Below are 70,094 nucleotides of genomic sequence, written 5' to 3'. Positions count from 1 at the left end.
TCCCGGATATAACATTGTTTTCACCTTGACCTTGCCAAAAAATACAGGCGTCGACATCAGATCAGATGAGTTTGTGCGCTCAAGACATTCATTATTTTGTTTTGAAAAACCGACTTTGATTCCCATTACCATGGCGGCTCGTCTTCTTTTTTATACTACATGAACGTACGAACTTGTGCCCTCATGCCCTCTGCTGCTTCTGGAAAAGAAATAATACTTAACGCGGGAAACTTTACTTTATGCCGTCGGTAACACGTAGTCTCCACTGAACTTCCCGTCCTCTCTAAGTAAACTAACTGGCTATAAGTAGATACTCACGCAAACTTATGAGGAACAACAATTGCTTCCATTTATTTGTTTGCCATTTGAGATATATTTCGTTCATCTCCGAAGCTTTTTCTCTACCTCTATTGGGAATCCGTGATAGTATTCCGGTCGATAGTTGTTTAAATTTGGCCACAGCAGTCATCATCTCTCGCTGCGGCTGCCGCCTTCATTGCGATTTCTAAACTTGGAAGCATTTTTCATTTAAGCATGTCTACCACCCTGCATGCAAAGTTGGCTTGCATTGAAATCGAGCGGCTTTTTGATGTTCCAAAAAGCACTCTTAGCAAACACCAAAGAAAATGGCGTTATGCTTTTGCCACAATCTACTGCTCTAGAGCCTTCAACCTTTCAATACCAAAATACAAAAACACCAAAACATCTCCATCTCCTTCTTATACCGCCATTTCTGTTGAGCCATCATATAGCTTATTCCAAATTGATCAAACTACCCTCACTCACCTTGTCAAGCAGAAAAATCTCAACCAGCTTCAGGAGCTAGGAGGGGTTGAAGAAATTGCCACCGCTCTCAAAACTGACGCAGAGCACGGAGTCCATGGCGGCGATGATCCTGAAGGCGACATTGCGAAAAGACTCAAAGCATTCGGCTCGAACACTTACAAGAAGCCCCCAACAAAGGGGTTCTTCCACTTTGTGTGGGAAGCCTTCAAAGACCTCACAATTCTCATTCTCTTAGGCTGCGCTACGCTTTCTCTCGGCTTGGGAATCAAAGTGCACGGTCTAAAAGATGGATGGATCGATGGCGGAAGCATATTTCTCGCAATCATTCTGGTAATTTCTGTTTCTGCTGTGAGTAATTTTAGACAGAACAGACAGTTTGATAAGTTGTCTAAAGTCAGCGACAATGTCCAAATCGAAGCTGTGAGAGGCGGCAGGCGCCAACAGATTTCGATATTCAAAATTGTAGTTGGTGATGTCATTTGTTTAAAGATCGGAGACCAAGTTCCGGCTGATGGATTGTTTCTAGACGGCCATTCGTTACAAGTAGACGAATCGAGCATGACAGGGGAGAGTGATCATGTCGAAATTAGTCAACACCAGAATCCTTTCTTGTTTTCCGGCACAAAAGTTGCTGATGGCTATGCTCGGATGCTTGTCACCTCTGTTGGAATGAACACGACATGGGGCGAAATGATGAGCCAAATCAGCCGCGACAATGGTGAAGAGACGCCTCTGCAAGCTCGGCTCAACAAGCTAACGTCATCGATTGGTAAAGTCGGTTTGGTAGTTGCATTTTTAGTCCTGATTGTCTTGATGGTTAGGTATTTCACTGGAAATACAGAGGACGAGAATGGAAACCGGGAGTATAATGGCAGCAAGACTAAAGTTGACGACATATTAAACGCGGTTGTAGGGATTGTCGCTGCTGCGGTTACAATTGTTGTGGTGGCAATTCCGGAAGGCCTGCCTCTGGCTGTGACTCTAACGCTTGCGTATTCGATGAAGAGAATGATGGCAGATAAGGCGATGGTGAGGAAGCTTTCTGCTTGTGAGACGATGGGGTCAGCCACCGTCATTTGTACCGATAAAACAGGCACTCTCACCATGAATGAAATGAAGGTGACCAAGTTTTGGCTAGGCGAGGAACCCGTGGAAGAAGAGGCGTATTCGTCCATATCACCTTTTGTTCGTAACTTGATTCATGAAGGGGTTGCTCTGAACACAACCGGGAGTGTGTTCCGGCCTAATTCGGGTTCGGAAATTGAAATCTCGGGTAGTCCTACTGAGAAGGCGATTCTTTCGTGGGCAGTGCATGGGGCGAAGATGGATATGCAGAAAGTGGTGAAGAGTTGCAGCATTCTCTATGTCGAGGCCTTCAATTCACAGAAGAAACGAAGCGGGGTTTTGATGAAGCGGAAGGTGGACGATTCTGTGCAAGCACATTGGAAAGGAGCTGCAGAGATGGTATTAGTAATGTGCACAAGTTACTACAATGCATCCGGAGTGGTTAAAGATATGGATGAGAACGCGAAATTGAAATTTGAGCAGATTATCCAAGGTATGGCGGCAAGCAGCCTCAGATGCATTGCTTTTGCACACACAGAAATTGAGGTACAAGAGCAAGTGGATGATCAAGAACATAAAAATTTGCTAAAAGAAGATGGATTGACATTATTAGGCCTTGTTGGGTTAAAAGATCCATGCCGCCCGGGGGTGAAGAAAGCTGTTGAAGACTGTCAACGTGCAGGGGTGAATGTTAAAATGATCACAGGCGACAATGTGTTCACTGCAAAAGCAATAGCCACAGAATGCGGGATACTCAAGCCCGATCAGGACATGTTCTTCAGCAGCGCAGTGATAGAAGGCATGCAATTTCGGAACTACACACCGGAAGAAAGAATGGAGAAGGTGGACAAAATCTGTGTGATGGCAAGGTCCTCCCCCTTTGACAAGCTTCTCATGGTGCAGTGCTTGAAACAGCTAGGCCATGTGGTGGCGGTGACAGGGGATGGCACAAACGATGCGCCTGCATTGAAAGAAGCTGACATCGGACTTTCCATGGGGATTCAAGGCACAGAAGTCGCGAAAGAGAGCTCGGATATCGTGATCATGGACGACAACTTTTCGTCGGTGGCCACAGTTTTAAGGTGGGGAAGATGTGTTTACGAAAACATCCAGAAGTTCATCCAATTCCAACTCACCGTCAATGTCGCAGCGCTGGTGATCAACTTTGTAGCAGCAATTTCCGCTGGTGAAGTCCCGTTAACAGCTGTTCAGTTACTGTGGGTGAATTTGATCATGGACACACTAGGTGCTCTGGCTCTCGCCACAGAGAAGCCAACAAAAGAGCTCATGAAGAAAAAACCGGTCGGGAGGACGGAACCTCTGATCACCAATATAATGTGGAGGAACCTCCTGCCTCAAGCACTCTACCAGATTGCAATCCTCCTGACATTGCAGTTCAAAGGAAAATCGATCTTCGGTGTGGAGGACAAGGTGAAGGACACACTGATCTTCAACACATTTGTGCTGTGCCAGGTGTTCAATGAGTTCAATGCAAGGAAGCTTGAGAAGAAGAATGTGTTCAGAGGAATCCACACCAACAAGTTGTTTTTGGGAATTATTGGTGTCACAATTTTGCTGCAGGTGGTGATGGTGGAGTTTTTGAAGAAGTTTGCAGATACAGAAAGGTTGAATTGGGGGCAATGGGGTGCTTGTGTTGGCATTGCAGCAGTCTCTTGGCCAATTGGTTGGATTGTCAAGTCGATTCCTGTTCCTGAGACTCCTATTTTCAGCTATCTCAAGATGAAGAAGTCGAAGAAGAACTCTATTTGAAGTACCTTTGATTTTGAAGGATTGAAGTCCCAATTCGGTAGCGACACTGCTAGTATGTGTAAATCACAGTTTGATATGAATTTTTGTATAATTATTTCTTACATTCTTTTATTATACTAAAATAATGTAATTTAAACTTTGCTGTACAACATATATGTGTAGGATGCAAGTATGTTCATCTGTTTTTAGTTGATAATGTAATTAAAACTTTAGTCCCAATAATGTAATGTTGTTAATTCTTTTTGAGCTTTTGTCAAAGCATAAAAATAGTCTTTGCTTAGTCTATAGTTAATAGTTCATAGTAACTACGAATTCAATATTAAATTAGGTTATCCATTTGTGGCTTAGTCGAACTCCCCCTTTCTTTAATGTAAAAGTATATCATTGTACTACAAAAAAAAAAGAGTTCATAGTAACTAAAGCCTATAGTCACTTTTAATGGTGGCTAATTGTCATTTGTGACTGAAAAGATAATGACAATCCGGTCACTGTTGTCTATTTTTTAGAAAGTAAGAAAATTCAATACACGATTTCATGTCAAGTAAGCACGCTCAAGCTCAATTATAAAAGTTTTACAACAAAACAAAAAAGAGTAAAAATAAAATAATAAAATAATACTCGTTAGAGCAATAGTAAGTGTCATTTAAAGTTTGGATAATAATTGCATTTCTCCTTCAAATGCAAATGAGTTGGATAATACTTGCGCATGGACGAATCACGCATAATGGGGGAGAGCGAGCATGTGGAAATTAATGGAGGCCAGAACCCGTCCTTGTATTCCGGAACCAAGGTGGTTGATGGATATGGACAAATGCTTTTGCCTTCAGTTGGCATGAATTCGACATGGGGCCAAATGATGAGCTTGATCAGCCGTGACACAAGTGATCGGCAGAAGCCATTACAAGAGCGGTTAAGTAAACTAACCCTGCTAATGGCAAAGATTGGCTTGGGTGTTGCATTCATGGTTTTCAAGGTCCTGGTAGCGCATTACTTCATGGGCAACGCAAAGAACGAGAGTGAATTTGGCAAGTTTGAAGGCAGCAAGATGAAGATTGATGATGTGGTGAATGCTGTGGTGGACATGGTAGCAGTTGCAGTTATTGTCGTTGTGATTGCAATTCTTGAAAGCTTCCCGTTTGCTGTCACTTTGACTCTCACTTATTCAATGAAGAGGATGATTGCGGAGCAAGATCTGGTGCGGAGGCTCCCTGCTTGTGAGACTATGGGATGTGCCACCGTAACAAAACTGGCACATTGACGTTCAATGAGATGAAGGTTACAAATTTTTAGCTTGGACAGGAATCTGTGGAAGATGAAGCTTATTCATCAAATTGTCATTATCTTCTTGATTTAATCCGAGGAGTAGCATTTAACATGTCCGGTAGTGTTTATAGGCCTAGTTCAGGATCAGGATTTGAGTTTTTGGGTCCTACTGAGAAAGCCATTCTTTCATGGGCTACTCTGGAGCTACACATGGTCACATGGAGGAATTGAAGCAGAAACGTGTCATTCATCGTGTTGAAGCCTTCAATTCACATAGAAACAAAGCGGGGTTTTGATGAGAAGGAAGGCGGACAATGCTACCTATGTGCATTGGAAAGAAGCTGCAGGTATGATACTAGAAATATGCTCGAGTTACTACTGTGAGTCTGTGTCACAAAAGCTTTGAATGATGATGAACAGTTGAAGCTTGAGCAGATTAGGCATGGCAGCAAGCAGTCTGCGATGCATTGCTTTGGCACACAAACAAGCTCAGGATAAGCACATTAATGACAAAAATAAGTACGGAAAGCTCGAAGAAAGCAGCTTGATCCTGTTAGGATTAGTAGGCGTAAAGGATCCATAAAGCCATATAGGCCAGGAGTGAGGGAAGCAGTTGAAGCTTTGCCAGTTTGCCGAGATGCAGGTGGAATTGATTGTTGTGCCTTGGTCCGTTCATTAGTGCGGAAACGAGATTCAGATTACAACCTCACCAAAATCACACTCAGTTGAACATAATAAAATACAAGAAATAAAGACACCGAGGAATTTACGAGGTTCGGCAAAAATCTGCCTACGTCCCCGGAGAGATATTGCTCTTCACTATGAGAATAACAGTACAAGTACACATGAGTTAAATCAACATAACCCAATCCCGAATCCCTTGCACACCCACTCATAGAATTTTCCCAAGAGCCTCACTCTACCCCAAGAGTTCTTTCATTAGAATATTTTTCACTCTAGCTCTCTTGATTTTCTCTCAACCTTGCCCATGCTTTCCCATGGGAGAGCCGAATGCTCTCCCCATTTGGATGCTCTCTGATGCTTTCCTCATGGAGAGAGCCAAATGCTCACACCCTTTTTGTGTATGAAAAATGCCTTCACTTATAGACATGCACCATCAATTATGCTTCCACAAAACATGCTTCCACAAAACATGCTTCCCCAAAACATGCTTCCATAAAACATGCTTCCACAAAACATGCTTCCACAAAACATGCTTCCCCAAAACATGCTTCCACAAAACATGCTTCCAAAGTCCACAAAGTTGAGAGGAAATGGTTGCTAACTCATAATTATATGAGCCAAACACAACATTGATCACTTACGACAATGTTTCCATATGTAAAGCAAGAACTGGCAAGTGTGGCATACTCTGGCCTGACCAGGAGGAACCAAGGAAGCAGTGGTAGAAGGCGTAGAATCTCGCAACTACACGCCGGAGCAAAGAATGCAGAAAGTTAATGTAATTAACGTGATGGCGAGGTCTTCGACATTTGATAAGCTTCTTATGGTGCAGTGCTTGAAACAAAAAGGCTATGTAGTTGTTGTGACAGTTGTTGGCAAGAATGATGTGCCCACACTTAAAGAAGTTGACATAGGACTCTCGATGGGGATTCAGAGCACTGAAGTTGCCAAGGAGAGCTCAGACTTTGTCATCTTAGATGACAAATTTGCAACTTTGGTAACCGTTTCTGCCAACTTCCAAAAGTTTGTTTAGTTCTAGCTCACAATAAATGTTGCAACTCTTGTGATCAACTTTATGGCAGCGGGCCTCAGCCGGTGAAGTACCATTAATAGTGGTCCAGCTGCTGTGGATGAATCTGATTATGGACACAATGGCTGCTCAAGCTCTCATCACAGATAAGCCTGCCAAAGAGATCATAGAGAGGCCACTCGTGGGTCCAACAGTGATCACCAACATCGTATGGATGAACCTTCTACCTCAAGCTTCGTTCTAGATAGTTGTGCTCTTACTCTTGCAGTTTAGGGATAGATGAATATTTGGTGTTAGAAGGTAAACAGCACATTGGTCTTCAACATATTTGTGTTTCGCCGTGTTTAATGAGTCTAACTTAAGGGGAGTAAATTGTAGTTATGGTCCTCGAACTTGAACTCAATTGGAGCATTGGCCCCTCAACTAAAAATCCATTACAATTGGTCCCTCAACTCAACAAAACGTGCAGCTATGGTCCCTCAACTAAAAATCCATTACCATTGGTCCCTCAACTTTAATTCAACTGGAGAAATAGTCCCTTAACTTTAACCCAATTGTAGCAATGGTCCTTCCAACATAACTCGTTTTGACAAAAAATTTGACGTAATTGACGAAAAGGATCATAATTACACACTTTGAGGAGTTAAGGGACCCTAATTATATAAATGGTTATTCCAACATAACTTATTTTGACAAAATTTTGACTAAATTGATGAAAAATGACTATAGCTACACATTTTGATAAGTTAAGGGACCAATAGTAATGAATTTTTAGTTAAAGGACCATTGCTCCAATTTGATTAAAGTTGAGGGACCATTGCTACAATTTTCTCACTTAAGGGATTTTGAGAGGATTAATGTCTTCAGAGGAAGTCAGAGGAACGAATTGTTTTAGATGGTTATTGTGGAACTTCTGAACAGGTTTGTGGATGCATAGCGATTAAGTTGGGGACAATAGGTGCATGCATTGGGAGTGCAGCCATATCTTGGCCCATAAGTTAGGTTTTCAAGTTCATACCAGTTCTCGGTAAGCCCATATTCAGTTGTCTAAAGAGGGATAGCAAACACGGGTTAGAGTACTTGGCCAGGGCAGAATCCCCGTCGCATTGCACCCAACTTCGAATCCATCACCTAATATATGGAGCAATTCCTAATATTATGGAGCAATTGAATGCTAGTTGTCAAATCTAAAAATGTTCCAAAGTAAATCTGTGCTCCATGACAAGAAATTTAGAGAATTTGATCATGCTTTTCTTTTGGATCCAGCATCTTAAACCATAACTAGTGCATATACCATAGAGGAATATTTTAACAAAACAAAGGCATAGCACAATTATGTTCCGTAGAAGAAAACCACATATGATACAATGCGCCGTGGGAGTGCACAAATGCAGTGATGCAAGATGCAATTACACGGCGCTAATTACAGTTGAGGCGAGTATCGTTTCTCTGCACCAGTGCCTCACACGGTTTTATTCGAAACAGGTGAGAGATTCTTAGGAAATCTTGATCTCACAAAGGAGACTAATCAGGTAATCTTGATCACACATAAGAGACAAGATTAGGCTTAGGCTTAGGCTGGAACTGCTTCTGGGACTTTACCGTTGTCCGCAGAAGCCATACTGTCATAGTAGTCGATTAGCACCTTCCAGCCACTAGGGCGCATGAATCATTCGGGAGGGTTCTCTTTGTTCCTTGTAAGTGTTTGCCTCTGTCATAGTAATTTACAATGTCTTTAGATCAACTAAACTTAGTTTATGCACTTAAACTTAATGTGTTTTACTTTAAATACTACTTTGAATGGCTGATTATAACAGTAAAGAAAAAAAAGGTCGGAAACAACATCGAAAGAACTCGTACCTTCGTGCCAGATATGAAAAGGAAGTCCTGAGGCCTCGAGGGATAAAAAAAATGCCATTTTGCCTTGAGTTTTATCATAAGCAGCAGCTTGCAAGGGAATAACTTACTGATGACGGAAGATATCATACAATAAGGGCAAATAGTGTCACAGCCAGATAATCGACATACCTTGAAGGGAAGGATGTTAAGTCGCTCCAGTCCAGGTGCCATGCTTAATACTTTCTTTCCATGATCAGCATCATACAGATCTCTCTTCTCGGTTGGATGACCCATTCCTGCAGGATCCTATTGAATATTCTTTAACCCTAATACAGTTGGAAGAATAATGGCTTTGATGGATAACAGCGCATCTTGCTTTCAGCTAGGGTTTAGTGCTAGTTGTTAAAGGTGTTCCACTTGTTTAAGGAGCTCCACAGACTAGACAGAAGGAATATTATCATTCCTTCACAGCTAGGTTAGCATGTGTAGATGCATCATTATCTGGACAACAAGTACACATGCATCGTGGACAGCAAGGCCACTGCATGTGGATTCTGACTGCTGCAATATGGACAGTCCTTTTGTTTATTGCATGCGTGTGCAATAAATTGTATATAAACTCTGCTGCATCAGGTAATTCAAAAACATATATTGGATCCAAATTTTCATATGGTATCAGAGCAGTGATCCCTCGTGGACCTGCATCTGTGTTCTTCCGAAAACCTACCAAATCCAAACCAGTTAAAGCCATTATGGCAACATCATCAGAGAAAGTTTCAAAAAACGAAACCATGGATACCAACCCAATTCAACGTTGGAGCTCTGTGCTCCTAAACAAATTCAACTATCTGCCCTGGTCACGAGCTATTTCTCTCGCTCTTGGAGGACGTGCAAAGCTCCAGTTCATTCAAAATGATGATATCATGCCCGAAACAACTTCACCAGATTATGCAGCATGGGTGTCCCAAGATCAACTTATCATGTCTTGGCTGTTGAATTCTATGGAACCAAAGATAGCTGAGATTTTCAGTTATTCAGTGGCATCTCACCACCTTTGGAATTCTGTACGAGACATGTATGGAGATCTAAACAATGCTGAACGAGTCTTCCAGCTGAAGAAAGATCTTACAGAATTACAACAGGGAAATCTCTCTTTTGTTCAACATCTTGGCAACTTGAAGGCCAAATGGAATGAATTGGATCTCTACAGACCTCATACCACGGACACAACCATTCTTTTAAAGCGTGCTGAAGAAGACAAGGTGTTCCAGTTGCTTGCCAGCATTGGACCATACTATGAGGACCTTAAAAGTCATCTCTTGATGACACTTGAACTTCCCACCTTCCAGATGGTCTGCAATGTTATTCAACGCGAAGAAATAAGGAAGAAGGTCATGAATGCAGACGTGGTCGTTGGAGAATCAGATCTTAGGCCATCAGAAGCGAGAGCCTTCACCTTTTCCAGACCATACAAGGGAAAACGACCAGACTTAAAGTGTTCTCACTGTGTGAAAATAGGTTATCCAGGCGTTGGACACATAAAAGAAAAGTGCTGGATTCTTCATCCAGAACTTAAACCCAAGTTCAACGATGATGGAAGAGCACCAAGAAACCAAATGAAGCCTGCCTACACTCCTAGAGGAAACCTTGTTTGCGACAATGTCTCCAATAATGTGATGAACTCTTCTTCTAGTCCCATTACTCTCATAAATGAATTTGCTAACTTCTTGCAACAGAAACAAGGAACAACAAATCATGAAAGTCCCTCAGCCATGCTCGGCAAGTTTGCTGGCTTCCTCGAACAATCAAGCTCAGTGTCACAAAATGACATGCCAGGTATTGTTGCAACTATTTCCACTGCATTGGATCTTAGTAGTAGTCGTGGTTTTTGGATAGTCGACTCAGGAGCTTCTGATCACATGACTAACGATGCATCTTTACTAAATGATTTTCAAAACTCCTCCACTCCTTCTTTTGTCTCCGTAGCTAATGGCACCAAAGTTCGTATAGTAGGTGTAACACCCGCCCCCTAATTATAAAGATTTATGTTTGTAATTACCCCTAAATGTTTTAAATATATTATTTTGGTCCCATTTTATCTACCCAATCTGAAAAATTTAACATTGTATTCTTTCTCCCCCAAGCTGCCACGTGGCAGCACCCCCTTCACTCTCCTGATTTCTCTCTCTGTCCCCCCGTGAAGCCCCTTCCTTCTTCTTTTTCGTTTTCTGTCTTTCTGTCTCTCCCTCTCAGCTCTCTCTCATATCTCATTTCTCTCCCTCTCTTCAGATAATCCCGCACGCACGCAGAGACCCGCATGCTTGGAGAAGCCATCTCCATCACCATCTCGTCCTGCTCTCTCTCTCCTTCTCGTTCCCGCGACCCCAGAAAACAGGAAAAGGAGCTCCGGCGAGATTGCTTGTCCCTTCAATTTGGGTAAGCCTCGGGACACTTGAAATCTTCTCATTTTCGTCCTTGTGGCCTAAATCTTACCTGTGATATGTTTGTGGATCGAGGATATAGCATAGAAGTAACTCGGGAAAGTGTTTTCTAGATTTTCCGGCGGGCACCGCCACTTTCGAGGCAATTTCCGGTCAAACCACGGCGATTTGGCCAGCGTGCAAGGTATCAATCTCTTCTTCTCGCTGAGAACTACAACTTTCCTTTTTGTTTCACTCAATTTCGTTGAGTATTGAAGAAGTTATACTCATTTGAATCTTACCTAGTTTCCGGCGAGTCCGACGGCTTTCGAGGCGTTTTCCGGCCAAACCAAGGCGAGTTAGACGTCGTGTGAGGTACCATTCTCTTCGTCTCTTCAAGGGCTACAACTTTTGTTTTTTTCTCGCTTAATTTCGTTGAGTAGTGATAAAGTTATGGCCGTTTAAAATTGGAGGGTTTTCCGGCCGAATTTCCGGCCTTCTCCTTCGACAAACCCAGGCCATCCGGCCTCCTCTCACCCACGGGCCTTAGCCCGTTTTGGACCAACCCAATCCCCTGGCCCGTTTCATTTTTATTTTTTTATTTATATTGTTTTAAAGACCCAAAGGGCCTTGGGCCAATTCCTTTTAATTAGGGCCTAAAGCCCAGCCCTTTGGTGAGGCCTTAGGGCCGGCCTATGTGTGTGTGTGTGTTGTGTGGGCTGTGCACTGCATGTGCAGCCCGTGTGTGTGTGTGTGTGTTTGGGTTTAAGCCCAAACCCCATTTCTTCACCTTAAAGCCTTTTCACCCTAAAACCCTTTTAACCCAAAAAACCCTAGGTTTCTAAAACCCAATAGATCCTAATCCTATTTAACCTAAAACCTGTTAGACCTAATTTGACCGATGACCCCCGGTCAACGTTGACTTTAGGGTTGACTTTTCGGGTTTTTGTCCAGGACCCTTCTTAAGGTAATTCGACGTTCTGAATCCGTTTCCAACGTCTGTTTTCCCAAATTCAATTGTTAAAATAGAGTTTTATTAATTGGACTCTTTATGTGCTTAGGGGCAATTATAGTGGCGTTCCTTCTTCGATAGATTGCGTGGCTTTTCGACGGCGAAGTACTGTGAGTGGACCCCTTCTAAAATGCATGTTTTATAGTAGAAATGCATACATGAAAAGCATGATTTGATGATTACGTTTTATGAAACGTTTTGTGAGATAACATGCTTACTGAGGCTAGTTTGAATTATTACTATTTTTCCTATAACCCGTGTTCTTATAGAATATCTGATGGATGACGATATGATATTTAGAACATGTTTCGAACACCTCTTTATAGTATAGATGATGGATGACTTTATACTATGAAGTTGTTTTTCAATATATATATGTTCAGTGGTTTTGTACTTACCTAGTGGTCCTTTCCGCTACGGGACGTAGGGATAGATTCCGGTCCATCCCGGGCGACGGTTTGGTGTTGGCATAGGGCCTGGAGGGTGTTTCCTCTGGCATTTAAGACCAGGGACGGGGAGCCGGCATGGGGCCTGAAGTGTATTTTCCTCTGACTGTCTGCTCAGATACGGGGAGCCAACATGGGGCCTGGGGGTTATCGGACAATTCACTAGTGATTATTATATATGAGTTATGATTTGAGATACTGCACATCATGCTAGGTTTCGGAAAACCTATGTTTATCATTATATATGTGTTTTCATAAACCTGGGGTTTAGTACGTTGATAACTGTTTTATTATATCTATATCAAATTGGTCCACTCATGTTAGTTTTGCGCCCCCTTCAGGAGTTAGAATCGAGGCATACAATCCTGGCATCCAGGCACTTCCGCATCGGTATCTTCGAGTCCTCTCGGTGTAGGACCAATTCCTTTGTTCATCTAATTTCATATTATTTCCTTTAATGTTCTAGATTAGATGTGTGCTCTGAACATGTTCCTTAAATGCATATTCATTATTCTTTTATATTTATAAGTCTCAATTATTTCTTGTTTTCAGCAATTGCAATCAATAAATGGCTTTCGTCACCCTCGGGTGTCGGCCAGCACGTGCCTATCCTATTATTCGGGGAAATATCGGGGTCGGGGCGTGTTAGTAGGCATAGGAAAACTCAAAATCTTCTCAAGTAAAAAAGAATCCCTTGTCATGCATGTCCCTTCTTTTCCTTTCAAATTGCTGTCAGTAGGAAGAATAACACAATTGCTCAATTGTCTTGCAATTTTTTCCACTCACTGTGTGATTTTCCAGGATCGAGTTTCGAAGGAAACGATTGGTAAAGGTTTCTTCCTCAATGGCCTGTACTATGTCAACTTCTCTTCAAGTTTTCCAAAAAGTTTCTACGTAAACTCAAACACAGTAAACAAGGAGCAGCTGTGGCACATGAGATTAGCTCACCCTTCTTCACATGTTATGTCTTTTATTTTTCCTAGTTTCTGTAAAGAGATCCCAGATTGTGAAGTTTGTCACAAATCTAAGTTTACCAGGTTACCCTTTCCCCATTCTCTCTCTAGAGCTACCAAAGCTTTTGAAATTGTCCATTCCGACATTTGGGGACCTGCAACCTTAGAGTCTTTTGATGGTTACAGATTCTTTATATCTTTCATTGATGATTTCTCTAGAACTACCTTTGTGTATTTACTTAAATTCAAGCACGAAGCTTTCCAGTGTTTCAAAAATTTTCATAACTTAGTTCAAAATCATTTTAACTCTAATATTGGCATCTTAAGGTCTGATAATGGCTCTGAGTACACTTCCAAAATCATGACAACTTACTTAAGTGAGCATGGAATTTTACAACAAACAAGTTGTGTAGGAACGCCACAACAAAATGGCATTTCAGAAAGGAAGAACTGAGATTTGCTTGAGAAAACATGATCACTAATGTTACAAGCAAATCTTCCAAAGAAGTTCTGGTCTCAAGCTATACAAACCGCTGCATACATCATCAATCGCCTTCCTAGCAGAATCTTGAAGTTTAAATCTCCTTGCCAAATTCTCAAGGGGAGAGATATTGACATAAGTCATCTCCGTGTGTTTGGATGTGTATGCTATGTGCACATTCAAACTATTCACCGAGACAAACTTGATCCAAGGGCTATCAAGTGTGCATTCGTAGGCTACTCAACTTCCCAAAAGGGATACAAATGCTATGATTCTAAGACCAGAAAGGTGTTTGTATCCAGGGATGTACGTTTTGATGAGACGCACTTCTTCTTTCAGAAGCATGATGATGAACCTCAGGGGGAGCTCTCATATAAAGTGTTTCCCACTCCTCTCGTCCTTGATGATCCAAGGCTGTCAACATCGCACAATGAAGCTATTGAGATAGAGCCAGCTCATGAAAATATGGAAGCAAATGATGAAGAAGTCCTCCACGAAAGGAGAGAGCCCCAACTTGAACAACCTACTCCTCCACGAATGAATCCTTCTCGAAACAGACAACCTCCAGCCAAGCTTGATGATTTTGAAATCTACACGCCTAGATATCCTATTGGACAAATGGTTTACCATAGCAAGATCTCCCCATCTCATGCGGCCTTTGTTACTAAGTTATCTCAAAACTCTGAGCCTGGATCCTTCGAAGAGGCAAACCAATAACCTGTATGGAGGCGTGCCATGCTTGAGGAACTGAAGGCACTCGATGAAACTAAAACTTGGAGCATTGTTTCTCTGCCAAAAGATCAACGTGTGGTTGGGGCAAGATGGATTTACAAGACAAAATTTAACTCAGATGGAACCATACAGCGGCACAAGGCAAGGTTAGTTGCAAGGGGCTTCACGCAAACCTTCGGGGTAGATTACAAAGAAACCTTTGCCCCGGTGGCAAAGATGAACACAGTTAGAGTTCTTCTTTCGGTGGCTATCAATTCACACTGGTCTCTACATCAAATGGATGTAAAAAACGCTTTTCTACATGGAGAGTTAGAAGAAGAAGTGTACATGCGCCTACCACCTGGTCATGAACGAGAGAATGAACAAGGAATAGTCTGCAAGCTTAACAAGGCCATTTACGGTCTCAAGCAATCTCCAAGGGCTTGGTACTCAAAACTGAGCTTTGTCCTTATGTCATCCGGTTTTAAACGAAGCAATGCAGATTCTTCAATGTTCACTAGGATTGGTACGCATGGACGATTGGTGGTACTTGTTTATGTTGATGATCTTATTGTCACATGAGATAATCCAGAAGAAATAAATGCTCTCAAAGCCACCTTACATTCAACATTCTCAATCAAAGATCTTGGCAGACTTCGATACTTTCTTGGAATCGAAATGGATCAATCTCCAACTGGGCTGTTTCTAAATCAACAAAAGTACGTTCTCGATCTTTTAAAAGAAGCCAATATGATGCATTACAAACCTGCTAAAACACCACTACCAACAAATTTCAAGCATGAAACCTCAGGCATCCAGCTTGAAAATGCATCGGAGTATCAAAGGTTGGTAGGAAAACTTATCTATTTGACTATAACTCGACCTGACATTGCTTATGCTGTTAGCTTTGTCAGCCAGTTCATGCATTCTCCCACATCTCATCATCTGCAACTAGTTAAAAGGATCATTCGGTACTTGAAAAGCTCAATGTCTACCGGGATTTTCATGCAAAACAACGGACACTTCACCATTGAAGGATACACAGACTCTGATTGGGTAGGCAATGTCCTTGATCGCAAGTCCACAACTGGTTACTGCACTCTTGTTGGTGGTAACCTCGTCACGTGGAAGAGCAAAAAGCAATCCGTTGTAGCTCGGTCAAGCGCAGAAGCTGAGTACCGTGCAATGGCATCTACTGCATGCGAACTAATTTGGCTAAAGAGTTTGCTGCATGATCTTGAAATCATCTCTTCCAAGCTAATTCTCCTCCACTGTGACAATCAAGCAGCGATGCATATTGCTGCCAACCCCGTCTTCTATGAACGCACAAAGCATATCGAGGTTGACTGTCATTTCGTCCGCAACCAAGTCCAGTCCAAGCTGTTACAAACTGTATTTGTTCGCTCCAGTGATCAACTAGCCGATGTGTTCACCAAGCCTCTTCCTTCTGCTCAACTTGATCGTATTCTCTTCAATCGTATTCTCTTCAAGCTTGGATCCAGAAAATCTCTCGATCCAGCTTGAGGGGAAGTATTGAATATTCTTTAACCCTAATACAATTGGAAGAATAATGGCTTTGATGGATAACAGCTCATTTTGCTTTCAGCTAGGGTTTAGTGCTAGTTGTTAAAGGTGTTCCACTTGTTTAAGGAGCTCCACAGACTAGACAGAAGGAATATTATCATTCCTTCACAGCTAGGTTAGCATGTGTAGATGCATCATTATCTGGACAACAAGTACACATGCATCGTGGACAGCAAGGCCACTGCATGTGGATTCTGACTGCTGCAATATGGACAGTCCTTTTGTTTATTGCATGCGTGTGCAATAAATTGTATATAAACTCTGCTGCATCAGGTAATTCAAAAACATATATTGGATCCAAATTTTCATATGGTATCAGAGCAGTGATCCCTCGTGGACCTGCATCTGTGTTCTTCCGAAAACCTACCAAATCCAAACCAGTTAAAGCCATTATGGCAACATCATCAGAGAAAGTTTCAAAAAACGAAACCATGGATACCAACCCAATTCAACGTTTGAGCTCTGTACTCCTAAACGAATTCAACTATCTGCCCTGGTCACGAGCTATTACTCTAATGATTGTCAAACGGCACCTTGCCTTTGTGAGAAAAATCAAGCCAAACTCATCATAATCCCCTTCTCCAATTCAAACTAAATAATATCTCTAATTACATATGAACGTGAAATAATACTAGGTAGTTTGAAATAATTTTGTAGCAAAAAGGATTTGAGTAAATTGTAGCAATGTTTCCTTAACTTTCACTCAATTGGAGCACTGGTCCCTCAGCTCATCAAAACATGCAACTATGGTCCTTCAACTAAAAATCCATTACCATTGGTCCCTTAACTTTAATCCAATTGGAGAAATGGTCCCTCAACTTTAACCCAATTGAAGCAATGGTCCCTCAATTTTAACCCAATTGTAGCATTGGTCCCTCCAACATAACTCATTTTGACAAAATTTTGATGAAGTTGACGAAAGTGACTATAGCTACATGTTTTGATGAGTTGAGGGACCCTAATTATAGCAATGGTCATTCCAACATAATTTATTTTGACAAAATTTTAATGAAGTTGATGAAAAGAACCATAGCTACACATTTTGATGAGTTGAGGACCAATGGTAATGAATTTTTAGTTGATTGACCATTGCTACAATTTACTCAAAGGATTTTACGATGAGACTATTTTACATATCGAAAGTAGATTCTTGTATAAAACAAATCTAATAATATCATTATGTAAAAATAATTACCCACACACATATATATAATAAATAATCTTTTTTAAATACGGGCTATTATAGTTAATTAGTAAATAGCTTATATGATTTATTACTATTCCTATTCTGATTCCTTAAAATTTTAGTAAACAGTTCTAACGGGAATTTGATTCCACCATATTCAAACTCCTCTTCAATTCAATTCTTCTTTTTCTGATTACAGATTAGTAAATGAGCCATAGGACAACTCATAGGGCTGGAAAAACCTCACACAGTTTAGTACTTACATCTAAACCTCTTCCGATTGAACCTAAATCCTCTTGAGATTGAACTCGAGTCTCACTTAATCTCCTAAAATCAAATTTTTCTACTCAACCACCTGAAACTAACTCGTTTCTCAGGTTGATCCATACTGTCTAAATCCGTCAAAACCATTTATGTTGCAAAACTAAGACCCAATGTTGTTGATATGTGTCGCAATAAGTACAATTTGGCTGAAAAGTAAATAGTTGGGTATTTTGAATTCAAAATTATCTTTTCCAAATATGAAAAATAAAACTCAACTCGTTTTTTGTTGGAAATATGCCCTGAAAGTCAATCTTTGGAAGAAATCTTTCAGGACAAATAAATGGATGTATGGATGAATCTTTTACATCAAATGGCAAAGACACGAATTAGGACTAACTCAATAAACGATATATGTCCTAAATAGTGTATCCATGGACAATGGATCGATTGAAGAAGTAATCTAATGATGTTAGACTACAGAGACCTTCTTCACATAACCAGATGTCCAAAAGGTTCCTGGTCATTGGATTGTCGAAGGGATACTGACAATGCGTAGACCGGTACATACTATGTCTGCTTCAATTGGAAGGATGGAAAGTCTCATCCCATTCGTGTTGTGACACTAAGACAAGTATGTAGGTGCTCATTAAGGGAATGAGTTCACTGAACACAATCGAACGAGAGTACTTGCATGGAGGTCTACTCACATGTCAAGCAAGTAACTCTAATGGTTGGAAAGATGTAAGTAATCCTTAGACCTGAGGCATCGTCGTTGTCTTGTGGTTAAGTACTTAATCTTTGATTATGTCAAAGTCTCCCCATTCGAGGGTGTCCACGACATAATTGGGGTTAAGCCACTTAGTCATGAAGGCAAGTGTATGCACAACAAGGAATCTCTAATCCTCGATAAGAGAGGAAGAATACTCTAAGATATGATTCGGGAATCTTCGGCCGAAGTATCGAGCGTAATAAAGGAAAGCGTTCCTATACGACTCAATTGAATCATATAAGAAGGAATAATCACATTAGGGGTTTGACATGATATATCCATACCCTAATGATGTGATTGAGAGTATTGTATTAGAGAAGGATTGAATTACATTGTAATTCCAACTGACTAGGTTCTTCGAATAAACTTCTACATTAGCTTGGGTAGATATGACATATGGTTAGATGTCACTCATAGCTTGTGAGTTCTTCTAGATGATTAAATGTAGTCGTCAAAGAAGAAAGGTGAATTAAAATGAAGTTTTAATTCACTAAGTGATTGAATTAAATATAAGCAATTGGATTGATGCCAATCACCTCACTGCCTTGCTAATTAGAACCTAAAAGATTGTTCACCAAAACACTATTGTAGTGAGTAACTAATGGATGATGGAAATAATTAATTGGATTAATTAATTGTTGTGATTAATTTAGAACATCTAAAGAAATCATAAAAGCGATAAAGATCGTTTTGGGCTTAAGAAACATTCGGGTTTAATTGGGCCCATTGGGCCTAAACCCATTGGGCTTTTATTCAAGCATTGGATGACTTGAAATAATAAAAGCCCAAAGCCCAAACAAACAACAAAGAGGCCGGCCACTTAAAGGTGGAAAGGGTGAGATATTTAGTCAAGTGTTGACTAGGTTTCTTTTGTCTATATAAGGAACTTTATAGAGATATTGTTCATTAGGGTTTTTGTGAGTTTTTGAACAACAAAGAGGCAAAAGAAAATAGCTCTCTAAGACCACAAAGGCCGGCCACCAAAGAGGGTGATTTAGCTAACAATCTTTCACTCTTTTGGTTATTCCTTCATCCTTCTCACTACACTTGTGGGTGAGGATCTTTAGAGGTTTCCTACTTTGGGAACTTGAAGAGAACCTAGGAGCACTCATTGTAACAAAGTGGAGGAAGCAAGGAGGGAAGCTAGGCTCAAGGATTTCAAGGAGCAAAGGGCTTGGAGGTGGCCCATGCTTGGTCTCAAGTCTAGATCAAGAGGTATAAGACTAACCTTCACTTTGTTCTTGATTCTTTAAAATGTTTTGATGCATTATATATAAACCTATGAACCTTGAAGGGGATTTGCATGACTATAGCTTTGATAATATGTTATAAATGCTTCCGCTGCTTTCGTATATTAAATTTGATTTGAATATGCATGATAGTCATTATGAAATCCCATGCTAGAATCTCAAAGATTTCCCTTCAAGTGGTATCAGAGCCAAAGGTTTATGTATAATGTGTCCTTTTGGATTTTATGCATATGGGTATTAATGTTATGTATGACATAGTATTGTTTCATTCAAAGTATGTTTATCTTTTGTTTTTTCAATAGTTGAAAAATGTTAGTCAAAAGTTGAGAAAGATATGTATGCAAAAGTGTTTTGTATGCATGAATGAAAAATGAGTTTAGAACTAGTTTGACATATTATTTCTTCATTTAAAAGTATGTTTGTCTTTTGTTTTTCAATGGTTGAAAAATGTAAATCAAGAGTTGAAAAAGATATGCATGTAAAAGTTGTTTTGTATGCATAAATGAAGAATAAGTCATGAACAAAATTTGGGGTTTTGTTGCTAAGGGTAGGCACGGTTTTGGGAGTGGTTTTGGGTTGTGTTTGTGTTTTATTGTAAACCACTCACACATCCTATTAAAGCTTAAAAGAAGTGTTCTTGTCACTTTTGTTTTTGGGTTTGAAAAATCACCAAGAATGTACAAATCTTGAAATTGTGTTCATGGTTTTGTTCTTGGTGTTCATGGTTTGGTTTTGGGTGAAAATGGTTTTAATTGGTTTTCATGCATAGTTTTATGGTTTTGGATGATGTTCTTACCATCCATAACCATATTAAAACTTATAAAAACCCTAGACTTGTCTAGGAGATTTCCATCACCTTTCTCATTAAAGCCTTTTAATGCCAAAACCAAGTGACATGCAAATTTGGATTTTTTTATACTTTGCATTAAATTGTAGCATGTAGGTGAGACTTCCCACCCTCCCATTGAATGGCCGGCCTCCCTAGTGGATTTATCCACTTGTGGGGCTATTTTGTAATCTTTGAAAAGTTGATATTTACTTTGAAATATTTACGGTTTTACCCCTAACTTTTCATATTTACATTTAGGCCCCTACTAACTAGAAAGTTAAAATATTTGATTTTAATTTTGTTAGTTGTTTAAACTCATAATATTATTATGCCCATATGCCCTAAATCTAAATGTTTATGTTGCATTCCATCATGATTATTTAAATGTGTTTAAGTAGTTATGAAATGGATGACTTTGGACTTATGCCTTAAACGATAATTGAGCTATATGATAAGGCGTTAAAATCAAATTGTTTGAACCTTGGGAATGTATTTTAATTACTGTTTAATTGGACCTTGTCACGTTTGACGTTAATCTTTCTCTCCCCTTTTAGTATATGTAATTTATAGGAATTTGTACAAATCGGTTTGTAATTCTTATTACTTCTTAATCTCTATTCGTTAGTGGATTCCCTCTAGTGCTAGACTAGAGTTTCTTTAACTATTGGTAAATGAGACATAACTAAAAGAGGGGTTTGACATGAGATTAAAGATTAAAAGGGTCCAATGCCCAAATTAGCAATGAATGATTGTCTTTCATTTCTAATGGCTCAATGAAAATGGTTTTAATTGGATTGATAAGCACGTAATTAAATTGACACAACCTCCCCGAGTTTATATTCAACAATGATGGCTCGTTGTTGCAATAACCTAATAAGTCCATAGTCATCCAAGAGCCTAAGATAACTATAAAGTCCAATTTCAAAGGAATGCAAAAACCTTAGTAGTAGTAGTTACTTCCAATATTTGAAAAATTCGTTTTTGATATTGATTTGTTTTTCTCAAAACAAATTAGTGGGAGTATCATACGCTACTAGACTATAATAAATACAATTAGTAGTTATATATATCTCTAATATTTTGAAAAATGTTTTGATATTGATTTGTTTTATGAAAACAAATAGTGGGGATATTATATGCTACTAAATTCATTAACTTTGGACTAGTAGTTGTAATAGGACATTATTTATTTGATTGTGATTAAATAAATAAAATTGATGAGACCTTAAAATCCCTCAACCAAACAAATATTAAGTTGAAAGCGTAAGAGTGCTTAGAACACTTTTTCGTGGCCTTCCACCGTGGTAGGCTCCAAGCGTTTATGACTTGTACACCACCTTCACCCTATCATGGGGAAGTGACAAAGTGCATGCTTATATTCATGAGGAGTTTATTTAAAACATTTGATGAGGTTAAGGTAGGCAACGAGTATGGCCAAACATCGTATCATCGTGAGGTCATGCTTGAACCCCTAGCTAAACCGGCATGGTGGGAAAGAACTTAACTAAGAAACATAATGCCAACATCGTATCATCGTGAGGTATTATTTTCTAGAGGCCAAAAAGATGGGTAATCACAAGAGGTTGTTGTGAATGGGTAATTGTACCCTCTCATTATTATTGTTGCTAGCCAAACATCGTATCATCGTGAGGTGGGCTTGGTAATAGTGAGCCTCCCATAACCCGCTAGGAGCTTTCTTTGAAATCTCCCGGATTCCATTATGGGGGATATGGAATTTGCCAAAAATGGTGGGTGGTGTCATTCGGTTTAAAGACCCGAATCGTTTGACTTAAACAACAATCAATCTAATTATTTTATTTGTTTATGTATATAGATATGGTTGGAAGCACACTTGCGAAAATACTCGACAAACATTGCCTAGAGGGGCACAATTTCCCATCATGGTATCGTAATGTCAAGATTCTCCTAACATTGGAGAAGATTGTTTACGTACTAGACAAGGCTCCACCTCACATACCTCTAAGCCCTGAGGCTACTGAGGATGAGCGTGCTAAGTATGACAAGCACGTTGAGGATGATATACAAGCCAAGTGCTATCTGTTGGCTTCCATGAATGAGGAGCTACAGAGACAGCACGAGGGCATGGATAGTGCATTTTCCATAATACTCCATCTTACGGAGTTATATGGCGAAGGGACGCGCAACCGTCGCTTTAGCACTGTTTGTGAACTTGTAAAGACCAAGATGGTCAAGGGGGCTCCAGTACACCAACATGTACTAAAGATGATAGGATTCATTGAACAATTGGAGAACCTTGGTACTCCACTTGACGGGGAATTGGCCCAGGACTTCGTATTGGCTTCTCTTTCTGATTCATTTGCGCAGTTCGTAATGAACTACAATATGAATAAGATGGATAGTTCTCTCTCTGAGTTACTAAATATGTTAGTGACTGCCGAGAAGACTATGAAGAAAGAGAGCGTTGTAGGGACTGCTGCAGTAGCCTACAATAAGCCATCCTCTTCCAAGGCCATGCCGCAAGGCAAAGGCAAAGGGAAGGAGAAGAAGTCCCCCACTCCTAAGCCAAAAGGAGGAGTGAGGAAAAAGAAGGCAAAAGAGCCCAAAGGGACTTGCCACCACTGTGGAAAGGAGGGGCATTGGAGGAGGAATTGCAGGTTATACCTTGCAAGTCTTAAGGACAAGCCACAAGGTATGGTTTATGTCCTTATCTTCAATTCTAAATGTTAGATCTTCTAAATATTTATATTTGATATAAAGGGCTAATCACTTGTATAATTGTATATAGGTGGATAAGCCAAGTAGAAGAAGAACAAGCAAGAAAATGTGGTGAAGGGTTCGGCCACTATGTTTTTTGCTCACTACTTAGGAAGTTTATTAGGCATTAAAGATTGTCTTTAAACTTTCTTATTTTGATAAGAATTTATTATGTGGCTTCATGTGATGGAAGACCACTATATAGTGCCTAAATGTATAAAGGTATTTATGTTAGTCTCTAAATGTATAGAGCTAATACTTTTTGTATTAAACATTATGAATGTTTGAACTATCATATTAATGTAATGTGAAGTATGCCTTTTTAATATATTATTTCCTTAAAGTAGTGTTATGAATTGAAAATTGTCTTGTTGTATCCTAGATAAGATACAAGAGTTATATCACTTAATTGTAATATGATAAACCAAACTTTAGATTTATCAATTATGGATAGATCTCACATGTAGGACATAAAAGGATACAATGAATCTTTAGATTTGGTTCCATTTGTCTACTTATGAGTTCTATATGAATTGACAAAAGTCTAGAGAATCCTTTCTTGAAGAAAAGGAAGATCACATTACAATGATATAAGTAATAAGAAAAACGTTTCTTATATGGTTATTACTTGAAACACAATGATCAAGATCACTCTTGATTCAATTAGTAGTTTTGAACAATTAATTGGGCATTCTTAAAATAGTTTTAAAATGTCAATTGTGTTAGTGATTAAACCAAGAAAGAAGTGTCTAAATCTATAAAAGGTTTAAAGACTTTAGTCACTTAAATAACAAGACATTAAACTTAGTGAAGATTGAAACAAATAAGCTTGAAATGTTTCAAAGCTACTACACAATGTCTTCTACCAATATAATCCACTTTTATACATTTTGAATGTATGAAATGATTTCTCATTAAAGTCATGAGAAATAGTGGGAGGTGTGAAAATGGATATAAACTTGAATGTGATTGGTTTATAGTTGTCTAAAGAATAATAGTACATGACTATTATTAAGAGTTTGTAATTTTAATTGTTAAAAGGACTCAAGCTCTTCAAACGTTAAAATTCTATGTTGTGTAACATTTAAAGAATAGTCTTTGAATGTTGGTTTCGTCAACCTAGCATAAAATGGTTATATGTTGGGAGTTGTCCATCATTCTCTTTTATGAGAACATGCTAATAACAAAGCATATGGACAAGTTGATGAAACAAAAGGGAATAAGTTTCAAAATGAGTCACAACATATGGTTTAACAACAAGACAATCCAAATTCAACATCTCATGTAACGATATTGCTCTATGTAGTTTTGATAGAGAATTATATCAACCACCTAGAAGGAATGGTTGAGTATCTATATCCTTAGTAGGAGCCATGCTTCCACTAAGGAATTGGATAATTCTTATATGACTACATTAAAGGTCTTAGTATGACTAAAACTTGTAGTATGGTGTATGACATCGTATAATTAAATGAATAGACTTGATAAAACAAGTCACATATTCAAAAGGAATTACTTTAGAAGGAATTCTTTTGTATGTGATTCGTTTAAATAACTTGTGTTGGCTAGGGTTGTTGATGGTCTCAAAATTGTTGAGACATCATCAATAAGCTAATGGATCTCAATGATTCTCAACGGATCCAAGACAAGTTAGTGGGAGCAATATGCATTCAAATCAAGAAAATATAATTGTTAATTTTGAATGAATGCTAAGTTACAACAAGGCCAGTGGGAGTGATGTCATAATTTGAGCAACAAGATGTTACTCGAAAATGACAAAACATGACACGGTCAATTTTAAAGTATAAACTTGAAATTGGACTTACTAATATAGCAAGGCTATCTCAATAATGTTATATGGGAATTAAATCTCAAATGTTGAAGATTTAAGAAAGCATTTTCCTATGTGATAGGAAATCACTTTCATAACCCTTATAATGAATGTGTCATAAAATCACAAAAGGGACACATGTATTGACTTGTGAAGTAGATATCCAAAGGCGAAGAAACCACTGAGTTTATCACTTTAAGATATTACTATATCCTAGGATCAGAACCAAAGCAACTGATAGAGTATTATTGCCTTTAAGAAAGAAACATCAGAGTGGGACTCTGGAAGCGTGCATTCACTTAGGTTGTTAACCAAAGTGAAAATAAGCCATTTTAACAAATGGAACTTCATGATGGATGAAGTACTAATCATATGGATGAATTGTTAGTATTGTACTACAATGGTCTCAAGCTTGGAGCAAAGTTTGTATAAAGTATACAAACGAAATATATGTAGATATATAGTTTTAGAAACTGCTTCAAAAGGTGTTTTGAATAAAAGGGGTTCTTTTAGAACCCATGATTGAATCCAAACCATAAGGTCGTTAGTAGAGTACTACGACGTAATGGGGCGATAGCTCAAGCCATGGAATCAAGGTCTCATCAAAGTATTCGAACACATTAAAGAGACATCATCAAATGTTTTGGAAACATTTGATAAGTAAATCCCTTTTAAATGTAAAAGAGATTAATACATAACCAAGTTAACCTACGAGCATAAACTCTCTCGACAAGATGTATAAGATACACTAGTGATTGACTTTAGTGCAAGTGGGAGATTGTTGGAAATATGCCCTGAAAGTCAATCTTTGGAAGAAATCTTTCAAGACAAATGAATGGATGTATGGATGAATCTTATACATCAAATGGCAAAGACACGAATTAGGACTATCTCAATAAACGATATATGTCCTAAATAGTGTATCCATGGACAATGGATCGATTGAAGAAGTAATCTAATGATGTTAGACTACAGAGACCTTCTTCACATAACCAGATGTCCAAAAGGTTCCTGGTCATTGGATTGTCGGAGGGATACTAACAATGCGTAGACCGGTACATACTATGTCTGCTTCAATTGGAAGGATGGAAAGTCTCATCCCATTCGTGTTGTAAAACTAAGACAAGTATGTAGGTGCTCATTAAGGGAATGAGTTCACTGAACACAATCGAACGAGAGTACTTGCATGGAGGTCTACTCACATGTCAAGCAAGTAACTCTAATGGTTGGAAAGATGTAAGTAATCCTTAGACCTGAGGCATCGTCGTTGTCTTGTGGTTAAGTACTTAATCTTTGATTATGTCAAAGTCTCCCTATTCGAGGGTGTCCACGGCATAATTGGGGTTAAGCCACTTAGTCATGAAGGCAAGTGTATGCGCAACAAGGAATCTCTAATCCTCGATAAGAGAGGAAGAATACTCTAAGATATGATTCGGGAATCTTCGGCCGAAGTATCGAGCGTAATAAAGGAAAGCGTTCCTATACGACTCAATTGAATCATATAAGAAGGAATAATCACATTAGGGGTTTGACATGATATATCCATACCCTAATGATGTGATTGAGAGTATTGTATTAGAGAAGGATTGAATTACATTGTAATTCCAACTGACTAGGTTCTTCGAATAAACTTCTACATTAGCTTGGGTAGATATGACATATGGTTAGATGTCACTCATAGCTTGTGAGTTCTTCTAGATGATTAAATGTAGTCGTCAAAGAAGAAATGTGAATTAAAATGAAGTTTTAATTCACTAAGTGATTGAATTAAATATAAGCAATTGGATTGATGCCAATCACCTCACTGCCTTGCTAATTAGAACCTAAAAGATTGTTCACCAAAACACTATTGTAGTGAGTAACTAATGGATGATGGAAATAATTAATTGGATTAATTAATTGTTGTGATTAATTTAGAACGTCTAAAGAAATCATAAAAGCGATAAAGATCATTTTGGGCTTAAGAAACGTTAGGGTTTAATTGGGCCAATTGGGCCTAAACCCATTGGACTTTTATTCAAGCATTGGATGACTTGAAATAATAAAAGCCCAAAGCCCAAACAAACAACAAAGAGGCCGGCCACTTTAAGGTGGAAAGGGTGAGATATTTAGTCAAGTGTTGACTAGGTTTCTTTTGTCTATATAAGGAACTTTATAGAGATATTGTTCATTAGGGTTTTTGTGAGTTTTTGAACAACAAAGAGGCAAAAGAAAATAGCTCTCTAAGACCACAAAGGCCGGCCACCAAAGAGGGTGATTTAGCTAACAATCTTTCACTATTTTGGTTATTCCTTCATCCTTCTCACTACACTTGTGGGTGAGGATCTTTAGAGGTTTCCTACTTTGGGAACTTGAAGAGAACCTAGGAGCACTCATTGTAACAAAGTGGAGGAGGCAAGGAGGGAATCTAGGCTCAAGGATTTCAAGGAGCAAAGGGCTTGGAGGTGGTCCATGCTTGGTCTCAAGTCTAGATTAAGAGGTATAAGACTAACCTTCACTTTGTTCTTGATTCTTTAAAATGTTTTGATGCATTATATATAAACCTATGAACCTTGAAGGGGATTTGCATGACTATAGCTTTGATAATATGTTATAAATGCTTCCGCTGCTTTCGTATATTAAATTTGATTTGAATATGCATGATAATCATTATGAAATCCCATGCTAGAATCTCAAAGATTTCCCTTCATTTTTCACTTTGCTCCATTGTGTCCAAACCCATTAACAAATTTGTCAAAACTATATATATGTCAAAACTAGGACCCATTGTTGCTGAGATGTGTGACAATAAGTACAATTTGGCTATAAAAAATCAATAACAGTCTGGTGTTTTGAATTCAAAATTTCTTTTTAAAATAAGAAAAATAAGAATCTAACAAATTTTATGTGCACATGTGACGCACATCTTAACAACAACGCGTTACATTTGCGCCATGCAAACCATTTTAATAGATTTATTAACGAACTTGGTGGTCAGAAGTAAAATAAGACACCTATAAATTTCTGAAGGTTGAGTTCAAGTAGGTGAATGAATGTTGTAAATAAAACTTTTTGTTTCGAATGCCTTCTCAAGGTTTCAAAGAAGTCTCCCTCAAAATACTTAGTTGTCAATTCATAGAGTTTTGTATTCATAATAATCTCTACAAATAATTAATAAAATATATAATCGTTAGTCATCGAACGGTATAAAAAATTGATAATAACATATAAAAGTATTACAAATTGTTTATCTGTTTGTTATAGTTAATCGACCAAACAATTTTTGTTTTAATTAATTTTTCTAAAGAAAATATTTTTACATCATAATTTATAATATAAACGGTTTCGATTATAATAATAATATTATGTTCGTTGACGGAGTATTTTGAGGTGAGGAGTCGTTGCCAAGTATTGCACAAGGCATGGGTCCACGGGCGACAACCGTATATCCGATGTTACGAAATTACGAGCCACTTGTCTGTCCAGAGCGTCCCCACAACGTATATAAAGCCTTCACTCCGAAGCAAAGCGGCGGCAGCAGCAGCAGAGACTCCCTCTCCAAAAACCTAATAAAAAAACCCTCGCACTAAACCTCCATTTCCCCTCGCTGGAAACTTGGCCCACCCGAAACGGCGTCGCACGAACGATACCAGAAACCCTAGGTATACGGAGAGACTGAGAGAGACTGAGAGAGACTAGAGCAGACGACATGTCGCAGTCACTGGAGCTTTTGCTGATACAATTCCTGATGCCGGACAACGACGCCCGGCGGCAGGCGGAGGACCAGATAAAGCGGTTGGCCAAGGACCCTCAGGTGGTTCCTGCGCTCGTACAGCACCTCCGCACCGCCAAGACGCCGAACGTGCGGCAATTGGCCGCCGTGCTTCTGAGGAAGAAGATCACTGGACACTGGGCCAAGCTCTCTCCTCAGAGTAAACACCTCGTTAAGCAGTCCCTCATTGAGAGCATCACAATGGAGCACAGGTCTGAATTTATATCGATTGCTTTGTTTTCGATTTCGGGTGATGCTTAATTGCTTGAGCTTGTGTGTCAGTGTCATTTATTTGCTTTGCGTTCAAAATGGTTTGCTTATTGATCTTCGTGGTGTTTATGCAGTCCGCCGGTGAGGAGAGCCAGTGCCAATGTGGTTAGCGTCGTGGCAAAATATGCGGTCCCGGCTGGAGAATGGCCGGATTTGTTGCCCTTTCTGTTTCAATGTAGTCAGAGTGCACAGGAAGAACATAGAGAGGTAATATCCGTTGTGTTCTGAAAAAAGCCCTTTTCTTTTTCTTGTTGCACTCTCTATATCTTTCCCCATGTTAACTTCATTGCGCTCTATATAATTGTAATCCTGAAAGTTCATGAACACTTGTGACATTACTCACATGAGGAGGCGTAATGGTTGGTAAGCCTAAACCTTTGGTGCATTATTTGCAAAATGGAAGCTGAAAGTTTGACCGCTTATTCCCTTCATTGCCCTACAATGTCCAAAGTTGTGGCATAAATTGTGTATGGAAGCTAATGTAGCCGGGGTGATTCATGAGTTGTGTGATTATGCTTGTTGAGAAACCTTATGCATTATAGTTTTCGGAGTATGGGAACATAACAAGAATCTTTTGAAGGTGGTTTCTTGGCTAGTTTGGGGTATTTCGTATAGGACTAAATAATAGGATTATTGGAGATTCTAGTGGGGAAGTGGAAGGCTTGAGCATAATGGTTGCAATTGGGTATCATTGTGGGCTGCAATTTCTTTTGGGATGTATCATTCTTCCCTATTACTGCGGATTAGAAGGCAGCTGATTGGGATAGTGCTGTATTGTTTTTGTTGGACCTTTTTATATGCTGTTTAACAGCTCATATGTTAAAGGGGTTCTGCACTTTTTTATTGGACATATTGTCTGCTATATATCGTTATTGTTGTCTCTTAATAAAATCTTTGAGTTTGTCGGAAAAAATAATTGACTGCCGCCCAAATTAAGCATCTCCATACAGTAGTTTCCTTCTTATTTATCTTAAATCCCAAGTAATCCAAGCCATCAATAGGTAACTATTTCTTGGTCAATTGCACACCACTCCAAACAGGTGTGGCAATGTGACCCATTTTTGTAATGTGAAAGAGAAATACAAAAAAGGGTGGAGAAGAATTGATGAGCATATGTTTGGAAGATATCACAAGTTTCTGTTTATTCTTTGGGCAACAAACAACAGAAAACCTTCACTTTTGCAGCTATACCACTGTTCTAAACCATTAAATGACTTAATCAGGTGAACTTGATTAACTTATATTGAGTGGAAATGGATGGTCTATGAATTGAGCTATCAAAGGAATTTGTGTGATGTGGAGGTACGAGAATTATTGGCTTTGCTGTTAAGAATAAAACAGATATGGTTATATTCTTCAAGAGCTGAGTCTGGAATCATTGGGAAGCTTTTCCATCAAATCCTATTACTGTCCTTTGGTTAAATAGTTAAATATGATACATATATGGTTTTTCAGCCACATGGTTTGATTGGGAAGTCTAAAGTTCCCCAGTGTGAAAGTCTTTACCTGGTTAGGGGCTCCGGGGAAGGTTAAAATGCGCAAAATGCTTCCGGAAAGGAGACCCACTAAACTAACGCCCTCAAAGGTGCATCCTTTGCAAGCATTGTCTAGAATCTGTTGATCATGTCTTTTTACATTATCTGGTGGTTCTGAAGCTTTGAGAGGAGATGGGTTATTTCCAGAGATTGTGTTGCTTTTATATGAGAGAAGCATAAAATAAAAATACCAGGAAAGTGGTAGAAAACCAGGACTTTATGGGGTTGTATTTTTTGGCTGTGTTATGGGTAAATATGGATGGAAAGAAATAGGATTATTTTTTGAGGATTTTGTGGGAATCAGCAGAGAGGAGTTATTGGAGAAAGTTTGTTTATGATCTTCAGGATTTTAAAGACTTTTTTTTTCAGCTATTTTGCTTGATTGGAAACCTGCTATGGATTTTTCATAGCTGCTTTTTAGGGGTATTTCATTTTTTGTTTCACTGATTTTTATTTTATTTTTGGCTTTGTTTTTACTTTGCTGACATCTTATCCACTTTTGTAATCCATCCTTCAACTGTGAATGCACACTCTTGTTTATGCTGGTATGTAGGTCAGATTCAATATACTGATTTATACGGTTGGTTTTGCTTTGTTGAAATAAGGTGGCTTTGATCCTGTTCAGCTCTTTGACTGAAACAATAGGGAATACTTTTCGGCCACATTTCGCAGATTTGCAAGCTCTTCTGTTGAAATGCCTGCAGGATGAGACAAGCAACCGCGTCAGAGTTGCTGCACTCAAGTAATGCTTAGTATATTCATGAATTTGATATATTTATGCTTCTTTTTCTAATAAGTGATTAGCTTGTGTTTTCTCATTTGAATTGTTGAAATTGTTATGCCAGGGCTGTAGGGTCTTTTCTGGAATTCACTCATGATGGGGTTGAAGTGGTGAGTTTGTATTCATGCTGTCTCTTTATATCACAAATAAATTCTTTTATGAGCAATATGTTCTTCAATATTGATTATCTGTTTCTGTTTGTCCTTTATACTTGGGTAAGTTGGATAACCTAAAATGATGTTGAAGATTTAAAGTTCCCGTGAATTACTATGTGTTTACTACTCAGCATGTTTGATAGCACAATGCATTTTTTTTAAACAATTCAATTAAAAAAATTTAAACACAAAAATCACCAAACAGATAAGGCTTTTGAAATATAAACTAAAGCAACTATTGAATTATTTATAAGGATCCATCACCTATTATTTATAAGGTTCCATCACCTTAACAACAAGAGTTTCTCTTTCTTGGTTTAGAAAAATATACAAATAAATTCAGTCTTCTGTTGGTATGATGGAACGTGCTCTTGACTGGTTTTGGTGAGATAAATTTTGGTTTAGCTCATAGATTCATTTGTCTTAGATTACACTGTATTGTTTTGTATTTGACAGACCTCTGGTAATTTTTCCTTTGATTTTTTATTCTATTGAACTTGATCATATATTCATTGGCTGTTACATCTTTCTTTAAGTATACCTGATGCTTGAATTTCATGGAATCTGATCTTGGCTGGCTATGCGCTGTATGGTTGATGAAAAATAGCATTTCAGAACGTAATTTTTAGTGAGGCTGTGATGTAATTTATTATTTAACTCACTGGGAACAGAGGATTAAATTTCCTCTTTGAATCCTTAAATAAAATTTTCACAAGAGAAAATTACTCTCTCATCAAAACCACAGGTGATAGTCGGTTATAATTTTAGGATTCATTTGAAGATCAAATAGTGACCACGCTTTAATCAACATTCTTAAATATACCAACATAAGATCCCAAGTCTGACTGACCAAACGTGACAATCGTATTCCTTCGGCATTTTATTCCAAGTAATCTGATGCTTTCCACATCTCATGTCAAGCATGCCAAACAGGCATTTTGTTTTTTGTGTTATTTGCATTTTCTCCCAAATTTCTCGCAGTGTAACTAATTAGTTCGTTTTTATTGGCATTTATTGTATTCATACCAATCCAGGTGAAGTTTCGAGAATTCATACCCAGCATCTTAAATGTTTCAAGACAATGCCTTGCAGCCGGCGAGGAGGATGTTGCTATTATTGCTTTTGAAATTTTTGATGAGTTGATTGAATCTCCCGCACCTCTTCTTGGGGAATCTGTTAAATCCATTGTGCAATTCTCTCTTGAAGTTTGCTCAAGTCAAAGTTTAGAATCTAATACACGTCATCAGGTTAGTAAACAGGGTCAGTTTTCTCGTCTTTTCTCTATGCTCTCAATCTGTGGTTAGGCTGATAAGTTTGGGACTGGACCTAACAATTTCCATTTGAGACCAAATTTTTTTGTCACTTTCCTTTTCATTTTGGCCCTCAAGATATGAAAAAGAAAAACTGAGACAGCTGAAAACCATAGTAGCTCCCACCAAGGATTCCCTCTTGCACCTGCTTGCTATTTCTCTCTTTCCTCTCTTTCTCGTCTCTATGCAAACTGTGGGATCAAAGGCTGGCAACTCTGCCCCTCAGATATGATCCTAACTATCTCGTGTAGATCCGGTGTACTGGATGATGTGCTCTCTCTGTTGCTTGGGTGCTTAGCCCCATCAGCTCTCTCAGTTGTATGTGGGGATCTCTAGCGTTGTGTTGCGATTTTGGGTTGTTGCAGCCTCAGGTTTTGACCTGCAATCTGGGGGCTGGAAAGGTCGTCAGCTTCCTACTGATCGGATTTGATAGTTGTAGAGAGAGAGAGAGAGAGGCGATTTTCTGGCAGCGCAGCCATTACAGACACCAACGGAAAGTGGAGCTGCTATGGGTTTTGCACTTTTCAGTTTTTTTTTTTTTTTTTTTTTAAATGAGGGAAAAATGGAAAGGTGAAGTGGCAAAAAAAAAAGTTGATTCTCATCGGTAAACAAAGGCTCTCTGTCTGTTAATATTCCTCATCTTTGTTTCTTTTGTTTTTGTTGCTTCTCAGGCAGTTCAGATAGTTTCATGGCTAGCAAAGTATAAATCCAATTCCCTCAAAAAGCATAAGCTGGTCATCCCTATTCTGCAAGTTATGTGCCCATTGCTCGCTGAATCAAATGATGAAGATAAGGATGATGATCTTGCTCCAGATCGGGCTGCTGCAGAAGTTATTGATACTATGGCTTTGAACATACCAAAGCATGTTTTCCACCCTGTCTTTGAGTTTTCTTCTTTAAGCAGTCAAAATGCAAATCCAAAATATCGGGAAGCATCTGTTACCGCTTTAGGTGTCATTTCAGAGGGTTGTTTGGAGATGATAAAAGATAAGTTGGATCCAGTTCTTCTTATTGTTTTAGGCGCTCTGAGAGATCCTGAGGAAGTGGTTAGGGGGGCTGCATCATTTGCTTTGGGTCAGTTTGCGGAGCATTTGCAACCTGAAATTGTTTCCCACTACCAAAGTGTGCTTCCTTGCATTTTGAATGCCCTCGAGGATGCATCTGACGAAGTGAAGGTATGTTTAGTAGAAGGAGATTAGAAGATTGGTGTAGTTTATTCTTCTGTATTTGATATGATTAAAACAATCTCTATGTGCAGGAGAAGTCATATTATGCTTTGGCAGCATTTTGTGACAACATGGGTGAGGAAATTCTTCCATTCCTTGATCCGTTGATGGGAAAACTACTGGGGGCCCTCCATAATAGCCCTCGTAATTTGCAGGAGACGTGCATGGTATGGTGGTCTTCTTTGGGCTAAAGTGTTTGAAGTAAATTCTTTTAAACATTATCTAGATATTCAATGAATTATTTTAAATTTATTGATTTGCATCATAATGCAGTCAGCAATTGGTTCAGTTGCATCTGCTGCAGAACAGGCATTCGTTCCCTATGCTGAAAGGGTTTTGGAGTTGATGAAAAATTTCTTGGTGCTTAGTAATGATGAGGATCTTCGTTCACGAGCAAGAGCCACTGAATTAGTTGGAATAGTTGCAATGTGTGTGGGGAGAACTAGGATGGAACCAATTTTACCCCCTTATATAGAAGCTGCAATTTCTGTAATTTATATTTCCTCATTCCTTTGACTATGATTATTTTGTCTCAATGATGTTAGTTAACACATCTAGTGTTATCACAGGGTTTTGGATTGGAATTCAGTGAACTTCGGGAGTATATTCATGGATTCTTCAGCAATTTGGCAGAAATTTTGGATGATGGCTTTATACAGGTATGAAAGGCTTTAGTTGGGTTATGCTTAGTATAATTATTCACTTGATGCCCGTTTTCACGAGTTATTTTTCCCTCTTTGGAAAACAGTATCTTCCTCATGTCGTACCCCTGGCTTTTTCTTCCTGCAATCTTGATGATGGAGCTGCAGTGGACATCGATGAGTCTGATGATGAAAACATTAATGGATTTGGTGGAGTTTCATCTGATGATGAAGCTCATGATGAGCCAAGAGTACGAAATATCAGCGTAAGAACAGGAGTTTTAGATGAAAAAGCAGCTGCGACTCAAGCTCTTGGCTTATTTGCACTACATACGAAGGCCTCATATGCAGTGTATCCAACATCTAATTTTATTTGATCTTTAGGTTAGCATTCTAAGTTTATGGATATACAATGTTAATCGATAAGATATGATTTTGGGATCTTTGACTTCTTTTAAGCTATTTGGAGGAATCATTTAAGATCCTAGTACGACACTCAGGGTATTTCCATGAAGATGTTCGGCTACAAGCAATCATTTCACTGAAACGTGAGTTCAAACTTTTTGTCTGTATCTGCATGCTATCTGTCAAAGGTTACTTATCTTAAAGGATACTGGAAATGTGGATGAGCTGGTTAATTTTCATTGAGCACTGTCTTGTTTTTCTGTAAATTGTATGATATTAATATCACTTGTTCATTAACAACTCATGTTTGGTTAATTTCAAATACAGATATTTTAACAGCAGCACAGGCAGTTTACCAGAATCATAATGTTAGTGGTCATCATCTCTCTCTCTCTCTCTCTCTCTCTCACTCTCACTCTCACTCTCTGTAACTACTGACTTCTTCCATGTTGAATCATGGCACCTGTTTCATTTACATATTTAGTATTGATCTGTACATGCAAGTGTGTCATGATCACTGTTATTTGGTTTTGCAAACTTGTTTGTTGCATATTCATCTGTGTACTGTAATGGCTTCTTGGACCCTCCTTTTTGGTGCCACCTTGGTTTATAGTTGAGATTTCATTTGAAATTATTAGGTATCAAAGTATGGTACTAAATGTTTGTGTTCTTGTTTTGCAGGAAGGACAAGCAAGGGCTAAGGAAATCCTCGGTAAGATAAAGACCTGGAAACAGAAGATATTTGTACCTGTCCTCATCCTGGTTTTTCTGTTACATTATAATCAAACTCTTCAAAATCTGCAGATACTGTGATGAATACTTATATCAAGACTATGACTGAAGATGATGACAAGGAAGTTGTTGCTCAAGCTTGTATGAGCCTTGCTGATATCATCAAAGATTATGGATATATGGTTGTTGAGCCTTGTAAGTATGATTTGTAGTTGGGTGTTATCCTATTTGTTGAAGTAACTTCTAAAGGCTGATAAAATGATGTCATCCAATATCAGATGTACCACGGGTTGTTGATGCTACTCTGGTACTGCTTCGGGAGGAATCAGCTTGTCAGCAGACAGAATCCGATGATGAAATTGATGACGATGATGTTGTACATGATGAAGAACTTATGGACGCAGTTTCTGACCTTCTTCCTGCTTTTGCAAAGTCAATGGGTCCTCATTTTGCACCTATTTTTGCTAAGCTATTTGAACCTTTAATGAAATTCGCGGTGGGTTGCAAAAATATTATATCAAATTTAGTTCCGAGACCTTGCTAGCATTTTGCTAGAATAGGTATTTTCCTAATTTAACTATTGGTGTGTTCAGAGAGCTTCACGGCCATTGCAAGATCGGACAATGGTTGTTGCCTGCCTTGCTGAAGTTGCTCAAGACATGGGTGCTCCAATTGCTGGATATGTCGATGTAAATTTTATCAAATTTCTTATACATTGTTCTTTTAAAAGAAAATTAAGAATGTACATTAAGTTCTAGGATACATTAAGCTAGTTTCTGATATTTGTGTCTGGTTTCAGAGGGTGATGCCCTTGGTAATCAAAGAACTAGCATCATCAGACGCCACCAATAGAAGGAATGCTGCTTTTTGTGTTGGAGAGTTCTGCAAAAATGGGGGCGAGGGGACGTTGAAGTATCCTTTTTTTACGTTAAGACTTTTTAATGTCTTTTCCTTGTTCCTTATTTTTTCTTTGGAATTTTCTTTATCCTCTGATTGGTGTTCTGAGTTCAGGTATTACAGGATTTGTGACGAATATTATCTTTAAAGTTATGTTGTTTGTAGAAATTAGTTTGGCGTTGAAACCTAGAATGTGCCTTCCGCTAGTGTGGCCTTTAATCATTTTCCAGATATTACGGTGATATATTGCGTGGACTTTACCCACTATTTGGGGAATCTGAGCCAGATGATGCTGTCAGGGATAATGCAGCTGGTGCAGTGGCAAGGATGATAATGGTGCACGCTGAATCTATCCCATTGAATCAGGTAAGTGTCCTGATGACATTATCGGGCTTACTGTTATCATTCTTCCATCATTTTGTTATTCTTTTGCTGAGCTTTAAGTATATATCTCCTTAATAAATTTGCAGGTACTTCCTGTTTTCTTGAAGGCTCTTCCACTAAAAGAAGATCGTGAAGAGTCCATGGCGGTGTATAGTTGCGTCTGTACTCTTGTTTTATCATCGAATGCTCAGGTGAGTTCACTGCTCCATGATTTCAGTCTGAAACTTGTGTAGATTAAAATGATAAGATATATATTTTATACACAGTACACACACACATTTATAATATATGTGTACATATATCATACACACGATGAGGGATCCCTCTATGGAAGCTCCATGTCTATTGCGTAGTCCTAGAAGTTGGACTTTTTTGGTCTTTTCTGTTTTTCTTGTTTCTTTTCCTTTTTTTAATGGAGGTGACCATAAGTTTCTTACGCACTCATTCTATGTTCCAAGCAGATCCTTTCTCTAGTCCCTGAATTGATTAATGTATTTGCTCAAGTTGTGGCGTCTCCGGTTGAAACTCCTGAAGTAAAAGCACAAATCGGAAGAGCTTTTTCTCACCTGATTTCCCTCTATGGCCATCAAATGCAGCCCCTTTTGAGTAACCTCTCCCCTGCTTATGCAAATGCCCTAGCTGCATTTGTCCCGAAAAGCTTATTCGGTTGAGCCAGTGGCTTGCCTTCTCGTTGCATTTGCTCCAAGAAGCTGTTCGATTGAGCCCATGAATTGTGATTCTTCACCAATATTTTCTACTTGCCTTTTTTGCTGAGATTCTTTTTCAATTCAAAGACCGCGTTATGTTCTTCCCGTGTATTATAGCCGGGATAGCTGAAGTCCTGGGGGAGGACGTTGTTCTATAAGGTATGCCCCTACGGTAAGAAAAGTAGCAAGTGCCCTAAGACGCTATGAACCCTATTTTGCAAATTGCTTTAACCTTCTATACGTGTTTTTGTTCATTCTTACAGGTGATCCTCCTCCTAATACCACCTCCATTTTTCAAGGCTGGAGATATGCTTTTCCTTCTATTCCCTACTTTCTTGTGGTAGCCGTTTTCCCCGAATTTTTTTCTTCCATTCTCCTGTCTGCTTTGAGAGTTCGTGTGCATTTTATTTGTTTGAGTTTTACGGTTCTTCGGTGTGGGGTTTCTATAGGTTTGAAATTTCCCTTTCCCATCATAGAATTAGTGAAGATGATGTTTACCCATCGTATGTCGTTCATGTGTAACGCAGCGTTGTCGGTATGTTATTGATTGCAGAATCAAATTGCCAACGGTGAAGTTGGTGCTTTTGTTTGTTGGCAGTCATACTAATAAGGTTACTTTTGTTTGAAGTCTAATGAGAGAATGCACTACTTTGCAGTTGGGATATGGGAATGGTTAATTCATGTTGTTCAAATCCGAAAAGGGGAGTAATTTTTGCACAGTTTTTGGCTCCTGGTTCTCGTATTTGTTCAATTCAATGGTTATAAACAAATTAAGGCTGTGCGGGTGGTGAAAAATGGCGTGCAAAATTAAATTCCGATAATTGTTGTTGGGAGATGCAGGGAATGTGAGGGCTATCTTCTGCTTTGAAACAACAAACTTGAATCTCTAGCTCTTTGATGTGTATTATGATCGCGAGGAACCACACGATCGGTCGCCCAACAGTATGACACTCTTTAAGAGTCGTACTATCTTATAATCTTGTGGAAAGACGCTTACGCATGACATAGTATTATTGACGTTCCAAGAGTTTACATATGCAAGTTTCTTTATAGAGGGAAGCATGCATGCCAAGATTCCTTGTCTTTCTCTATTTATTGTGTATATCACTTGGCACCTTACACTATTTCTACATAACTGCAAATTACAGTGTGACACATTAGCAAAATGATTAGTTAAAATCGCAAAAAGATAAGTATATGCAAACATATGTAAAAGGACGAATGACTCCTTTACATTGAAAGAGCCAAGTATTTGTCTATCGCATCAATCCGCTGTAATTATGGGAGAGGAGCAATCTTGTCTCTTGTTGATCAAATATCCCTCTCTGATGATCAAGATGCTTCAGGAAATTTGAGAAAAGCCTAAACTCTAAACCCTAAACCCAGTTGCGTAAGGAGATTGTGACTCATGTTGGATTATTAATTTTGGTGCTACTGACTACATGACGTATGACAAGTCTCTTTTAATCCATGACTCCTCCACAAGAGATTGTCATCACATCGAAAAAGATTATGGAGATAGCAAGAGTTAAGTTGGAAGATCAGCTTGCAAATGTTTTAACAAAAGCAGTGTCGAATAGGCTATTTTGCCAAACTTGTGAGCAAGTTGGGCATGTTCAATAAACAAAACATGAAATCTCTTTAACAAAGCACGAAACATGAAATCTCTTTAAATCAATTAAAATTTTTAGCTTTCGTCTTCATTCTCTTTTAGTCCCATTTCTCATTCAAAAATTTGAAGTCAATCAATGAACCTGTTACATTTTATTTGGCCTTCTATGAGGATTGAATTCGAGCCTCAAGACCAACTTCTGGACCTATTAACTAAAATTTCATCCGAACTCTGAAAAATACGACTCTTTGTCATATTCCTTTCATTTGTAACTTGAAATTTACATTTGACTCATAAAAGTTTAAATTTTAAGGACGGATGGATAATCATTTTTCCTTAATTTTTGTTTTAAATTTTTTCATTTTTAGAAAACAAAATGATTATCAAATCAACGAAATAACAAGATTTTTCAATTATCGGAAGGAGCGGGAAAATATTCAGTTCCATTTGCCCTTTTATATCTCTTGAGCCTTTCCCTCCTCGGCCACTCGGCAGTACCAACTACCAAGTTTCTGAAAGATTTGGGGAAAGAAAGAAATGTCGAAGTTTGAGTACCCGAAGCTTACTCGCTCCGACATCGTCACAATCCTCGCCGACTCTCACATCGTCGTTATTTCCGACCGCGATCTCGTCAACCCCAATCCTGATTTCGTCGCCGACCTCTACACCCGCATCCTCATCTCCCTCGACTTCTTCCACGAGTACTTCTCTCTCCTTAAACCCTAAATTTCCCGCTAATTTGTCCACTTCACTAGAAATTCAAGTCCCTAATTTGCGTGCTTTTAATTTCAATTGGGTATATGGGGTTTTGCGTTTTCGGTGGTTACAGAGATGGGCTTGGACCCAGATGCTCCATTCGATTGACATTCGAAAAATGAACAAGGATCAATGTTTAGGCGCCGTTTGATAACCATTTCGTTTTCATTTGTTTGAAAATTGTAAACTCGTTTGGTAACTGAAAAAACGAAATGGATATCAAACGGCGCCTTGGTTTTTCAATATTTTATGTTTGGTACTAGAGAAGAGAGAGTCCGAGCTTCAAATCTTCGTGGGGTTTCTGATTTATGCAGGGAAGATTATGGGCAGGTTGAGTTTTCGGCCTTGGAGCAGCTCGAGAACCCGGATTTTCACATGGACTCGGTCCGGACCATGAAGCTATACAACAGAATCAAGGAAGTGGTGGCTTTAGTGGATTGTCCTAAAAGATTTACTCTAAAAGATATGATAAAACCCGAGACGGATCGGACTGAATATTTTGTCAGTGCACTTCTCAATTTCTCTCTTCACAGGTAAGATATTGTGTAGTTAGTTATTCGTTTCAAAGATTTTACTTTTCGTAGTACTTGTGTGTGATGACTACTTATATTACTCAGATAAATTCTTGTTTGGGGTCTCCAATTGTGATTTGAATGTAACTGATGCATTGTTGGATGATTTAATTTGTGAACCTTAACAAACTTGTTATAATTTGTGTGACCGTATGTTCTTAACACAGTGATGTTACTTGTTTGCAGTTAATGGTAAACTAAAACTACCGTAATCGATCACAAAAAAAAAATCTCCGTGATAAGTATTCCTCAATGTATGTGAAATGATTGTTCTTCTTGTCATTCTCTCAATGAACAATGGTCATAGAGTCACTAAAGATGCAGATGCCTCCTTTGTTTTGGGGAGAGAGAGAGAGAGAGAGAGAGAGAGAGAGAGAGAGAGAGAGAGAGATGGAATTTTCTTTTGGGTCAGATATATTCATAAGGAATCACAAATCAAAATTCTCCTGAAGGACAATAGTTCTTCCCATTTTGAGCTTAATGGAAAAGAGAAAATGTTTCACATATGAAAAGCTCAATTGTTCTGGTTTAAATAGTTCTATCATAGTTGCTTTTCACAATTGATAGTTGTTTATGTTACATATCAGAGAGACAAAAATGAATACCCTTACCCAAGTCGTGGATCAATTAACTGACATAGATGAGCAACGCAAAGGGTGGGAGGACAAAATTTCCCAGGTAACTTTAATATAAAAAAGGTTCCTTTAATAAACTAAAAGGTTCAATGTTGAAGATGCATCAATTCACTAGATGTTTGTGTTGTAGTTGAATGCAGAGATTGCGGACTACAATGAAGCAAGAGAAAAGGAGTTGCCTCTTGTTCAAGAGGTAGATGCAAAAGTTAAAGAATTGCACCAAACTGTTTCAGGCCTTAACAATCAGCAAAAGTCACTGAGAACTTCTCGTCAGAAGTTGAAGGAGAAGATTGGAGAAATAGAGGAAAAGGTTAGATTATTGACTGCTTGGCTAACTGATATATACTCTAAATAGCATAAAAATACACAAATAAATTGTAAACTCTGGTAGGAAAGCTTTTGTTATTGCTGCAGATTAAGTAATTGGTAGTGTTGAATTGTTAAGAATTTGATGAGGAACAAATTTAGGAACGTTAGTTATTTTGTTATGAAGATTCACAAACAGGCATTAAAAGAATTATAAAGTGTGAGATTAGAATAAAATTGCTCGGGTCCTCCTTAGTCTTTGTGACATCCACCAAATGTAGTTTAATGATCTAACACATCTACTTCCATTGTGGTATTTGTTAGCCTGGATTTCTTATTCTTGATTGGGCCCTTTGCTTGACTAAAGTTGGGCATGCTACTTGTCTATTCTAACTGCAACCGTTTCCATTGTGTGTTGGTGCGTGTGCATTTGCCATGTGGTTGCTTCCCAAAACTCTAACCTTGTGTATGTAGGAGGGAGAGTAGATGGGCCAACATAGATCAATCTTTCCGAAGTATTAGGATTGAAGAGGCGATACAACTGAAATGTTTTAAAACTTCCTTTTAAAGTACAATTACTCCCAGTCCTTATTTTCATATCTTCAGTTAAACATAGTATCAAGTCTTCAACAAGGTCAGAGATTATTCTGATTTGTATATGTTTCTTCATTTAATAAAATTCTTTTTCTTTTCAATTGATGCCGTGTTAAATTTTGATTTATTGTGATCAACTCTTCATCCAGATGTTTTTTAAGTATAAATTTATGTAATTATCAACTCTTCATCCAGATGTTTTTAATTATGTATTTATGTAATTATTCTTCTGGCTTATTCTTTTACTGCAGGTTTCGAGTGCAGAGTTTTCTTTGGTACAAAGTGTTCAAGAAAATGCAAATTTGCGCTCAAAAATTGTTCAGTCACCAGATAAATTGCAGGTATCTTCTCTTCGAGTTCTATTTACTGAATGACAGTTCACCAAATAGTACTACTACATTCCTGTTGATTGCATCCCCACTCTAGGTGTACAAGGCTCGTGAGTTTTTCTAGTTTTATTTGCTGTAGTTAAGCAATTTGTAGATTTTATATGGTCATGCTTTGGAGATCCATATGACAACCTTAACTTGTTACTGACCACGATAGGAGATGGAAGAATTTGAGATAAGATTATTAGTAATAATTGCTGCTTTTGCCTTATTCCATTGCAAGAATATTGGCAAGTAGTACAACATAGAGGAACTTTTTCTTCAAGATAAAGCTTGCAAGGGCTTACAAGAAGTTGGGCCAGTCCACTATGGCCAATTGGTTTTAGAGCCTCAATTTCCTTCATACTAAAATATTTCCCGGCTCACCTTGGAATCATTCTGGAGGAATTGTAGCATTCAGAATATTTAGAGTACCTGCACGAACTGGTTGTCATTCGACTACCATTCTACAAAACCTCTAATAACAAATAAATCGTTCTACCCATTCGACTCCCTTGTATTATACCCCTGTTCTCCTTTCCATTAGCGTTCTAACTTGAAATTTTTCTTAAGTATTTGTTGTGTTGCCCGTTTACCTATGATACTCGATTCCATCTTATTCGTTTTCCTAATGAGGGTGTAAAATTACTTGTTTATGTACCTTACTAGGTAAAAGTAAGCTTATTATTTTGTCGATTGTGGTCAGTGTTTCTTTAGTTTTGTTTCATTGGTTGCTCACCAGAGTTTTGCTCGTTTTGCAACTAAAAGAAATGATTTGTGTTTTTATTGGGCTTAAAGAGGGCTTTAGAAGAGAAGAAATCAGTTCGTGAGGAGGCGAAAAATGCTGAAAGGTCAGCGAAGCAATCCTTGGAGGAGAAGACCGCTGTTGATGAGGTTTATACAAAGGTAATCTATTATCAAATAGTATGCCGTTGCTATCTGGCACACCAGTCTTGATCTATATGTGATGCATATGTCCTGATACGTTTTACCGAAAATAGATGATCTAGAAGATGCAATTTAAACATTTAGTAAGTTGATGGAAGCTTAAACAAAAACATGGAAGCTTAACAAAAACTGAAAATTATATGTTTAATTTTTTTTTAAATTTAGTAATTACTAATATGTGTACTTTAGTATAATATAACATTGTAAAGTTTTATTGGTCAGGTGTCTAAGAAATTGTCAAAACACTTGGCCCAAATGCAAGCTATACAAGAACAGGTATGCATACCATAATTTTGTATCCCTTAATGATCTTTGTGATAAGGGATTTTCACTGTACACATTCTTATTCATGCCGTACAAGTGGCGTTGCTTTAAACGTATTCTTTAATAACGTGCAATTGTTTATATGCTAGGTTAATTCTGCTAAATCAGTCGACAGAGACTTTAAGGCTGTAAAAGCTAAACTAAGTGATGATGGAGTTGTAAGCAAGTCTCTTCAGGCCAAACTGGTTGAACGGGAGGGAAAAGGTAGTTTCTGCTTCTGAGGGGCCATATGGAAGAGAGGGTTTTAACTGACGGATATTAGTATGAATTTCAATGTAAATTGCTTAATTGAAGTTTAGAAATCTCGATTCTTTATAACATTTGCAAAACTATATTGAGCCTCTTTCCTAACGTATCGATAGGGCTTATGATCAAAAGAAGAAAAATGTAGATAGTGCTAAATGTTGGGATAAATTGATAGTTGTTCTACAAAGTTTAGAACTCTGTTTCTTTTCTCCAGTGGAACAGTTGAATGAATTAAAAAAGAAGCTAGAAAGGGAAAGAGATTTGAAGTTTGAGGAGGCTTCTAAAGATTTGAATAATGTGGAGCTGGAGGTGGAATCTAGGAGGCGTGATCTAGAAGCAAGGCAAAAAGCTGTTGAAGCTGCGGTGGAAGAGGTACTTTCTGTGTCTTAGATTATAAGTAACGAGCCGCTCTCATTCAATCTGATGTACAAATTGATACTTTAGCATTGCAATTGGTAGGTGGATTCTATCACTTCAAAGACAGTATCAATAAAAGAATCTGGGGCAGCTGATCAGAAAGAATTAGCTCGTAAATGCGAGGAGATTATGAAAGAGGTACCCTAACCCTACCTTGCCACCGAAACATCGGTTCTTTTCCGTGCTAGGCTGGCTTTAGGATTACTGGATTGTATTTTCCTCCACACTGAAACATTGTTTCCTTTCCTTGCAGTTCCACCAGTACCAGAACTCAATCAGGGTCCTGCTGATGGAGAGCCAATAGTTCGTTGAGCACAGAGCAGGTTCTTCTGGATTTTGTTGGCCAGTTGACCGCAGAAAGTACCGCGTATCTTTAATCAAATGAGCTGCGGAAAGTTAAGGTATATATTTTCCAGTTGTGTTTGGGTTGTGTATGTATTCATGTAGAGTAGCTAACATGATCGTTGCCACGCTTTTTCTTTTGAAAGTTGGACTTGTAGTAGCTAACATGTAGAGTAGCTTCAGTAGGGTGCTTTGTGCTTTACGAAATGAACAATACTTCGCTGCATTTCCAGTTGCATCTCCTTATCTCCGTTCCAGTTGTGATTAACGATGTTCACCGTGCACGTTGAAAAGAACAAGTGGATCGAATCAGATATCGTTTGGTAATCCTATGTTTATTTTTATATCGAGAAAGGAGTGCATGGTGACTTGTTTAGTGCACATACAGCTGCCGTGTGACATGGTGCGTAAGAAAAGAGGGATGCTTGCGACCACTGCTAGGTCAGCTGCTCCCTCAATCACCAGTTTGGTTCGTCGTTGACACGTGGCTGGCTGCCCTTTCTTTTTTAGAACCAATTAACACCAGTTTGATAAACAATGTTTCTTTCTTTGAGGTCTGAAGTTCCAAGTCCGCTGAAGGACTTTTAGTATTCCAGTTGTTTTTGGATGACTATGGGTATGATGCTTTAGGAGTCGACCGGCAGGAGGCAGGAGGCAGGAGGTCATCGGAGGAGGTTGTTGGTGGTTGTTGGTTTACAGATAACCATTAATCTCTTAGCATGGTATAATAACAATGATGATTTTTAGTTGGAAATCTAAAAACGAAGTGTTCTGAAATCTCATAACGTTTATGAACAATGCGGCACAAAACTTGAACACCAGACTCGATCCACAAGGACCCGTCATCACATTAACATTACAAAAAAACAAGTTCATCTCTGATAATCCGACTTTCTCTGTGCACCAATCATCCGGCCCGGTGGTTTTTCACAAACATAAGTTCACTATGTTCCTTTCACATATTCATAGTGAACTTTCACATATTCATCTGATTCAATGCCATTTACGAACTCCAAAAATAAACTAATGCAAGCATTGCATAAAACATGCCAATACTCCTCTCATAACCACATTCAAACATCAAAATTCTACTTCTTCGTACGTTCTAGTAAAAACCAACTTCTCTACTTGACTACAACATCAAGAACTAGGTCTTAAGTTCCACTCCTCTACCAAAGTGCTGCTTTTGATTCATCCATGTCAGTTTGGAAGGCCTGTGCTTTGGTGTAACTCGAGTTCTTGTTCCACCAAGGAACACTTAACGAGGAAATGGGGGGTGGGGGTTCCTCTATTTTCGTTTATTAAATGAAAAACAGAAATCGGCGAAAGATAAGTCCAACTACACTAGATCTAAGAGATTGGAGCTATGGAGATGAAAGAGATGGACATTAGAACGATGAAAAAGGAGTGAAAGAATGATAATGTTGTTAAGACGAGATCAATGTTGTCATTGGCAAAAGCGAAAATGTGGGGTTCGAAAGGCTTTTTCACTTACATGAATTACATCTAGATGTCTGAAAAACAAATAGCTCCGTAACCATCTAGTACTCGAGACTACCAGTAATCTCAGGGCTGGTTTGGTATTGCTGTGTTTTGAAAAAAAACTGCTTCTGTTGTGCTGTGAGAATAGGCAACTGTGAAATAAAGCAGCAGAGTGTTTGGTAAACCTTTTTGTAAAAGTTCTTTTGAAAAAAAAAAAAACAGTATTATAGTGTTTGATAAACTTTTATATAAAACAGACGTGAAAAAAAACTGGGTTTTCAAAGCTGTGTTTTGCAGCATTGTGTTTTTGGCTTTTTTTCACCCAAAACTAAAAAAAAAAAGCTGAAACTGAATGTTTACCAAACATAAAAAAGCGGGGAATCAACCAAACCAGGGCTCAGTATGCTCATATACAGGCAGCACAAGAGACGCTAAAAATCAATACTAACAATGTAACAACAAGGAAGGACCAGATCAAAACTTAAATTACGAACAATATCGAACAATCACATGCTCAAAGACTCAAAAGTAGCAGATATTAATAAGCATTTACCAATCCGGAAATCAAAACGTGCTTCGATTTTGAACGACGAAACAGAACCAGTAGATAATGTCAAACCATAATCTGAAACTTCAAATGAAACTAATGCCTCATAAGAAAACAGCAAAAAGTCCCCAAAAAGCAACCTTACTTCTCAGAAGAATTAGGCCCCCTCTTCTTCCCGAATCCAACAACTGCAAATCCAATCAAAATTACAATCAGAGCCATCCAAATTATCAACCCTTTTGTTCCCAAATCCAAAGAAACCCTAATTCAGAAAAATCAAGTATAATTAAACTGAGGAAGTGAGGAGAAGGATGAGCTAAGCTTACCGGCGGTGACGAATCTCCGGTTGTACTGCAAGCGCTTGTGAGCGCGACCTCTGGGCTTCTTCTTCTTGTCTTGCTTGGCGACCTTCGGGGTCTGACCCCTGACCTTCCCGGCACGCGCGAGCGACCCGTGAACCTTACCTGCACATCACTCACACACCGTCAACGACCAATCAGATATCGCGAAAACACATAGACAGTAAAACTGAATCAAATACCCATGGCTGATTGCAGATGCTGCTGCTATTTGCCGGCAGAGAAACGGAAGCGTTTGTGTGGTGTCTGCTTATCGCGCCTCCCTTCGCAATTGGGAATTTATCAAATATAACAAAACATTAATCCTTAATTTCAAAAATGTCATTTTTTATAAAAACTTTCATATATATTCAAAATCTCACTTAAATAGACATAACTACCCTTAATTTATATGAATAACTAATTGTTAGACTTAACACTTCTTATGCTATAATCTCTAACTAAAACTTTCTCCTTTTTGTTTTTTTCTTTTCCAAACAAAGAGCAAAAATTGATTGGCAAAAGCTATTAGCTTTGCCTCTAATTGATTGGCAAAAGCTATTAGATTTGTCAATCTTCCATTGACACAAGAAACCTAATTTTTCTAATATGCGCTAAAGAATTTCTATTCCGTAAACTTTACAAAAATTGACAGTTCGTTCTTCAATAAAATTCAACCGAAGGAAGAAACTACAAAAGCAAAGAGAAAACATAGACTAGGAAGAATGAAAAAAATTAACCATCTACACTCACCTTTGTAGTTTAGGGTTGCACAAAGTCTCCACAGTAGCCGATGCCTTCACTATATCTCCACCATTTTTTAGGTTTTGCTGTCCAAAATATCAATCTAATAGGGTTTTGGTTTTTTTAATTTATTTGGTTTTAAAGTTTAAGGGTATTTGTGTCTATTTAAGTGATATTTTGGATATATTTGAAAGTTTTTATAAAAACTAACATTTTTGAAATTAAGGGCTAATATTTGGCTATATTTGATAAATACTCTTCGCAATTAGGGTTTTGGTGGAGATATTCGTACCAACTTACAGCATTTGCCACCAAGTGAACCACAAGTTTCCAATTATACCCTTTATATTTCAACTATTTAGTGTACCTATTATTGATATATATGAAGAAAAAAAGTTCAGTAATCTATTAAATTTTATGCACTTTCAAAGTCTTTCATATTTTCTAGAGAAAATTATAGAAATAGTCTTTCAAATTAATTTAATTAGAGTAATAGTCACTCAATTGAAAATTCATAATTATTGGCTCTTAACTTATCAAAACGTGTAACTATGATCTTTTTTGTCAACTCTGCCAAAATTCCGTCAAAATGAATTACGTAGATTTGGAAAGACCATTGCTACAATTAGATAAAAGTTGAGAAACTATTTTTCCAATTGGGTTAAAATTGAACGACCATGCTACAATTTTTCTCATTTGGTTCCCATATTTGTCCTTTGATTCAGCTTCATATGATTGTCATGTGACTCATTTTGATTAAAATTCTAAAAGAGTTGACGAAAAGGACCCGTTTTGATAAGTTAATAGGCCAATGGTCACATATTTTTAGTTGAGAAACTATTACTCTAATTGAGTTAACCATTGCTACAGTTTCCTCTATTTTCTATATAGAATTTGAGTATCTATGAATTTTTAGTGAATTCTTTCATAACCTCAAGGCGAAGACAAAGTTTATGAAAAGCTTAATTTTTGCTGTCATGCGTTGCACTGACAACTGATTAAATGGCTTAATCTTTGCCGTCTTCTCCTAGGAGCTTTGCACCATAGAGAAAGGGAGTGATGGTAAAGAGAGAAAGAAATAGGGTTTAGGGTGTGGAGATTATTTGTATGCTTGTCTTGCCAAGGTTCTAGCTATTGATCAAGGTGAGTGGTTTATATAATGTGTTTCAAAGTATTCTTATTTTCTGATAAATGAAAACCACGAATTATTGTGGGTTTTATCTATTTATAAATCTCTATCTATTTTAAGTCAAGCATGTTGGATTTGTTGAAATGCTTTTGGAATTATTAATATGGTGATATGTGGATTATTTGGATATGTTCATAGAGCATGAGAACTTTAGTGTTGCATTAATCCGGAGGGATAAATGTAAACTACACACAGGGACATTAGGGTGGAAAGGCCATTAGGGGTCACGTGGTGAGTTATAATTTATGAAAGATGTAATGAACACGTAAATGGATGATGTGGTTAAAACTTTGATATTATTATTGTATTTTCTAGAGTGTGTAAAAAGGAATCGCTTGACTAGCATATTACATATTCTACTCACTGAGCGAAGGTGGTTGTTGCTCACCCCTCACCTATTATTTTACAAATAGGTGTTATTTGGCAAGACATGTGATAGACGAGCTAAGGTTGTGTTAGATAAGGGTTTTAAGGATTTTAATTTTTTACTTTTGTACACCCTGTAAGGATTTTGGAGTTATTTTATTAGAGGAGTTCATTTTCCAACCCGTTTCAATTTCCTTTTATTTGTTTAATTTTTAACTCACGTTTCGGATTCGGGTTCGAGTTTTTATTACCGACTCTGGGTCCGGGGCGTGACACCATCCCATAATTAGAGCATGCCACAAGCCTATTTGAGGACTTACAAATAGAATCTTAGCTCTTTTTTTTGTTTTTTCAGATCACCCACCAAAGAAAATTACTAGCAACGACACTTGAACCTAGACTTTGGTCACAAAGGTAATGATCTTTAACAATTCAACCAAAATTCATTGGCAGTACACTTAGACTTTATTACTCATTTAGAATCATGATTGAATATGAATTTTTCTAAATTTTGTTAAAATCTTGATTATATACACATCATTTTCTATGGTTTTAATAAAAGGAAAACTAATGAAAAAGGCTTGAAAACTTTGAGTTTTAACGATAAGGACAAAATAAAGGGTAAAGTGAATAGTAACAGGTTTGACTTTTTAATGTAAAAATGTGGTTTTTCATTAAAGTGAATAGTACCGTGGGCTTTTCGTTAAAACTCCCTTTAATAAAAGGAAAACTAATGAAAAGGGCTTGAAAACTTTGAGTTTTAATGATAAGGACAAAATAAAGGATAAAGTGAATAGTACCAGGATTGACTTTTTAGTGTTAAAAAGTGGTTTTTCGTTAAAGTGAACAATACCGGGTGCTTTTCGTTAAAGTTCCCTTTAATAAATTCTTTAAAATTTTTGATTGAATACCCCTAAACTAACTTAAAATTCTAATTAAATACCCCAGAATTCTACAAACTCATGAATTTTTAAACTTTTTCCCCAATTCTTCAAAAATCCAAATAGAAAACACCCTACAAACTTTATACACCCATTAAAAACCTTTGAAATCTCAATTAAATAAAATCCTAATAACATTAACATTTAGGCAAATATGTGGATGAGAGATTTAAAAGTTTCAAGAGAATGATGCCAAATCAGTAGGCCTGCAAATGTTAGATGGAGGGTATTGCAAACGTACGATAGATTAGTAATGACGTTTTGTAAATAGTTGCTTGAAAATCGCTCTTAAATATCTTTGTAATACTAATATTACGCATTTCTAATTGTTGTCCAATTTAATTTGAAACAATGTAAATTGTCAAGTTTGTGAACTTTGTAAGGTTACTCATGTCGCCTAGGGAGAATATTATGTAAAGAGATAAATATTGAGAAGCAAACACAAGATGTGCATGTTGAAAGTCCGCTCATGTTTAGTAAAGTAGGATGCGTTTGTTGCACCGGACTATTTTAGACTGAACTAGCTTCAGGGACTAACCTGGACTGACTTTAGACTAGACTAAGCTAGACTGATTTAGGGAAGAGTTTGGTGCAGGGTTAGACTAAGAAGCAAGATAGTGAAAATAGCACTATCCACAATTTGGTGTTTGCAAATTATTGTTCAATTTTAATTTATTTTCAACCACAAACTAATATTGTACGATTAACAAAAATTAAACCAATATTATACAAAAAAAATGAACTCTATTGAAGCAAACTTTCAACGACTCAAATTGATAGGCAAATAGAACCAAATTTGCAGTTTAGAAGATGAACGAGCCTTGTATAAGATTTATTGAACATTGGTTTCACCCTCACCAAACCACATGGTGAGCAGTTTAGGGCCTTTGACACTGATGAACTAAGTTTGACGTTCATTTGTAATTGCCTTGGCCGAAAGAGTTTTCCAGCATCATGAGCTGTAGAAAATGGACTTCTCTTGAATGGTCTTTTAAGAAAACAAAGCAGCAATTAGAAAGAGTTAGGAGCTTGTTGAATTAGGAAGCCCAATACGATGTAAAAAAGGTTATCTGGGTTATGGATCACAAAGGGTGCTTTCTGTATGCATACAATGGGTATTTTAAAGTAAGAAAGTCGGGGAGTTTTGGGTAAAGATCAAACCAAAATATGATAACATCAAATTGTTGGAGATATGTCAACAATTTGTGATAAATTTATATATGCTAATAAATAATAAATGCAAACAACTAATTAACAGAGTTTGAACAATGAAATAATATTGAACATAAATATTAAAGATTGAGGCTTGCGTACCACAATATCCTTGAAATAGAAATTTAGTCTATACTCAGTGCTTATAGTTCTACGGACGTCTACTTCATCAGGATTCAACGATCAAGTCAGAATTCCAGCACCGGAAAACTTAACTTCTGGCGAATTTCTATGTGGTTCTCTCAGTAAGGATATTTTGGATTATAGAAGAAGAATTGTATTTTCTATGTTCTAAATGTCATGTAGATGGATGTATATATAGTAGGTGTATGCCTGTTCGCAACAAGTATGAGAATGAGATGTGCCTGTTGGAGACATCTTCTTCAGAGGGGTGCTTTGCTCTGCGTTCTTTCATCACTTTTCAGACTTCATCTGAAAGGGATGAGTTTGTTGATAAAATAATAATTAATTAATTAATTAATTAAATTCAAAATTAATTAAATCCGAAAATAATTAATTAAATATTTAATTATTAGAGCCTTAGCCCAAGGCCCATCTTTTGATAATTAATTAGTATACTCCAAAGCCCAACCCCAATGTGAGTCCAATTTTGTTCTCTAAGGTTCATCACTGCAATCATTTTCTATAAAAGACAAAGTTTTATAAAGTGAGGAAACCTTTTAATGGTAATCAATGTGGGACAATGAAATTTCTACTCAAAATTTCCAACAGAAATTTCTAGCAAAACGAAAGCAGGGAATGAAGAAAAAAAGCACTTCAACTTACAAAAACTTATCAATCAATTCATAAAAGGAAAAATAGTAGATAAATTGAAAACAAATGGGTAGCAATCAAAACCCAAAAACAAATAAACCCAGAAACCAATCAAATCCCAAAAATCAATCAAACCCACAAATCGATCAAAATCAGAAATCTATCAAAACCTAGTAATAATTTCACAAATCTTCAAAAAAAAATTGAAGAAAACTAAGAAGAGAAAGTGGCAGAGGAAGCTATGATTTACGAGGACGCGACGGTGGTCCTGGGATGGTTCGGCAAGGTTTGTCGAGCAGGATGAGCAGTCGAGCAGAGCAAGGAGTCAAGCGGGACAATGCGAGAGAAAAGAAGGGTCTTAGCAATCCGATGGTATTCGGGAGGTCTCGCTAATACTATCTAGCGAGCCCCGTAGTCAAGGCGAGTGAGGTTTAATCCCACTAAAACTAATCATTTCCTCTAACAAACATGGAACTACACTAACACCTAGTCCAGTCTCACTTAGTGAGGACAAACAAACATTCCTGTAAGGTACAAATACGTTACACTGCATGTCAATATAAATAGAGAAAGTATTATATTTTGACGTGTGTCTTTACTTATTATAAGGCGTGTGAAGCAACTATTTGAATATGGAGTGTCTTTTGAAAAAGAGAACTTTAACGAAAAACTCCCGGTACTGTTCATTTTAACGAAAAACTACATTTTCACATTAAAAAGTCAATTATAATACTATTTACTTTATCATTTATTTTGTTCTTATTGTTAAAACTCAAAATTTTCAAATTTTTTTTTGAAAAATTCATCCGTAACGCACGAGCCTTATTACCTTGATTTTATAGTCGCATCGATCAGACCAAACACTAGAATTTCGTGGGGAGAAATAATAATATGATTATCATGTATCCTCTCCTGATTAGTTTAATCCCATCCCAAGATTCCCCTCCTTTTCCTCCTAATGTTCATCAAGTCTTGATCTTTCATCAGATTCGCAGATTGCGCTGCGGCACCACCGGATTCCGCCTCCGCTGCCACCTTCCTTGATTACCTCTGCTCATGGGAACCCCTTACCCGAACCCCATCACTCCTGCCCAAACCCAGATCGGGTGGATCGGTATTGGCTTAATGGGTGCAGCCATGGCCTCCCGCCTCCTCTCCGCCGGCTACTCCCTCACCATCTACGCTCGCACTCCGTCCAAAGCCCTCTCCCTCCAATCCCAGGGTGCCCGCCTCGCCAAATCCCCGTTTGAAGTTGCTAAATCCTGCGACGTTGTTTTCACCATTGTGGGACACCCGCCGGATGTTCGACAAGTTATCTTGGAGACAAACGGCGTCCTTTCGGGCCTAAACCCTAACGGCGTCACGGTGGGTCACGGTGGATATGACTACCAATCTACCCTCCCTGGCACGAGAGATATCTGCTGCCGCGCGAGCCAGAGGTTGCTGGGCTGTGGATGCCCCAGTTTCTGGGGCCGACGTGGGTGCTAGGGAAGGAAAACTTGGAATATTCGCCGGCGGAGATGCTGGAGTTGTGAAGTGGTTGACGCCGTTGTTTGACATCATGGGAAAGGTTACCTACATGGGGGAAGCCGGGTGCGGTCAGAGTTGCAAAATAGGAAACAACATTGTGGGCGGACTGGGGTTGGTTGGGTTGAGTGAAGGGCTGGTGTTTGCGGAGCGGGCGGGGTTGGATTTAAAGCAGTTTTTGGAGGCGGTGAGAGGAGGGGCGGCGGGGTCAACGCTGATGGAGTTGTTTGGGGAGAAAATGATAGGGAGGGACATGAGGCCTGGCGGGTTTGCAGAGTATTTGGTGAAGGATTTGGGGATGGGAGTGGATGTGGTGGAGGAGGAGGAGGATGAGAGGGTGGTGGTGCTGCCGGGGGCGGCGTTAAGTAAGCAGATGTATTCAGCGATGGTGGCTAATGGGGATGGGAAGCTTGGCATTCATGGGGTTATCTCTGTTATTGACAGGCTCAATGGCAACATTAGCAAGTGACTTGTAATATTTTTGTTGTTTGTTGAATAAGCCGTTGGTGAAAGAATTGCCATCTGGGAATGTGATTCTTTTGTGATTAGCATCTATTATAATTTTATGCCTTTATAATCTCATTCTTCCCACTTAGCCATAACCCCAACTTCCTGTTAACTCTCTCCCTTTCGGACCTCTATTTGACACGATCTATTTGACACGATTTGTCACAACTTTATCAGAAGGTGTGTAGAGCTTTGGTTCGGGTGTTCACACCACCACCTTCCTTGTGTTTGCTGTAGGCATTGTTGCTTATTGGATGTGCATCCTTTCATTTGTAGCTGCGGCGACGATCTTTGTGGGGCTTGTTGGAGGACTACGGAGCCTTGTTCTTCAATTGTGGGGCTTTGTTTGGTGTGATCTCAGGAGTCTGCAAAGGGTGTTGGTTTGCAATGGGTGGTCCTTCAATCCTGGGCTTTGTTTGGTTTGATCTCAGGCGTTTGCAGAGGGTGTTGGTTTGCAATGGGTGGTTGGAGCTCCGGCAGCGGCAATATTATGCTAGGGTTTCTTTGTTTAGGTCTTTCTGTTGGCTCCAGACCTTGTGTTGGCTCTTTTTTGTGTTGCTTTTGGGGGTCCATATTTAGGGATTTGGATCCTCACTGAGGCAACTGGTTGGGATCCTCCTGATCACTGTAAGTGGATCGTTGGATTTTTATCACGATAATTATTATAACTTTTAGAGGTTCCTTGTTTATAGCCGTTGGATAAAAATTCAACGGTCCACGAACACTAATCAGGAGGATCCCGATTAGTTACCTCAGAGAGGATCCAAATCCCGATTATTATCTATATATATATATATAGATAATAATATATATTGTTTTTTTAATTATAGTTAGAGTTAATTTGAACCGTTGGATTGCTTCAAATTAATCCATGCCGTCCATTCCTTGTTAGGTTTCTCCCAGTCTAGTTTCATTTCTGATTTCTCACCCAGCCTTCTAACACCGACAGCCTTCCTTCGAATCGTCTCTGACTCTCCAGCCGCCCAGCCTTCCTTCACGAATCACCACCCAGCCACCGCCACGCCAAAGCATCAAAGACTGAACTCTCCAGCCTTCCTTCACGAATCGTCTCCGACTCTTGCGATCTCTCTCTCACGGACAGAACTCTCGATCTAGCACCGAGTCCGAGTCTCACTCTCACCCCAAATTAGGTAACTAATTTAGTGTTTTGAAATCTAATTTCTGACACTCATCCAAAGTAGGGATTGTTGGCAATTTTGTTTGTTTGTGTGCTAATAACTTATACATTTCTTCCATCTTCATCTGTTAGTTAGTAGTCATTCAATAATTAAAATGATGTTTGATTGAGTTTGTCGTATTCTTTTTTAAAAATCGTTTCTTTTATTGATGATGCGCTGCGGCACCCGTGTTTGATGCTATGTATTTGGTTTTGGCGGGTTGTAGGGGGGTTAAAGTTGTTTCTGGTTGCATCCTGCTCGCTTCATTCAGAATGTTGGTACTAGGCGCTGTGTTAGTCCATTAATTTCATGTTCACATAATACTTACAGGGAAACTCTTCAACTTTCTAGATGGCTAGTTCAAATTATTAGGCTCTAATATCATAGCTTGGAAGTGGAGAATTTCAACTCAATTCTTAATGAACTGCACTTTTGTTGCGATACCTTAACTAACAAAGGGTTTAATGAGAATAATACCCCCTGAGTTTACACTCTGGAGAAATAGATTGAAGTTATACTTTTTTCTTGGAGTCTTACTTGCGACAATAAGTAAATCTCTTTACACCTGCACACACATCATTGAATTAAGCGTTCACTGGTGCACCTTTACATGTGATAAATTAAACCGCTATCATTGATCATTAATCAACAAAGAAAATTATTAAGCACTACTACAAGTGATTATCTATGCTGACTGATTTCCTGGTTATCTTCAGGGAGAAGTGTTAGCAGGTCTAGCACTGCTGTAGCAACTGAGGAGTTAATCATTTCACCTGTTCAAACTTCAAATTAGTCACACGCTGCGTCAGGTAATATTTTTGTTTTGGCTATAGAATCTTAGATACATGGTCTTGCTTTAATGTTTGATAGCAAATCAAGTTTTGTAATTCTGTGCACAGATTGGCATATTCTAGGCAGATACTTAACTGGGCCTTGCCATTTAATTGGCATATTTGTGCACGGATTAGTAGAAAAAAGACATGACGTTACAAAGTCTGTAGGTTTGCCATCCTCTATATTAGAAACGAGCTGGTTTTTATTTGCTCGGAATATATTTCTATGTTGAATGCTAATATTTTTGCTTTTGGATTTGGTACTTAATTTATTTTTATTGCATGCATGTGTAGTAGAAATTGAATAGGCAGATGCTATTGTGCACAGACAGATTGGCAGATTGCTTTTGAATAGGCAGACGCAATGAAAGTATGAAACTATGTCAAATTGGCAGATTGGGCAGATGCTATGAAAGTATTGAATAGGCAGATTTCTTTTTAATAGGCCTATATGTCAATTTTTCAATATAAAAGATTGAATTTTAGCCCAAAAGCATAATATGTCAAATTTTAGTCCAAAAGCCCAAAACCATTTCGGGATTCCCGATTTGTCCCGAAATCCCGAAACTATTTCGGGATTCCCGAAAATTTGGTTTGGGATCGGTATTGCAATTGGGATTCCCGAAAATTTCGGTTTGGGAATCGGGACAAGGGTTTCGGTATGGGATCCCATACCGAACCACCCCTAATTCTTATACCCTAATAATTTTCTAGGGTTTTAGTCTGCGTGTTCCAAAGGCCAGTTCTCCATCTAGGGTTTTGCCTGCGCTTTAATTCCATCATCTAAAGAGTAAGGAGGGATTCGGAATTTCATTCGACTGCTCAGGAATCCCAATTCTTCATCGTCAAGGTTTGTTTCGCTTTAATCTTTGTTATTGTTATTCATCTTTCAAATTGCTCAACTTTAACAACCTAGTTGCTGCTTAGATTTTTAGGGTTTTAATTCAATTCAATTCAATTGTTGTAAGCGACGGGTAAAGATTTAAGCTCTTGGAACTTACCCAAGAATTAATTTCCCTAATTGTTCGACATTGTGGTTTATCAAATTTGTTTGAGATGGTTATGAATATTTGTTGTATCTGTAATTCCACAGCTTAAAAAATTCAGCTTTAGTGCTACCTTCGCATTTAACTTGTGGTGGTTGCTTTGAATTTTTCAGCATGTCGTCTTTAAGGAACGCCGTTAGCCGACGGGCTCACAAGGAGCGAGCTCAACCGTGAGTGACCACATTCCTTTTGCTGTTGGACTTTCGGATGATGTTTTTTTGCATCAGATGATGGGATTAATGTTTTTGTGTTTTGGGTCCAAATATTTGATAGGGAATCGAGGAAAAAATTTGGGCTTCTTGAAAAGCATAAGGACTATGTTGAGCGTGCGAAAGCATATCACAAAAAGGAGGAGACTTTACGGGTAGTTTTATGATGGCTTTGTTGTTTTTCTCCTTGGATTTCGTCATCTATTAATAGTCTGGTAATTTAACTTCCTGATATGGTATACATCTTAGGCTATGTCTCATCTGTCTTTTCACTCATCAGATACTGAAGCAGAAAGCCTTCTACAGAAACCCAGATGAGTTCAACTTCAAGATGATCAAGACACGAACTGTTAATGGAGTCCATAAATTAGAGTAACATAAAACTCTCGTTTGCTCTTCTATATCATGTTTCTTTTTCACACTTGCTACTCACGTGATATGGATTTTTACTACAGGAGTCAGGCAAACAAGTACACTCCAGAAGAGCTCATGCTTATGAAGACCCAAGATATTGGATACATATTTCAGAAAGTGCAGAGTGAGAAAAAGGTTATAAATATATATCATGAAGCTATGGTCTACCGGTTGGTTTTATGAATTTAACATGGTTCTTATTATGGTGTTAATTAATGCAGAAAATTGAAAAGTTAACTGCGACACTGCACTCTCTTGATAATCGGCCTTCAAGTAGACACGTTTACTTTGCCGAAGACAGGTTTGAGCTTCCTTCACATCTTCTATCCATGGAGAATCATAATTCTGAATTAATGGATTTTTTTAATTTGTAATTTTTCGTTGCTGCTGTTATTTGTAATCAGACTGGATATGGTGAAAGGCTATTTTCACCATTTTTCGGTTCTTTGTTGTCCCTTATTATCCACAGATGTCTGTTTACATTGTTCTAATTGATTTTGTTATGTATATTTTTCATGTTCATTGAATTGGTTTTTTCATTAGTAGGCATATGTATCTAGAGTGATTTTAACCCCTTTTTCCAAGCAAATACACAACATAAAACACACACAAACACAAACACAAACACATATCTACTGTACATGAACCCGAAGTTTCACATCCACCCTTACAGACACTGAAAAGGAATACTGTAACAAATGGGAAGACGCATACATAAAACTTGATCAATATGTTTCTCCTGATCCCATTTTGGACTTGTATGAAATGTTTTTGATCCTGTTCACTTGAGTATATTTACAAAAACTATTAAGGCCCTGAGAAAGGGGACATAGAAATACAGTGATACAAGGACTATAAGCGTGCTATTATAAATCTGTAAACTGCTTCCTTTCTGGCCCATGTAGTTATAATAGAGTAGATCCTCATGGCTTCAACTGGGGACACTAGGCTAATTTCTTAAGTGTTATTAATTTTTTCCTGGGAAGACATTATTCTTCAATTCTTTCACATGGGGATAAGACCTATAATGTTATAGAATTCACTTACCACTCTGGGTGAAAGAGTTCGGAGGGAAAGTAGTTTCTTAATTTCACATCATTTATGTTCCCATTTGCCAAATATGTTTTATCTTGTTTTGCACATTTAAAAAATATATTGTTAATTATTTTTTTGCCAGAGAGGAGGCTAGAGAAATTCAATCACGTTCAAGAAGTGGAAAAATGCCAGTTTCTGAGGACATTCCTGATCATATAAAAAGGTAGAAACAAAATTTACAGTGATCGAGGACAGATTGAGGAGTTAGGTTTATTCTGGAAGTTTTGGTCTTTTGATTTTCATCAATTTTGCATCAATTATGCATTTCTATGCATTGATTATGGTGATAAGATCTTGGCATTATTGCTATCTAAGAATACTTGTGCAGTGATCCCTTTGCACTTTGCGTGGTTGCATTCTCAAAGCAATAAGATTACTTTGTGATAACAGGCCATCAATCGTGAAGTGAATAGGACTAGAATGTTTCTTAATAGAGAAAAGGTTCTAAGCAAACCTAGTCTCTTAATGTTTAGTCTAAAGGCTGCAACTTGGCTTTTATACAGTTATGTGAGTGTGATTTGTGATTATGCCAACTGACCTACAAGAGCATAAACAAATCTTAATGGTTACAAGTATATGGCAAAAAAAATAAAAAATTGTCTCGCAAAAGTTGTTCTGTATATTAAGTTATTAACCGGTTTGATAAACAGCTCTTTGCTGCTATGCCAACTAAAGCCCAACTTTGCATGGGATAAAGAGCTCTTTGGCAAAATTGAAATTGAAATAAAAACAATAAATTAGAAGTTGGTCTGCGGCCCAACTATTAGGTGCTAGTTGGAATTGTATTTCGGTTGAGAATTTCTTTTATGCCGTTTTTTTGTCCATGAATCCTAGGTAGCTCACTCATGTTAACAAATTCCTGTTATTCTTATGCTACCTTTCAATTTGTGGAATAATTCTTGCATCTGCCTTCCTGTTTCATTGTCAGCAAGGATTCTTGAAGCACGATATCATTATTTTGTTTAAGTCTTATATTGTTGTCTACAATGTGCAGGAAAACAGCTGGTTCCTACAGAGAGCTCGAAGCAAGGAGTAACAGAGTCAATGAGTTGGAGAAAATCTATATGGATATGGCAATGCAGAAGGAATTAAAGGTATTGACATCTAATTTCTTTGCTTAGTTCTGGGAGTTTGGTTGTCTGTGGATAGTTTTGAATACGTTTCCGTCTAAATTACAGAAAAAGGGTAAAAAACGCAAACTATGTGAAGATGAGATTGTCTCCCCATCATCCAACCTTGTATTCAAGTGGCGGGCAGAGCGGAAGCGTTAAAAAGGTGTGTGTTGATCCATTATTAGCTTTTCGGTGCAATGGAAATCACGCACTTAACTCGGTGTGTTTTTGCAGGAATGAGCCTGCTAGTGACATCTAGGCCCTGGAAAAGAAGAAGTACGGACCTTATGTACCGGAAATTTTGTCATCGTTATGAATTTTTAAAGTTGTGAAGACTGTTGGAGTATGATAATTAAACTGAAACTTTCTACCGAGTAGTGACCACTTGATCTCTGACCATACAGTTGTTGCAAAATCGCCCTTCAATTGAGTGCTAAGACAAACAAGGATGGCAGTGGCGCTTGGGTTTCATCTTGGATTGCATAAATAAACACTGGGTTAGTAGTTAAGAGCTACACCAAATAAGAAATCAAAGATATAAGTTATTGTTAGGTTGAGAACTAGAAGTAAACATGGTGAAAACAGTTCTTCGCTAGGGTATATCCAACAATTGAGGCAGAGGAGGAAGAAGAATAGTAAAAACCTTAGAGGAAACATTTTTTTTTCTTTCGATGAAGGGAAATGAGAAATGATTATAGAGTCGTGCTGATAACGTATTATAAATAGGCAAAAGTTAGAGAGATAACTTTTGCTAGGGACATGAGCAAGGTTGTTGCAATATATTACAGTAACACAAAATAATTGCAGATAGGAGAGAAATAGGAGGATATCGAAAATATTTGAACTTTTCTTTCTTTCTCACTCTATATTTTTGAACACCCGTAATGCTCTATTTATTGAGCAAATACTTTGAAAGCAAACAAATTATACTATTAAGCTTGTGAAAAATTTACTGTATGCATATGGGCATACATACCCTCTATTTACAACATTATAATGTTTTTCAAATAAAAAGTAAAAAATAATGTGTGGACATGAATTCCGTCCAATTAGCTTAAAATGTATTTTTCTTTCATATCGTAAATTAATTTAATTTATTATCGCCCTCAGCCTAAAAAGTAGAAAGAAAGTCGTGTGGAAACCCAATTTTACAAATTACATCTGAACACACACCCAGCAGCCGTAGGCCGCCGCACACACAACCACTGCTCACTCCTCCTTAGTTGTAATCAACAATTCTTAACAATTATTATAACTTTTAGAGGGTTCCTTGTTTATAGCCGTTGGATAAAAATTCAACGGTCTACGAACACTAATCAGGAGGATCCCGATTAGTTACCTCAGAGAGGATCCAAATCCCATATTTTGTATGGTGCTTCACAGAGTTCTGTTTGTGTAAATTTGTTGCGTTGGTAATAAATTTACCTTTTAACCATAAAAAAAAAGCCATAACCCACAATCCCTAATAAATATCCAACAAAATTGCAATTGCTACTTGCTACAAAAGATCTTAGGGAAATAAGTCCCATTGATAAGGTTCATATTTTCTTTTGCTTTTAGTTTTACAAAAAAATTAGTAGCTCAGTTGATTAAGAGTATTCACTCTTACTCAAGGTCTTGAGTTTAAGACTTTGCTCATTCCAAGTAAACATGTCACCCAGTAAATAAGGGAGATCAAATTAATCGTATTTCAATCAATCACACACGCTTAGATAATATTTTCACGCAAAGAAGAAATACCTAATTTTATGATAAACGTCTTATTTTTTATGCGCCCAAGTTTGAAACTCTTTGAACCTAAGTTTGAATTAACTTTTTCGCACATTAGAGTATTAACTTTAATTATCGTTTTGTCAAAATATCGTTTTGTCAAGTAAACAATGAATGTTAGCTTATGGATGCTAGACTTGGACATAGAAACGCAAGTGTCAATTATACAAAACAGGCTACAGTTATGAGAGAATCGATGACGTTTACGGTTCTATCCAAATTATTACCGGACACATACACCAACCGAGAATGTTTATACTGAAGTGCAGCTGAGTAGGGGTGCTATTGGTATGATTATCATATCAAAATCCATGTACCAATTAATATGATAAAATCTATTATCATGACTGTGTCAAACTTTCGGTATATCAAATTTCGACATCCTAAATGGTTCGGTTGACATGGTATGGTAACGGTAATTACCATTTTGTTTTGGGCCATTCTTTTGGGTCAATTTTTTTTTTTCCAATCCAATTTAAGGCACAAACGTGTTTTGGCCAATTCCCTTGGATTTCTAAAACTTTTTATTTAATTATGAGAATTTTATAGAGATTCATTTAAGAAACAAGAAGTAAATAGATAGACGAGTTGCTGAAAGAATCCAATATCCCTAATATAAATAGTACAAAGATTCCTAAATTTCATCTTTACATCTTTAAAATTATACAAAAATTAACTTGTTAGACGAAGTCAAGAAGAAAAACATCCTAATTTGATGAAAGAGAAGATGAGATGGACTCAGGAAAAAGAGAGTCGTCGGAATTGGAGCAACAGAGATGAAGTCGGTGGCTAGATGAGTGAAAAGATGAAGAGTCGTAGCGCAAAAAGGCTTAGGTTTTTTTATTGGGAAAGTAGATGTTAGAGGGTGAGATGATTGGATAAATAACTAAGGAAAAATTATAAAGTGCATATATAATGATAATAATACCTAATTATATATAAATGAATAAATAAATAATATAATATTAATAGCAGTGATATGGTACGGTATACCATTGTTAATGATTTTAAATACCATTATTGTATAAAAAAATATACGGTACAATACAAATACCGTATCATTACCAATGGTACAAATTTTTTTTGCATAACTTTGATATGGTACGGTTGGAATGGTAATTTGGCAAAAAATTTCACCCCTCACAGTGAACAATTGGGGTTCTATTAGTTCCATCAACTTCACTTTCCAAGCTCAAGGATTTAGGAACTAAAACTAACATTTGAAGATACCGTAGATAAATCACGAAAACAAGTAGATAGTACGTACCATGGATCAAGGCTACGAAAATACACAGAAGAAAAGAGCAGGGATGTTGTGACAATCTGTAAAACTCAAAAGATTTCGGCCCAAACCTTTCAAATTGAGGTGACCATTTCATCTCACTTTCCATTGAGCCTCTCTATGGCAGTGATAAGACCTTGAGTTCCAAGCTTCCCGTCTCCATTCGCCACCATGCCGGAATATAACTGCTTGCACAATGCAGCACCAGGTAACACCACCACTCTCTCATCCTCACTCTCCTCCACAACATCCACACCCATTCCCAAATCCTTCACCATATACTCAGCAAACCCACCAGGCCTGAAGTCCCTCCCAATCATCCTCTCCCCAAACAACTCCATCACCATTGACCCCGCGGCCCCGCCCCTCACCGCCTCCATAAACTGCCGCACATCCAACCCCGCCTGCTCCGCAAACACCAACCCTTCACTCAGTCCTAGCAAATTCCCTCCCACTACAATCTGGTTCGCAATCTTGCAACTCTGGCCAGAACCGGCAGGCCCCACATAAGTAGCCTTCCCCAAAATGTCAAACAACGGGGCCAACCACTCGACAACGGAAGCATCACCGCCCGCAAGAATGGCGAGTTTGCCTTCTCTAGCGCCAATGTCGCCACCCGACACCGGCGCATCGACGGACCAACAATTTTTGGCGCGCGCAGCAGTGAATATCTCGCGCGCAAGGGCCGGATGACTGCTAGTCATGTCGACGGTGACGGAGTTGGGACTAATGCCGGATAGAATGCCGGTTTCTGGGTGGAGGACATTTGATCGCACATCTTGTGGGTGTCCCACCATGGTGAAGACGACGTCGCATAGCTGAGCAAGATGAAAAGGGGAATCGGCGAGTTGGGCACCGAGGGACTGTAGTGGTTGAGCTTTGGAAGGAGTGCGAGCGTAGACGGTGACGGAGTAGCCGGTGGAGAGAAGACGGGTGGCCATGGCGGCGCCCATGACGCCGATGCCAATCCAGCCCACGCGGGTTCGGGTAGGAGAGATGGGGTTTGGGTAAGGAGTTCCCATGTGTTGTTGTGGAGATGATGGCCGAGGAGTCCGGTGGTTCGGCGGTTGGTAAATAATTCACCCACAAATGGAAGACTTCTTGTGCTCGGAGACATCGATGAATGAAGACAAGATCGGATCAATCAAAAAGGACTCAGCTACTTTTTCAGGACACGTGTCAACCTTCAAGTGAAGAGTGGGATTCGTATAATGAAATTAGAAAGTGTTGGGCTCCTGATCTGTCTCTTTTTGTGGGAACTGGATCTAAGGAATCTGCGCCAATTAAGTAATACATCTAGGTCATTAAAATTTGATTTAACGGTTACAAACAGAGAATCTCTTTAAGAGTTATAATAATTGTAACCGTTGGATCAAATTTCAATGACCCGGATGTATTGCTCAGTGGGCTCATATCTTTTTGGATCCGGAGAGGAACCAGTTCCTTTTTTGTGTACTAATATTTTGACATATGTCTATTAATTTAATTTAAAAATAATTCCGTTAATTTCATTATTTCCTTGCCTCACTCCATCGCCTTCCATTTATTTTGCAGTTAGAACATGTTACGCGCTCCTCAGGTGGAGGGATCTTTTTGTCAATTCACTTTCAAAGGCTCATTAGAATCAATTTGTATGAAAGCAAAAAACATTTTTTTGTAACGATGTTGAAGTAAGGTTCTGAAGAGAAATGGAGAAGTTGATTTTGAATATGATTTTGACAAGGGTTGTTGAAGAATTGAAGTAAAAACTATGTAAAAATATAGTCTTTCATTTACAACGAGTTTTCAAAATTATTTTTGTAGGTCAGCAAATAAATGTGTGGTTCACTTTAATTTATTCAAATATTAAATTTTCAAACTCTTATGGAGGGAATTGCCGACATGGGGCAGTACAAACCCCAATTTTAGCACCATATTGACTCAAGCAATAGGACCATATTGACTAAGATAATATTATTTTGGAGCTATTCTAGCCAGCCTCATGAAGTTAATTGGTGTAACTATCCCTACATGTGACATTTTTTTATAGTTAAATAGATAAAAAACAACCTAGATGGTAGATTCCAACTGTTAAGAGAGTTCAGGTGGTAAAAAATAAAAATTGAAAATTCAGGTGGTATTATCACACATGCTTACAAGTTTAGATGGTACTTGCAAAAAAATCCTTTTTAAAATTATGTCTTTGCTTGTTGGTTGGCTTTAATGGTTTTATATATTTATTTTCTATTGATTGTGATAGTCTTAGCATTGATTGGTGTCGAATTTATATTCTATCTTCAAATATTAAGTTCAAATCTTCTGCCCTCATTTTGTGTGTGGCTTCTCAGCGGTATCTATCATTGATTGACATGTGTTACTAAACTTAACTCTCCTGAACTTTGTTGTTATAAATTTAACATGTGTCAATCAATAATAGAAGCCACACACAAAATGGGTGTAGAAGATTTGATCTCAAGAGACGCACCGATGGTTTTGGCTTCATAAATTGCTAGCCTTTCAATTTCGTTCAGCCAATCAATGATAGGACCACCATCGAAAATATTTGAGAGATCAAATATTCTGCACTCATTTTATGTGTGGTCTCTGTTGTGAATATCGCGTATAGGAATGAAAAAAACGAACTGACTTGGGAAATCAAAAAACAAAATAACCAAGGCAAATCACACCAAGAATTAACGCGGTTCGGCTATATGTGCCTACATTTACGGGGCAACAACAATCTTTCACTATATCAATAATGAATATAACGGATAATCTTACCACGCCTCTAGGATTAAAGATTTGACGATAAATCTGAAAAAACAAGGGATACACTCTTATCTCTTTTCTTTTCTCTTGCACACACTTTCCCCTTGTCTCAGTTTAGCTCCTTGCGTAGTATACAACTTATTGTTTTGCTCCAATTCAAAACTAGTACAATAGCCCCTTTACACAAACACAATAAAGGTCTTATTCAATAAGTATTACTAATCCTAGTTGAAATCCAGTTATGAATCCTTCCAATTGAGAAACTAACTCCAATTGGTAAAAGAACTTAAGTTGGGTAAACAATTTAAATTGGGGAAACAACTCCAATTGGTAAAACAACACCAATTGGGTAAACAACTTAAATTGGTAAACAATTTAAATTCAGTTAACAACTTCAGTTGGGAAAACAACTCCAACTGGGTAACCAACTCCAATTGAGAAACCACTCCAATTGAAAAACAACTTCAATTAGAAAAACAATTTAATATTTTAAGACTATATTTCCCAACAACCTTACGACAACTCATTATGGGCTGGAAAAACCCAACAATCTCTCCCTTTAGACCATGAAGAAGGTATACCAAAATAAGATTGCTCCTCGTGATCAAACTTCCATTGATCGAACTTCTCATAACCAGGACCCCTCTAATCGAACTACTCATAACCAGACTCCCCTCTTGATTGAACTACTCATGACCAAAATTCCTCTGATTGAACTACTCATAACCATGCTTCCCTGATTGAACTACTCATGATCAGACTTTTCTTGATCGAACTTCTCTTGACGAACCTCCTGATCAGAACTACCATCATCATTGAAAAAGGAAATTATAGAATTTTTTTTTCTTTCGAGAAAACATCACTCTTCTTCATCTTTGTTCAATCAGCATCAACATGTTCTCCATTCATGATTTCCATGCAACCTAGTTGGTACATATCTTGTTTCTTATTTGCAACAGTTGGCTGTTGATGATAGGTGTTTGAATCCTCTTGTAGTTTGAAGCATGATCAAGGGATTTCGAGTTTCTCATACTCGAAAAAAAATAAACGAAATAATTTTGGAAATACCGATTTTCAATAAACCGAAATTTTTGGTTTGGGATTAGTTTAGTTGCTTATTCCGATATCCTTGGTAACCACTTTTCGGTTCATTTGCCGAACCAAAATCAGCCTTAAATTTATCTAGCAGGAAGTTTCGAACCCTAAACGTATATGTAAAGATCTAACATCCTATCTACTAAAATATTAGACCACATACAAAAGAATCAAAACACCCTATTATGTATAGGAAACATTTAATATACCAAAACGGTGAATCTTCCACGCAGTCTTATACATACGAATAACATGATGCTTGTGAAGATTGCCACCTCAGTACTTGTCAGCCCCAACCTACCAAGGCTACCATGGAGCTTCAGTCTCGAGAGAGCCACCCAACTACAAGTCAACCACAACCTACCATCCAGAGGAAGTCATTTATCAAGCACCCATGTTTCCACCTTGAATGTATGGGTTTTCAACTTTCGTTATTGAACCAATCATCACTTTAAAGCTTGGAAGTGCCTGGTAATGCATAGAATTTGCATGCTAGTAACACAATGTCATTCTCTTCTTTCACATAATTGATCTTCTCATCAAGTATGTTCCTTAGAGCTTTACATTTCTTAGCATAATGCCCAAACTTTTGACAATTATAACATTGAGCTTGAGATTTGTCATACCTCAAATTTGAGTGTCCTCTTTCACAACCTCTTGTTGAGCTTTCTCCTCTTTCGTTGTTATGGTTGTTGAAATTCCAACCATGTCCAGGTCCCAACCTCGACCATGATTTCTTCTGTTTTGGCTTCTCAACCTTTCTTCTTTCTTCTTTGGGTGGATTTGTATCTTAAGGAGTTGTTTATCAATCAGTCCCTTACCTCTTATTGTGTTTCTCGTCATATGCTTGCAACGAACCCATTAATTGCTCTATAGTAATTTCTACCAAGTTTGTTGTTTCTTCAATAGTCACGATGATGTGCTCGAATTTTAGATCTAACGAGTGTAATATCTCATCCATTATTCTAACATCTCTAGACTTTTCACCATTTCTTTTTAATTGATCAAACTCACCTCTTAATGGAGGAGATACTATGCTTGATGGATCCCAAATTCGAGAACATCGCCGTAACAGTTGAAAAAACAAAAAAACTTGGAAGAAATGACTATAGAGCAATTAATGAGTTTGTTGCGAGCATACAAAGAGAAATACAAAAAGGCAAAAGACTGACGAACAACTTCTCAAGAAGCAAGCCACCCAAAGAAGAAAGAAGAATGCTTCAACAATGAGAAAAGTCAAAACGGAAGAAGTCGTGGTCGATGTAGCAAACGTGAACGTGGTTGGAATTTCAACAACCGTAACAACTATGAAAAAGGAGAGAGCTCAACAAGAGATCGTGGAAAAGGACATTCAAACATCAAATCTCAAGTATAATTTTATAATTGTCAAAAATTTGAACATTATACTTGAGAACGTAAAACTCCAAGGAACATACTTGATGAGTACGTCAATTATGTGAAAAAAGAGAGAGAAGGAACACTCATATAAGAAAACACATTTTTACTTCGCTTACACTCGGAAGCTATATTTATAGGCATGCTTTGCCGACATCAACCATTGCTAGAACATTCTAGTTATCATACACCACCGACATAAAACTTGCATAATAGCCATACATATTTCCGACTTCTAGTCTATTCTACAAACAAATCTATATTATAATATTGCTAAATCTTTCTAGCTCCTGCACTACACCGACCTTGCTAGAATTGTCTAGCACACGTGCGTGAATCTTCTTTTGTGCTTGCGTTGCCTTTTCAACCTGGGCTGGACCCGTATTTGAATTGGACCAAAAACAAGATTATACTTCAACATGTTGCTCTTTAAGAGTTTTTTCTTATTAATTCAAATCACATCGTCGAAAACTATGAACATGCAGCATTTCAATTTTCCCATATCTACTTGACTACATAGGCAAATAAGGCTAGATCTAAATGCTGTAAAAGTACAGTACTCCTTGTCCCCCAAATCTACTTTTCACTAATCCTCATTCTCGTCGTCTTTCTTATCCTCTTCCTCATCTTCGTCCTCTTCCTCATCCTCGTCCTCATCGTCTTCCTCGTCCTCATCCTCCTCCTCGGCAACCTACAATGATAAATCAGAAATGCAGGATCTGAAAGTGATTACCAGTTACAAACAAGCTATAAGGCACAACGCATAAACATGTTAACAATTATATAATCACTTAAAGGTGAGAAAACACGAAATAGAAAACACACAACCTGCTACCTAAACAAGTTCATTGCCAAAGTCAACCAAAATCAAAGACAAGACCAATATATATATATTTTTTTTGAACAAACGATATTATCTACATTAAGATAGAGGAGGTGGACGTAGCTTCATAATGAGCTAGTAATAATGTGGTTCGAATTCGCCTTGTTTTTACGAGAATCGAACTTAAGACCTCTTACTTACAAATAAAGAGGAATACTACTAAACCGTAGTATTAAGTAGCAAGACAAGACCAATATTGACAACGCGAAATAGATGCCAAATAGAGTAAAGATAAAATCAAAAAGGCCACACCATGCCCTTTACCTTTCCTATATTGACTTGAGCAGCTATCACATTAGCATATCTCATACGCCCAATTAGTTTGGACCTATAATATCGCAACCAAAGTTGAGGCATCACAAACCTCTTAGAGAAGGAAGGGCACAATCAATTTAATGAATGAAAAGAAAAGCCGAACCTATATTCTTTGTTTAGACTATTTGCAACTGTTGGTGCAGCTAATCCTCTACTCCATCGGCCAGTTAAATCCTTCTTGATTTGATCGAGGAAGGCAAGAGGAATTTTTCGACCTATAGCCTCAGTTGCGACTACACGGTAAACTGCAGTACCCAAATGGTAAGGTA

The 70,094-nt window shown here is 38.0% G+C and overlaps 6 protein-coding genes, 1 long non-coding RNA gene and 3 pseudogenes across 13 annotated transcripts; 7 read left to right on the top strand and 3 right to left on the bottom strand.

The window, feature by feature from the left end:
- Positions 1-332: 332 nt before the first annotated feature.
- LOC103416441 (putative calcium-transporting ATPase 13, plasma membrane-type) lies at positions 333-3,864 on the top strand. The gene has a single exon (XM_029094688.2). It carries the CDS (start codon positions 535-537, stop codon positions 3,619-3,621), a length of 3,087 nt encoding a protein of 1,028 aa, XP_028950521.2. The 5' UTR covers positions 333-534; the 3' UTR covers positions 3,622-3,864.
- A 454-nt stretch (positions 3,865-4,318) lies between these two features.
- LOC103416440 (calcium-transporting ATPase 12, plasma membrane-type-like) lies at positions 4,319-5,467 on the top strand (annotated as a pseudogene).
- Positions 5,468-6,067: 600 nt separating this feature from the next.
- On the top strand, positions 6,068-6,946 carry LOC139192010 (calcium-transporting ATPase 12, plasma membrane-type-like; annotated as a pseudogene).
- Positions 6,947-7,827: 881 nt separating this feature from the next.
- On the bottom strand, positions 7,828-8,848 carry LOC103425399 (uncharacterized). The gene is made up of 2 exons (XR_011576569.1): positions 8,459-8,848; positions 7,828-8,309 (listed from the first exon to the last, which is right to left on the bottom strand). It is a non-coding gene; the product is annotated as an uncharacterized lncRNA (long non-coding RNA).
- Positions 8,849-28,364: 19,516 nt separating this feature from the next.
- LOC103409691 (uncharacterized) lies at positions 28,365-38,367 on the top strand. Of its 2 annotated transcripts, none has more exons than XM_029095137.2 (21): positions 28,365-28,872; positions 29,005-29,137; positions 31,071-31,207; positions 31,311-31,356; positions 32,436-32,648; positions 33,383-33,886; positions 33,970-34,104; positions 34,211-34,426; positions 34,507-34,596; positions 34,686-34,930; positions 35,038-35,126; positions 35,311-35,351; positions 35,665-35,695; positions 35,788-35,910; positions 35,994-36,211; positions 36,309-36,404; positions 36,515-36,627; positions 36,843-36,978; positions 37,083-37,187; positions 37,458-37,862; positions 37,967-38,367. In XM_029095137.2, exons 1-20 carry the CDS (start codon positions 28,598-28,600, stop codon positions 37,665-37,667), a joined length of 3,156 nt encoding a protein of 1,051 aa, XP_028950970.1. In that variant the 5' UTR covers positions 28,365-28,597; the 3' UTR covers positions 37,668-37,862; positions 37,967-38,367. The 2 variants fall into 2 exon arrangements, with proteins under 2 accessions (XP_028950970.1, XP_028950969.1); XM_029095136.2 differs by having other exon boundaries at positions 37,458-37,875.
- Positions 38,368-39,741: 1,374 nt separating this feature from the next.
- On the top strand, positions 39,742-45,049 carry LOC103416438 (kinetochore protein NUF2 homolog). 2 transcript variants are annotated; one of them, XR_011576514.1, is made up of 12 exons: positions 39,742-40,016; positions 40,386-40,604; positions 41,231-41,321; positions 41,409-41,588; positions 42,430-42,519; positions 43,345-43,452; positions 43,717-43,770; positions 43,908-44,022; positions 44,279-44,436; positions 44,524-44,619; positions 44,735-44,929; positions 45,010-45,049. XR_011576514.1 is itself a non-coding variant. In XM_029095140.2 (11 exons), the coding sequence occupies exons 1-11, from the start codon at positions 39,853-39,855 to the stop codon at positions 44,783-44,785; spliced, it is 1,326 nt and encodes a 441-aa protein (XP_028950973.1). In that variant the 5' UTR covers positions 39,742-39,852; the 3' UTR covers positions 44,786-45,049. The 2 variants fall into 2 exon arrangements, 1 of the variants encoding a protein (XP_028950973.1); XM_029095140.2 differs by having other exon boundaries at positions 44,735-45,049.
- Positions 45,050-46,818: 1,769 nt separating this feature from the next.
- On the bottom strand, positions 46,819-48,249 carry LOC103409679 (small ribosomal subunit protein eS30z/eS30y/eS30x). Its single transcript, XM_029095142.2, has 4 exons — positions 48,202-48,249; positions 47,394-47,484; positions 47,179-47,316; positions 46,819-47,040 (listed from the first exon to the last, which is right to left on the bottom strand). Exons 2-4 carry the CDS (start codon positions 47,395-47,397, stop codon positions 46,994-46,996), a joined length of 189 nt encoding a protein of 62 aa, XP_028950975.1. The 5' UTR covers positions 47,398-47,484; positions 48,202-48,249; the 3' UTR covers positions 46,819-46,993.
- Positions 48,250-53,472: 5,223 nt separating this feature from the next.
- Positions 53,473-54,412, top strand: LOC103409677 (probable 3-hydroxyisobutyrate dehydrogenase-like 3, mitochondrial; annotated as a pseudogene).
- A 422-nt stretch (positions 54,413-54,834) lies between these two features.
- Positions 54,835-60,736, top strand: LOC103402549 (probable U3 small nucleolar RNA-associated protein 11). 5 transcript variants are annotated; one of them, XM_070814438.1, is made up of 12 exons: positions 54,835-55,601; positions 56,345-56,437; positions 57,217-57,311; positions 57,621-57,677; positions 57,781-57,871; positions 57,997-58,088; positions 58,172-58,265; positions 58,352-58,431; positions 59,308-59,388; positions 60,220-60,319; positions 60,404-60,500; positions 60,572-60,736. In XM_070814438.1, the coding sequence occupies exons 4-11, from the start codon at positions 57,622-57,624 to the stop codon at positions 60,494-60,496; spliced, it is 687 nt and encodes a 228-aa protein (XP_070670539.1). In that variant the 5' UTR covers positions 54,835-55,601; positions 56,345-56,437; positions 57,217-57,311; position 57,621; the 3' UTR covers positions 60,497-60,500; positions 60,572-60,736. The 5 variants fall into 5 exon arrangements, with proteins under 5 accessions (XP_070670539.1, XP_070670537.1, XP_070670536.1 ...); XM_070814436.1 differs by having other exon boundaries at positions 57,176-57,311; XM_070814435.1 differs by having other exon boundaries at positions 56,528-57,311.
- Positions 60,737-63,102: 2,366 nt separating this feature from the next.
- Positions 63,103-64,603, bottom strand: LOC103428273 (probable 3-hydroxyisobutyrate dehydrogenase-like 2, mitochondrial). The gene has a single exon (XM_008366368.4). The coding sequence runs from the start codon at positions 64,409-64,411 to the stop codon at positions 63,488-63,490; it is 924 nt and encodes a 307-aa protein (XP_008364590.1). The 5' UTR covers positions 64,412-64,603; the 3' UTR covers positions 63,103-63,487.
- Between the last annotated feature and the right edge of the window lie 5,491 nt (positions 64,604-70,094).

This window comes from Malus domestica, chromosome 15 (genome assembly GCF_042453785.1).
Source record: "Malus domestica chromosome 15, GDT2T_hap1".
Classification (NCBI taxonomy): Eukaryota; Viridiplantae; Streptophyta; class Magnoliopsida; order Rosales; family Rosaceae; genus Malus; species Malus domestica.
This window is presented reverse-complemented; position numbering and strand designations above follow the sequence as displayed.

What these genes read in the sequence shown, in the direction of transcription:
- LOC103402549 (XM_029093900.2), top strand. Translation starts at nt 57,622, where the DNA reads ATGTCGTCTTTAAGGAACGCCGTTAGCCGACGGGCTCACAAGGAGCGA. An exon ending in AAAAGGAGGAGACTTTACGG is followed by an intron (nt 57,872 to 57,996) that starts GTAGTTTTATGA and finishes TTCACTCATCAG; the next exon opens with ATACTGAAGCAGAAAGCCTT. An exon ending in ATTCCTGATCATATAAAAAG is followed by an intron (nt 59,389 to 60,219) that starts GTAGAAACAAAA and finishes TACAATGTGCAG; the next exon opens with GAAAACAGCTGGTTCCTACA.
- LOC103416441 (XM_029094688.2), top strand. Translation starts at nt 535, where the DNA reads ATGTCTACCACCCTGCATGCAAAGTTGGCTTGCATTGAAATCGAGCGG.
- LOC103416438 (XM_029095140.2), top strand. Translation starts at nt 39,853, where the DNA reads ATGTCGAAGTTTGAGTACCCGAAGCTTACTCGCTCCGACATCGTCACA. An exon ending in TGCAAGCTATACAAGAACAG is followed by an intron (nt 43,771 to 43,907) that starts GTATGCATACCA and finishes TTTATATGCTAG; the next exon opens with GTTAATTCTGCTAAATCAGT. An exon ending in TTGAAGCTGCGGTGGAAGAG is followed by an intron (nt 44,437 to 44,523) that starts GTACTTTCTGTG and finishes TGCAATTGGTAG; the next exon opens with GTGGATTCTATCACTTCAAA.
- LOC103409691 (XM_029095137.2), top strand. Translation starts at nt 28,598, where the DNA reads ATGTCGCAGTCACTGGAGCTTTTGCTGATACAATTCCTGATGCCGGAC. An exon ending in ATATATGGTTGTTGAGCCTT is followed by an intron (nt 35,911 to 35,993) that starts GTAAGTATGATT and finishes ATCCAATATCAG; the next exon opens with ATGTACCACGGGTTGTTGAT. An exon ending in GGGGGCGAGGGGACGTTGAA is followed by an intron (nt 36,628 to 36,842) that starts GTATCCTTTTTT and finishes ATCATTTTCCAG; the next exon opens with ATATTACGGTGATATATTGC.
- LOC103409679 (XM_029095142.2), bottom strand. An exon ending in CCGGAGATTCGTCACCGCCG is followed by an intron (nt 47,041 to 47,178) that starts GTAAGCTTAGCT and finishes TTGGATTTGCAG; the next exon opens with TTGTTGGATTCGGGAAGAAG.
- LOC103428273 (XM_008366368.4), bottom strand. Translation starts at nt 64,411, where the DNA reads ATGGGAACTCCTTACCCAAACCCCATCTCTCCTACCCGAACCCGCGTG.